We start from the raw sequence: 57677 nt of genomic DNA on the forward strand, positions 1-57677 counted from the left end.
GTGCCATTTTAACATTCTGTGACATTACATGACCACAGTTCTGCCACAGTCTCCACACACGGCTGTTTTAACCCTATTCAGACTGGGCTTTTTTGGCATTCCTGGGCCTGGGGGGGGGGCTCTTTTGAACCCCCCCCCCCCCCCCCCCCCCGTCATAACTCATGAACGGAGTACGATATGACCACCAAACTTTGGGGGGATGATCTACATATAGACATCTATGAATGACATAATTTTTGTGTCATCATCTGGTATTATGACGTCATTATGACATCATCTGATTGTAATGCCCAAAATCTCGTCATAATGTATTTTCCATCAAATTTAGGTAATGCACTTACACTTTAATGATTATATGCTTCAGACCACTTTAATGCTCACAAAGCTGTCTGATGCTAATGGAAATAACGAAACAAATATGAAAAGGGAACAATAATGAGACTTAGATCAGTGATTTTCGGTCAGGCATACCTGACAGAAAACCTTTGCCATGGCAACGGCAAAAATGATGAACATAATCTTTTCGTACTAAACTGTAGCCAACTAAATTTTAGGAAAAGTCATCAAGTTTCGTACCCATAGCTTAAGTTGATAAGGAATTATACAACATCAAAGTTGGTGTGGGCACTTTTAGCCCCCCCCCAGTCTGGATAGGGTTAACATGATTGCTGATAGACAGACTACAGACAACTGCCACCGAGTAAAAATGTCACTTCACCTGAGGACACAGCAGGAGCTTGCATGCAATGCCCACTACCACCACTAGGTGGCAGAGCTCTAATTGGCTCGGCTCATTGACATACAGGTAATGAAAAGTAGATAGTCACTGAGTTGGTTACGCAATATTGCCAGTAGGTGGCATGCTTGAATTGCAATGCAATTATAGCCTACTGCCCAAAGGAGCACTATCATTTCCCAGTCCTCTGTCATCCCACACAGTTTAAGTGTCCGATTGCTGTATGACCCAGGGCCGTAACCAAACATTTTCAAATACCGAAGACAAATACTGCGTGCTGTACTGTATACTGTAAGCCTACATTTAAAATGCTTCAAATACTTCAGTCAAACTCTAAAGTTTGTATTTTATTAAAAACTGCCTTGAGGGTAAATGGGGGTGTCGTATACAGCCTGAATTTATCATTGTTGATCATAGGCCCTATCAATTTTCATCATAGATAAGTTTTACATTACTGAAAAAAATACAGAGGACATGACCTCTGTGTCCTCAATGGTAGATACTGTACGTCCATGTGTATGCCAATCATCCTTAACCCTTTCTCCCAGTCTGAACACAACAGCAGCAAAAATATTATTTTAAAAAGAAAGAAATGGTCTAAGAAATATTAAGAAATAAGGCATATGTTTTGTGGGATATGCAGTATGTTTAGCTTCCTGTCATCCTGCCCGTCTCTATCTGAAAGTATCTCTATCTGTGTGTACGTGTAGGCTAGGTTATGTCCAAATTGCCCTAACTCCAAACAACTCCAACATTTGTAAAGTTATCAGTTGTCAGAATTTGTCTTGTTTGTCTATTTAGTATGTTTTTCATATGGCAGTCTTAAGAATATTCACGAAACCAACTAACGGCCCACACTGACCAAATTGCAACTGCCACGTGCCACACTGTAACCAGGACTTGACAGGCACCTGCCAACTGTCCTAATGCTGGTAAAACATGGCTGTGGCTCGTCATAATTTCAGTGTCACTAGCCACTTCGATGCTGTACCACAGTAATACTATATGCTGTTGTTTTCTCCTTGTGCATAAACTGTTTGCATTATAAGATTCAAGTAGCGCATTCAGTCTGAATTGGTATTCATTTAGGCTATTTGCATATGGGAAGCTATAACTATAGGCCTACTTGTTTTCACTTTAGCACTTCTGAGCTTAAATATTATTATGATTTAAAAAAAGGGTTTACCAGATGATGTGAACCATACCTGTAAATCGTCCTGCAGTTTTCATATCAGCAAGATACCTGGATCACCTCTACATGTATGCTTTTAATTCCAACCATGTTATTGGTTATTTATGGTAACCAATTTAATGACAAGGTTCAGTGGCAGTGTATGATTGCGGTCTTATGTCCCAGCAGGGACGAAGAGGATAATTAAGTAAGCAATGCAATTTGAACAGGTGAACACTCGAGATAATGAAAAAAGGAGGCGCACACAAGGCTTGGGTGAAAAATGTATAGGCCTATTGTAGCCGAAAATTTACAACAGAAGTCAAAGGTTAACTGGGGCAGTGCTCCAGTTAACCTCTGACTTCCTTTGTAAATTTTCCGCTACAATACATTTTTCACACAAGTCTTGTGTGCGCCTCCTTTTTTCATTATCTCGAGTGATAATTACTTTTTGGGAGTGGACGCACCAAGCAATACACAGGTCTAAAGTGCAGGCGTAGATGCCGACCTTTGTTGGTTTTTGTCATTTAACAGGTGAAGCAATACCTGTATATGGGCGAGTAGCGTAAACATGTAACATCCTCAATACACAGCCTTTAATCTGCAATGTAAATGTCACCTTTTCACCAGTCAAATGTGTTTGACAGCACGTGGGAAAATGTAAGCTACACAACACAAAGAAATGTCAGTATTATTTATCTTGTTTAACCTTGATTTACGGTTAGGGCTACAAGTCTGACGCCCTAACCGCTCACCCATGACTGCCACTCACTATAACGCTGCCTCATGTCTCTATCATGACACACACACAGGCGGACAACTCTAGTTTCAATGGATGTTCCACTTTCCATAGTATTTCAATGCGTATGGGGGTAAAAGTTTTATCCTGCTACAACAGGCTGCTCCACGTTCATCAATCAACTGATGCCGCACAACATCAACTAATGCCACAGAGAGCAGTCAAAAAATGAAAGAAGTTCGTAGTCTCTTACTGCAGATGGGATCGCTGACCTCATTTGGTCGCCTTACTGTCACCGAAATTGCAATGGTTTCAATGTGCCATAGGTTGCAATAGTCTTAATGTGCTCTCGGTACAGTCATACAGTAGCCATGTTATGATGTACAAACTAGTTGAGTATTTTCAGCAAATAGTGAATAGGCCTGCCGGCAACCCCATCTCCATAAGAGGCTACGTTATCTAGTTATGCCTACCGGGCGCAGGGCCAGATTAATGCAGCCTGGGGCACCTGCCAGCCCCCCAAAGACAAAAGTGACTAGATGCGATTTTTTTGAATTTGAAAAATTCATCCGTCGTATCAAGTACAGTTTTAAACCTTGTAAATACTCCCTCCACAGTTGGTAAACATGTTCTCCTTGATGCCTAGCTTGTAGGCCTAATTATGTATTTGTTGCAAAATGTGCCTAAATTCTCCCCTTCCACTACAGGAGGTCTAGCCAGGCAGGGGTGAAAATAGTTTTCATGTTTTACTAGTGCTATGACACCCCCCAACTGTCAAAAGGCGAAATAAAATACGGTAGGCCTGCCCTTGGTCAACTACGCCATGATAGCAGCTGCCCTGTTGCCACCTCAATGTTGTCAAGACAATAGGCCTACGTTACATACACCAAGGTACTTAAAGGGACACTGTGCAGGAAATGGTCAAAAAAGGTACTGCAGATATGCTGCTCATTGAAAATGAGCTGCCTATTGCCAAATTTGATCTTTACATGAAAGTTTACTAAGTAATAAACAAATATTTTCTAGTATAGTCCAAGTACAGTCATTCTTGCAGCTAAAAATGGCTATTTTTGGAAATTCAAAATGGCGGACCATGGAGCATTTTTTCCAGTTATAATGAATACTTAGAATTTGATGGTGGTGGTAAGTATTAATGAAAAAGGTAACATTAATGAATGGGCAGCATGAATTCTGGAAATAAACAACTAAAAATCTCACACAGTCCCTTTATTTAAAAGTTAGCCAGGGCCAGTGTTTGAAATTCCATTTTTTGAGGATATTCCTCCCAACGACTGCGCTTCCAATGCCAACATCAGAAAGAGCGCAAACAAAATAATTATGTGCACTACAGATCTATATCTGCTTGACTATGTCACGCTTAGGACACTCAAATGGCATAGTGTGGTTGCATATTTTCTACTTAATAGTAGGCCTACACCTTCCCAGATAGCAAAACCCTCCGGCATCTTTCTGGATCTTTCTGGCATTTCTCTGGGGAATGTACGATTTCAGTTGATTCCGGCAAATTAATGGCAACGTGGGAATAATGCCAGAGATATTCTGGCTTTTCACTGGAATGCCACCCAAATAACAAAATCGGTGGTGCAGGAGGGCGGAGCTACAGATACTTTATGGTTCTTTCCCGGCAAGTTGGAATATTACCAGAAAACATTTTGTTCGGGTGGGGGGGCTTTTTTTAAACCTAGGGCCCAAGGCAAAGATGACAGCGGCCCTGCCCTACGGAGACGGTTGACACGCATGCTCATTTAGGTGAGACCGACTTCATCCTAGGAAACTTTTCGGCGGGACAGTAATAGCTACAGTAGTCTAGTAACGAACCTGGACTCGATCTACTACTGAACTAGGATATTGTGCTGTGTAAATAATTTGCATTGAGGTAAGTAAAACGATTGTTATACTTTTACCTAATAACTACTACACTGTAGGCCTACTCACTTACATTGTTCTTTGTTGTGTTTACCTGTGCTACAAGCTGAGGCAACATTTCTTGAGGTAATTTTCCTTTGGAGATAGCTAACATCTAGCCTACGGTATTTCAGATGTTTGTTCATGACTAAGTGCCATTAGGTCTCTTGACAGGCGTTTCAGTACGTATTAATTCATGTTATGTCATGTCATGGCTTTTAACTGGTTTGGAGGACAAGCTAGCGACCCTTGCTAGCATAGATGGCAGCTAATCCTTTTTGGACATTCGGCAAACGTCAGTGTTTAGAGCTAGATGACTGATATGCCAAGACTACCGTATTTTATTCTCAATTTATCGTTGGTGTACTATCATGGCCTTTGGTCATAACATATCGTACGGGCTTAGGACAGCCCGTTTGACTAGATTTCAGATGCCTGCTGAGGTTTGGATTCAGAAATTATTTTTTTCAGAATAGGCGATATTGATGATTTGGGCAATGCTCCAACCATGCCAGTTATCGTAAGGTCAGGTGCCACCCACTTGGTTGAGAACATGATGACTAATGTCAGGTCACGGATTATTGCTTTACCCTGAGCTCTAGTTCTAGTGCTATTCTCGAGTCCACATCGCTTTATGCAATATAGCCACCCGTTTCTTAGGTCGTTATCAGACGAAAGAGGGCAGTTTGTGACATACGTGAATGATATATCTTTGAGGACACAAAGTAGCTGCCCTTATTATTACACATGCACGAGGTAATGTGATTAACAGAAATATCAGATTTGCAATGAAATAGTCCATGTACTCTTGTCACAGGAGAGTCCATCAGCTCACTAACACGGGTGAGGGACAGGGACCAAAGAGGAGGCTCTACAACATGAGGAAAGACGGCGATCCTCAAGCAGTAAGTTGATTTACATAAGAAAATGATGCAATATAAAGGTGTCTATTGTATGTATAAAAAGGACTTAACATTATGGTCAGAATTAGCTCCAGCTAGTGATAAGGTCTTAAAGGGTTTAATTAAAGGCTTTTTAAATTCACCATCAGTGTGCCTTGGAATCTTTGGCAGGCCTTATCAACAGTCACTGGAGCTAAGTCTGACCATAATTTTGAGCAACTTTATTTCCTTGAGCCAAAGTGCACCTGCTTATGAGGAAAAAAAAGTGAAACAGCACTCCTACATAATCAGCATTCCTAATGAACAGTTGAATTTTTTTTAGCATATGTAGAAAAGACCAACTTACTAGCCACTTTGAGTCATTATTAAGTGTGTGTTTTAATAGTTAATAGTAAAATTCTTTCCATTTTGGCTGGTGGAGAAAAAAGTTAATTAACAACCCAGTGTATAACTGTAGGAGCAGACTGTACAGTGAAAGTGAATCCTGCCTGGACTTAACAGACCCCTATACCTAGAATGACCCAAACATTTGACTATTGCTCTTGTCACAGGTCAGTCCATGAGCCCACGTCTTCAGGCCAGGGGCCCGAGAGAAATTTCCAGTGACATGGATCAACAGAGATCCTCAAACAGTAAGTTGATCTTCTACATCAAATAAAGGAAATCATGTGAATTGTCTTTAAATAGAACACAAGCATTTGATTACCAATCTTGTATGAGGTCAGTCCATAAAAAATCAAATGTGTGTGTGCGCGTGCCCGCCCGCCCATCTTTCTGAGTGTGTATGTGCTACAAACAAACTTATGCCAATTTTTTGTTTATTTTTTCTTGATTATTTAGGTATGTCAGTGAAATAATATAATTTGCATAATACTGAACTTTTTAACCCTGTGTATATGTAGAACAGGACTTAAACATTTGACTATCTCACTCTCGTTACAGGTCAGTCCATGTGCCACGTTCCAGCCAGGGACCAAAAGGGGGACTTTCGTCATGGGGCCAGACAGACATCCTCAAGCAGTAAGTTGATTTACATGGATGCATTCTGAAGTTGAATTGAAGTAGTTATATTGTTGTACGCTGGCTACTATTCAATGTGTCAAAGTGAAATGTATTAATTGTTGTCCCATGAAAAAATGAACTGTATCAAATCTCAATGTATCGTTCCAGGGATAAGAGTTCAAGAATGTTGTTGCAGGTGAAATGATCATTGAAATTTGCTGATTCAATGCCATTTTTGTATCTTTACTTTTTGGAGAAATAGAGAGATGCATCCAGGCCACCCACTAGGAGGTGGAAAATCGTACGAAGAGGTGGCTGTACCTGGCAGCAGACTGAGATGGGGTGAGGAAGAGAAGCACAGACCAAGAACGGAATGTCAGACATTTGCCCTTTTTATGCCCAGCACACACAGACACACACACACACACACACACACACACACCAGCATATAAACATGCACATAGACACAGGCGCACGTGCACACACATACACAGACTCTCAAACAAGATGAGTCTCTGGTGATGTTGGCAAATAATCTGAATCGATACACACGGCAATGATTCCACCATGGTGCCCCACCTACGCGAGTCCTGTCCTTCAGCATTGACTTTCTCCCCAGGTGTGGTGTGCCTTCATCCGAACCACAATGGCATCCCAAGCAGCAACAAATACCTGCACGCATGCCTGCTACGGTGCACACACAAACACACTGGACTGTGAACTAGGTCAGACACACACACATGCTCAAAGTAGCCAAGATCGAAAAGGCTGCATCGGTGGCTTGACTGCATCCATTTTTTGGAGGAACACCTTTGTCAATTTGGAGGAACTTTGTTGTGGGAAGATATTTTAAAATGTTGATAGTCAGACTCTTGTATACCCATTCGCTTCACTTTGATGTATTTTGTAATTGAGATGATTTATGCCACAGTGCTGAATTAACACATCATGACAAAGATGTCGCCTTAAAAGGTATGTTTGGTACCTGTGGGTTAAATGTCTCAGGAGCTCCCTGACTGCAGAACGTCTCAGGAAAGGACTCAACTTTTTATATTGTATGCCGGGTGCGATTTGTCAGAAAACCAGGAAGGGGGATGTGTTTCAGATGTCAACAATATCAATGGAGTTACATTAAACTATGATTAAAATCATGTGGAAAAAGTGACAATATCAAAACCAGAAGAGGGGACAATCTCCCTACAAACCGCACCCTGATTGTATGTATTTTACATGTTTGTACATGATTAATACATGTTCACAGAAGAAAATACAATGTACGACTGCAAGGTCTTGTGCGTTTTTCTCACCGATATCTTAAAGGTTTATGCGTTACAAAATGTTTATTATTTTGTTTATTTTCTGAACGTTTTTTTTAATAACTCAAATGGATATGTTAAGAAACGTGTTTATCTTCTGGTTTGTTTTTTGGAAAATTCCATTTAAAACATGAAGGGATATTTTAAGAAAGGCTGTGAGTTTAAAAAAAAAAGCATTTTGATCATTTTGTTTTCTTGTTTAAAATGTCATACATTTTCAATTTCCAAAATCTATTGAATGGATGAATGTTGTAGCCCACTAAAGATAATAAATTGTCAATTTGCATTCTTTTTGTGGGTTTTATTCTTTATTATTATTATTATTATTATTATTATTGGGAAGGTTAAATACATTCCGGCATATTTATGGGTTTTAATCGGTAGGGTTCTGGCAATCTTGTGGTAGGCTCATGGGCCATTTCTGGGTCTTCTGGCAAACATCTGGTAAGGTGCCGGCACTCTGTCGAACGTTCTTGGCATTCTACTGGCTGCTTTCTGGCATGATTCCGGCAAAATCTTGTGGGCCGTTTTAGGCCCGGGAGTAACCCCTACATATTGCGGCATATTTCCAGGATGAACCAAGGTTTCTGGGCCATAAAAAGCCCAGAACATTTTTGCTATCTGGGTTAGGCCTACATTTTTCAAATGTTTGTTTTTGGCCAACATTAAACCTATTCTCTTACTAGTAGGCCTACTGCGCACCCGCTGTAAATATCATATGTGCACACCTGTGCGCACCCGTCTACTTGTCTTTCACCACTGTAGGCCTACAGGCAAGCATTTCAATTTTGTTTTGTGTTCATAATATAAAAAAATGTAGGGTCAGTTAAGTTTTATTTCAAAGTATGTTTCAATTTTCCCTAGGCTATGCGTTTGTTAGGCACTATTGACAAAGGCAATGGGCCTACTACAGGCCTACGCCTACATGGGCATGCAAGGACAACATTTGCAGGATTAATTCAGAGATTTTATTAGGGAAGAGCAGTGTTCTGTAGGCTTAAGTCCATATCATCTTTTCCTTCTTTCTTCATTTAAAGTATCCATTTTTAGAACTAAGTCAGGCTACATTAACTTGTGTGACCGTGCAAGTGTCATGTAAGCCTTGCTTAATGAAATATTTTGTAAACAGCTTCACCACCACACTTTTGCATAGCCAAGATAATTGCTGTAGGCTAGCCACAGGACAGGTAACTGGCGTCACGATTTGCAATTGCAAGTAGTAGCCGTTCTACAACTCCGGATGTTCCTGCCCTAAAACTCTCATTCCTCCCCTTCAGTTGTCAAGAATGTGGCAATTTCATAGTAGGCTATAAGAAGTGTGAAGGGGCTCACCTACTCTTTTCTGGGGGGGGGGGGTATGCAAGAACGATTTTGGTGCGCCCCCCTCCCCAAAAAAACACTTAATAATTATTTGGCGCCCTCCAACGCCCTCTCTTTGGCGCCCCCCTCTCTCTGGCGCCCCCCTGCAACGCATATGTCGCATATACTGTAGTCGCGCCCCTGTGTGAAAAATGAGAAGTGAGAAAAATGAACAGTGGAAAAAAAACCTTATGGTGATATGACTTCGGCGGTCGTGCATGCTCTGGTTTCTTTCGGTCAGCACGCGCAATTTCTGAGAGTGCAGTTGTCAAGGTAACGAACTTGGCAGAGTTCGTTTTAACTTCTTGTCATCAGAGCGGAGATGACAGAGAGGGTGTGCACACGTGTGTACGTATCTGTGAAGACTTGAACCAGTAATTTCGCTGTGAAGTTCAGCCTAACAACTACCTGGGTCCGCTGCTGAATGCGGAAGATGCAATTGGAAATATATCATTTGTACCGGTACTTCGGTTTGTGACTTACGACAGGGCGACGACATTGTCAACTCCAGATAGACAAAACATTAATGTACACATCCAAGCGGTGAGAGCCCAACTCTGGTGGGGCATGACACTCCGGCAAGAGGATGGTGCGGCTACACATATGTGGCAGGTATGTCACTTTCACTACCGTTTTCGTAATAGATGTAGAACTAGAGCTCGGAGTTAGGCTATGCACCTGTTGCTCAAACATCCAGTCTCTGTAAATTAGCTCTTGGTCAAGTCCCGGGTGATTCAAGTTATGAGTACTCATAGCTGAACTAGGCTATTCGACGGGGAACTGTCACTGATGTACAATGACTTTCCTTAATGGGTTCCCTTCATATTCATATTCATCATCATCTTCTATTTCTACTAGGACAATGAGTTTTGTTGTACCGTTGGACGCACGTTCGAATGTTGTTGTTTTCATCACCCCTTTTCCTCTGTCCTCCTTCCTCCCCTCAATCAACAGATGCCCCTTGCAGAGGGAAACACGAATAATTTTACCTTTGAATAATTTGGTCGACACACTATCTTGTTAAGTTTAGGCTACTTTGGAAAATGAGCTACCATGCAAGGCAATAACTAAGCCTATCTCTAGTATTTGACATGACTCGTGAGTTTGGTCTCAACTAAATTTTGCTGAGTGGATTGTGAGGCCCCAGCAATTCAACAATGGACATTTCAATTAAAGTAGTACAACCAGAGAGGGTCTATAGAGTCTATGTAAAAGGGCTATGGTACAACTTCTGCCTATTTCGTATGCAGTTGTAATGTCACACATACCCTGTGACTTCCTGGGCATTGTAATGGGGATCCTGGTCATTGTAATGGGGACAGAGTTTGTTTACATTTCAAAAAAACATTTAAAAGAAATTCCCAAAAACATGAAAAGGTTATGCAACATCAGCAGACAACTGGCAAACAGCGATAAGCTTACCTTTTGAGATAATGTTTTGGAATAGGCCTATGTTTTAAGGTTTTTAACAAAGTCTGCCCCCATTAGAATAGCTCAAATCTGAGGGCTGAGCCGAAAAATGCAGCATCGTACTGACAAGTCAAGGGTGGCGTGAGCAATTCAACAGCATATTGAAAATGGCAGTTGTTTCTTAGTAGGGCTATCATTAAGGTAAGCGTACCCATTAAGCCCATGTACCCTTTAAGCCCGCTTTCAACTTTGAGGTCAATTTAAAGAAAGGGAAAGGGTGAATTTTGTTGTTCATCACCATATCCAATTAAAGGGTTTAGTAACTGACAAAATGTTTTTTATTGCAAACAAATCACATTTTTTATTGTCGAGTTATCCCCGTCCAAGTGAATCCAGTCTCAGGACTACTGACAAGAAGTTGCTGTTTTGGGACATGTCAGAAATCATAGAATTTCAGCTAGTTTAAGTCAAGTATTTTGAAAATACTTTCATATTTAGTGAACTAAGAGGTAAATGTAATGATTTTTATATATATACATGCAGTGTTTCACTAAATTATAGCATTTCCCTTCAAATGGAAAGATGTGTTTTATGAGTGAGCAAACGCCAATATTCTCTTGATACAACCACACACCATCTTTATCTTACTCTACCGTTAGACTTAAGGTGGTTAGGTGTGAATCGTAAGCATATTCCAGTTGGTTTGGCATTGATCTTTAAAGAAATGCATCACGAAATGTTTTGTGGAGTTGATCATTTCCATAAAATAGCTTTTTGTATAGGCGGGCTTAATTGGGTACTGGGTGGGCTTAAATGGTACACCCCATTGAAATGCATGCAAGTTGGCATGCATGCTAATGAAAAATGCCTTTGAGGGACATAAAAAGTGCTGTACAATCTCAAGTTGTAGGTCAAAAAGGTGTAATGTAATGAACTAACAATAATCAATAAGAAAAAATACATTTCTCTGTTTGGATGAAGTATTTTATGAAGTATATTAAGAGATTATGTAATATTTAATTAGGTTTTATGCATTATTTTTTGAGCAAATCTTACATTTTGGAAGAATATTTTGGTCTGAAACCATTTATGCCATGTATGCTACACTGTTTAAACTCAACTCACACACCTCACCAGGTATTTTGATAGAGAAATAACTATATGAGCTTATTTGGTACACAAGTGGGCTTAAATGGTACCAAAGGTACCATTTAAGCCCATTCAGACTTTTCACTTTTCTCATAAAAAATCTTCCTATTGTACTTTGAAATACTCATCAACTCAGTAATAAACATTGAGAAGAGAGGTAAACCTTACTATTTAAGAAATCATTTCACAAAAAAATTGTGTGAAGATGACTGAAAAATAAAGAAATTTAGATTTTGGTGGGCTTAATGGGTACGCTTACCTTAAGTCTTATAAGTGTAATACTGCAATTAGGCGATTTTAAATGTTTTTTTTTTAAACATTTGTTTTTCAACCAAGCACATTGACAACAACTGATTGATGTGTTGTGCAATTTAGGCTTCTATTATTGATTGATTGATTGATTGATAGGCACTAGGCTTGGGTGTCTTTAAAGGATAACTTCAATTTCAACATGTAGTAAACAATGGCATTCTAACAGGCTGCGCAACAGCCGGATGTCTGCGCCAGAGCCAGTTTAACAGTTAAGTAAACAGACTGTTAAAATTAGAATGAATGAAGTTGATATTAGATTACGTAAAGTTCTGCTAATGTAATGGAATAACTATACTACTAGGGCTGGGTATCGCAGCCATATTCCTGTATCGATTCAATTTCGATTCTTAGGGCTTTGAATCGATTCATCACAATTCAATTCGATTCGATGCGATTCATTCCGAATTGATTCAATCCGTTCCCTTCTTGGTGCCAGGATTTCTATATTTTTATATAAAATGTCAAAGGGCTGTGGCTTGACAGTGTTAACAGATTGCTAATGTATATAATGTAATAAGTAGGTCTAGGCCTAATTGACTAATACCTACTGGGTATTTTCCATAGGCCTAAATTAAATGGTTAAGTTACAGGTTATCAGGGTCCCCTGTTTCAAAGACCAGAAAACACCTAAGTACCGGTATGCGTACTATTGCAAGGAAACACACCACACACACACACACACACACAGTAGGCACCTATTAAGTTTCCATAATTGAGACATGTAAGACCACAAGGCCGGTATCTGTCTCCCTGAGGTCAGAACATTTAGAAGGAAGCTGAGTGCTTCTTCCGGTTGTCAGAGACGTGTAAGTTATAGTCCTGTGGTATAGCCCACAGATCTACTAGATTAAAACTATCTAGATCTGTGGTATTGCTAAGCTATACACTACAACTTAGGGCATGTCAGAATGGAAGCCAGCATTTTCAGATATCTCCATTTCAGTGGTTGTTTTCAAAAAGATCAGTTTTATGTGCTCAAAGTCACCGTACTAGTGTGGACGGGAGGTGTAAACCTAAACGGATACGGTCATGTGGATGGAGTGTTCACATTATCATATAAGTTGTTTACAGAAAGTTCAGCCATTAAGATCTCTCCACTTCACTATTTGCTGGAAATACTCAACTAATACATCATAACAACATTGCTATGACATTACCGAGAGGTTATAACATAGGCTCTGCACAAAGGGGTTCATCTGGTAACTGAGGTACCCTGAGCTTGGTACTGTCTCCTCGGTGGCACCAGGGCTGCCCGCCTTGCACGGGTGAGGCATAAATGCAGTTTTGTTTTGAGCAATGTGTGTGCACTGTGGACAATGTGACAATGGCAATGGGAGGTTCCCAGGTGGGCTTTCACTTTCACTTCCTTGCCAACTCTACTCCCCATGCCTCCTTTACTCCTCAAAGTTATATTTACAACCAGTGAGGGGCAACATTGATTCATTAGTTTACAATCCAGTGCCACATATTTCAATTGACTTGGTTTTATCTGTCCACTTCAGCCAGGTGATTGGCCGGTTGAATGATCTACTGGTTGAATCGGACCGGTAAAACAAAGTCATTTGTACATGACCCTAGATTGAGATGAGCTGATGAGTGGAGATGTTGGAGTTGGAAATAAACAGTTAAGGGCAAAATTGGATTTATTATAGTTACAATCAAGGTCAAGGTCAAAGTAAACTTCATTATCACCCAGGGGGAAACAGAAGTGATGTTGACCACCTGAGTTTCCCCCTGGGGGATAATAAACTTGACCTTGACTTTGACCTTGATTGTAACTAGTGAATCCATTTTTTCCCATCACTGTTCATTTTAAATGCTGCCGTCTCTGCTCATCACCTCTATTGACCATTTCCTCTAATATATGCCTAAGCTACGTTCACACACATCACTACTAGTTTGAGTTGGCGAGCAGCGAGTAACTTACAGGTATGTGAATGTAGCTTTACACTACATAGCCATTTGTCTGACTCAGCATCATCTGTCTACCTGTCCTCCCGGAGGGCGTTGGGTGGTATTACAATGACCTGGCTGCTCAGAGATATTATTAGGCCTTTCCCGAAGCATCCAACTGATCTGAGTCTATATGCAGCCAAGGTACAGTAAGCTTACAGTATAATGCAGCGGAGATGCCAGGCCATTACCAAAGCATCCAGCCTCACCGGCTCTTAGCCGCCATTTTACTCATCGGCACATTTCTCATGCTCAGACTCAGTGGCGGAGCAATCCCACACAGGACCCCAGAGCAAAAACAGCTATAGGGCCCCCTGTGCTACCCAGGCTACGACCTCCTAATGACTTTACACCTTCGGCACTGCGGAATTACTCAAGCAAAGAGCTCGCTCAAGTACTTTCTGAGCTCCGCCGGGCTGGGGAACTCCGCCCACTTTGTCAGGAACCAATCAACTTCGAGCATCTTCAACAACCCTGGGTAGAGGCATGTTCAAGGCAGTGACGTGGTTTAAACAGAGACGTTCTATTGAGACTAAGAAAATGTTTGGTTTAAACTTTGGCGCAGTCCTTTCTGGAATCGACCAGTTGCAAACCAAGGGAGGTGGGTTAACCATGTTATTCGTTATCTTCTTGGTCAGACCAGAATCTCGGTAGAGATCTCAGGCCACCCTATACGACCTGCCAAGGTCTTAATGACCCCCACCACCAATGCAGTAGTGCCCTGGGCCTCGGGGCAAATGCCCTGCTCGCCCATTTAGCTCCGTCCCTGCTCACACTCCAAGTCTGTGCAAAGTAGCTTTACTACCGTGGAGTATCAGTAAAGCTATTTGGCATTAGTACAGCTAAATTGCACAGATCTGTGCAGATTGTTTCCCTTTTTTCTGTCTTCTGTGGGGTAGCCAGCGTCACCTCCACACATCATGTTTTTTTCTAACATGTTAATGCACACATAGCGTTGGGTGTCAGATAGGGGGTCTACCACCTAATAGTGTGCGTGAATGAGTGAGTGAGAGAGAGAGAGAGAGAGAGAGAGAGACAATGAGAGAGAATAAGTCATGTTTTTCAGAGAGGGGATCTATTGTGTGGCCAGGGAATATGAAAAGACGTTGACATTTGAGATTTGGGAGGGGGAGTGAATAAGAGAAAAGAACCCCAGTCTACACCCTGCCCTTAGACTGTGTGTGTGTGTGTGTGTGTGTGTGTGTGTGTGTGTGTGTGTGTGTGTGTGTGTGTGTGTGTGTGTGTGTGTGTGTGTGTGTGTGTGTGTGTGTGTGTGTGTGTGTGTGTGTGTGTGTGTGTGTGTGTGTGTGTGTGTGTGTGTGGTGAAGATTATGTTGACAGTGTCCTTATGTTTCGTCTATTGTTTGGATATGTGATAGCATTAGTTTGTTCAGTGCATGTCAACCCAGCCCTGGTGTGTGTGTGTGTGTGTGTGTGTGTGTGTGTGTGTGTGTGTGTGTGTGTGTGTGTGTGTGTGTGTGTGTGTGTGTGTGTGTGTGTGTGTGTGTGTGTGTGTGTGTGTGTTTGTGAGTGTGCACGCTCGCACGTGTGTTTGTGGTGAAGGTTATGTTGACAGTATCTGTTTTGAATGTGTGTGATGCTATTACTTCCTCCCGTGCCAGTCAACCCAATACGTGTGTGTGTGTCTGTGTCTGTGTCTGTGTCTGTGTGTGAGACTTAGCCCAAAGGTTTGACGGTTAGACTCCTGACCCACCAGGTTTGTGGGGGAAGTAATTATTTGTGTGTGTGTGTGTGTGTGTGTGTGTGTGTGTGTGTGTGTGTGTGTGTGTGTGTGTGTGTATGTGTGTGCGTGTGTGTGTGTGTGTGCTAGGAGCTCCGTTTTTAGCTCACTTGGTATGAGGTGGCGGCAGGTCAGAGACTGGAGTGACTTTGTAAATAGAAGCATTCGGTGAATGGGGAAGAAGGAGGCAGACATGATAATCAACTTTGTTTCAGAACCAGTCGACCATGTCCGCTCCGCTCTGCCGGCTGCCTGTGTGATAATGTGATAAGTCAGACTTGGCCCTCTCTACTGTACACAAGGGAGTGGTTATGGTTATGGTTATGGTTATGGCTGGGGCGGGGGTTGGGGATGGGTGAAGGCCATATCCTAGCCTCGGCTTACCATATCTTGTGCTGATTTACTTCGGGTCTGAAACGGTCTGAAATTGTGAAATGCTTACTGGAGAGAGGCGCGAACTCCGTCGAAATGTGTTTCTTACTTTAGCCGATCACTAACACGTGGTCAGGACATTTTGAAGTGAAGTGAAAGCAAACCTGGGGAACTCCAATTCCCATTAACTCTGTTGAAATGCACGTCTTACTTTATCCAATCCCGAGCATGTGGTCACAGCATTTTGAAGTGAAGTGAAAGTCTGGGAAACTCCAACTCCCATTGTCATTGTGACACAGCAGACAAGTGCACACTTCAAAATTGCATTTATGCCTCACCCGTGCAAGGGAACAGCCCCCCGATGGCACCCCAAGGGATTGGGAACAGTGCGGCAGGACTGTACCATGCTCAGGGTCAGGGTACCTCAGTCATGGAGGAGGATGGGAGAGAACACTGGTTAATTACTCCCCCCACCAACATGGCAGGTCTGCAATCCGGCAACCTTTGGGATACAAGCCTGACGCCCTAATAACCGCTTACCCATGACTGCCTTACTTCTGTGAGGGTGAGCTGTGTTTAAGTTTGAAATGTGCATCCCCCCCTCCCTCGTCCCACCCCAGTTCAGTTATTGGCCGGTTGTCTGGTAAGAAGACTAGAGCCCTGCTAGAACACGTTACACGCTGGTCAGACATAACATGGATGGAACATGTTTTTGACAGGAGCTTACGTATGACAATGCCCGCATTCAGGCCAACAGAGAACTGTGCCGGCCCGGCACCCCTTCCCGCACCTAATGTTGAACCGGTTGGTTTGTTCACACCGCAAAAAAAGACCATGCCTGTTCAAAGTGAGAAATCTCTGAGGCGACTTAACTGTACATGCTCTCTCTCTCTCTCGCTTTGATTTGGTGTTTGTTTTTAATTCCCCTCAATTCCTTCAGGTTAAAGGAAGTATATCTACTCATTTTTTTTATTTTTTATTTAGTAATTCTTTATTTTCTTCTTGTTTTTATCCTTGCCTCTTTTATGATGTTTTTATCACCCTGCCTCGTGCTTTTATCTTTTACCACACACCTTACGTTGCTATTGTTTTTTTATCCTTTTGTTTTTTCTCCTTTCGCTCTTGTTTTTCTGGGGGGGTTTTGGATGGTTTTTATCACTGCACAGCACATTGAATTACTCTGTGTATGAAATGTGCTTTAGAAAGAAAATTGCCTTGCATTGCCTTGCCTTTTGCGTCTTGGATGTGCGCACCACTCCCTCACTTGAGCATTTTAAACGTGGCCATTTTCAAAGAGGGACTTTGGGGAGCGCTTGACCATATTATTTGGCCAAATCCTGGGGTGGGGCTGTATGCTGCACTATCATGAATGACCACTTGTAGATTTGTTTTGCATGCCAGCCCTAGCACCACCTCCACCACAACCACCCCCTCCCCTTTATCAGAAGCACAGGAGGTGCAGGGAGGTTCGCCACTGAGTGACATAGACAATGAGACTTTTAAAGGCTAGTCTAAACCTCACTGGCAGCAAATGCAATGATCGAAACACACACACACACACACACACACACACACACACACACACACACACACACACACACACACACACACACACACACACACACACACACACAAGACACACGTCAGACACAAACAGACACACACAATGACCTTTGTGCACGGTGTGAGCTGTGCAAGGAAGTACACACCCACTCCTTTATCACTGGCATGGCTGTGTCTTAAGTCAAGAAGATAAAGCAAAGAAAAGATTTTCACCCTGACCTCAAAGCGCTCCTGTATTTTATTAGTAAAGAACCCATAAAACTGAGGTACTGGTAGGATGACACTAGCCTGGGCAAAAGCCGACTGTTGACTCCGTCAAACAGTCTGGCGAAAGCTAAGAGGAATCCGTCTCCATGGAGGGTGGGAGATGGTCTGAGCTTACTCTGCCATTTAAATTAATTGGAGTTCCGAATTCAAATTCAAATTCAAATTGTGCTTTATTAGCATGACTGTTATGATATAGTGTTGCAAAGCATACGTAATAGCAAGGCAAAAGTGTGAATAGTGTTACCTTAACCAATCAGTAACAGACTCCATGGGTGAGTTCTGCGTCACCACTTTTAACTCTTAACTGCTCACTCTCAACTGTGAGTGAACCGAGCTAGGAGGCTTTCGCCAGACTATGTGCGAAGACTAGTCTTAACAGACTAATCTTTGGGTGGAAGTGCAGTATGGCATCGGCAGGATAGGATGACACAACTGCGGGCCTGTGTGTGTGTGTGTGTGTGTGTGTGTGTGTGTGTGTGTGTGTGTGTGTGTGTGTGTGTGTGTGTGTGTGTGTGTGTATTAACAGAGTAGAGAGAAGAGTAACTTTTATTCATCCTGAAGGAAATTAAGGTGTCTGTCAGCTTGGGGCTGAACAGACTTGTTGCCGCACTTGGCGGCGCACCATGGTAATCTGTGTGTTTGTTGTCCAGATGAAGTTGAGCCACTTGCAGGCTGTGTGTGTGTGTGTGTGTGTGTGTGTGTGTGTGTGTGTGTGTGTGTGTGTGTGTGTGTGTGTGTGTGTGTGTGTGTGTGTGTGTGTGTGTGTGTGTGTACAGTATTAATTTAACGCTTCTGTGTGTTTGCAGGATGAAGCTGAAGCGTTTGCGGTTGGTGCTGGTGTTGTCGGCTGGCCTGTGCGTGTTGTCCTTCATGCATTACTACAAGGCTCTGCACCAGCTGCCCCTCATGAAGGGCCTGCCCCAGCTGCCCCAGCTGCAGCTGCCCGCACGGGGCCCCACAGGCCGGCTCATGCCCCTGGCCCTCTTCAACAGACTCCTCAATGTATGTACTATGTCTAGTCTATGCATGCATGTCTAAGTGTATGTATGTACATATGTATGTATGAATGAGGCATAAGAAGAGCAAAGGCGGGCATAAACTGTGCGATATTTTCACTCGTGGGTATTAAGTAGTGTTGCACCGTTTTTTACCATTTTACCGATACCATTTTTTAGCCCCGATACCGATACCCGATACCTGGCTGTGCAGTATCGGCCGATACCGATACCATACCGATACTACTCTGTTTGAAATGTATATACAGTAGGGCCTATATATATATATATATATGAAAAGTTATATAGGCTACTACTTGGATGTAACATCATTGCTATTATGGCTTTGTCAGGCTGCTGCCTACTCCAGTAGAACTTTTTACACTTTTTAAATACCTATGATATGAAATAACTAAGATCAAGGCTGCGTTTAAGTGTCAAAAGAGCATCTATAAAAGGTATCGGTGCCCTATTTGTTGGTATCGGCCGATACCGATACCACCATTTTAGTGCAGTATTGGGGCCCCGGCCGATACTGGTATCGGTATCGGTGCAACACTAATATTAAGCTCCTTCTCACACTGCACGAGGGACTTTCACGATTTAAAAGTTCACATCTCACGACTCACGTCCTCACACTAAACGAACTGACAGTCGGATGCGTGCCCAATGCTCCCACTGCGCGACACGACGGGCATGTTTCCCGGGTCTGCAGAGGAGGGAACATTCCCACCTGAGGTGGAGATGAGGACGCACTCAACAGCGAGGCCCTATTAATTTGTGCATGTGTAGTGTCAAATTGGGTCTGCTTTAGCTGTGCGATTTACTCACGAGGCATGACCAGGATTTCAAACAGTTTTGATTTTCTTGCGAACCTACGATTGCACGATCATGAGGTGGAATCGCTTGTCGTTACCCCATGTACACTACACGATGCGAGACTCACGATTGACCTGCGATTGAGCAAGAAATCGGGCCGACTCCCAAAAAGTCGTGCGAGTGCCAAATCGGGGCAAAATCGGGGCAAAAGTCGCACAGTGTAAGCCCGGCTTAAGCAGAGTGCTTAGGGCATCGTAAATAAAAATTGACTAAAAATTATTATTATTTAATTATGAGGGGGGTCTCCTGACCAGTTATGTACAGTATGTATGTGTGTATGTATGTATGTATGTATGTATGCAGGCCCGGGGTGGATGTATCTATCTTGTGCAAATATTTATCTGTCTTGTCATGTGACCAGGGGGGCCACAAGACGTCGGCTGCTCCTGGGGTCAAAGGTCAAGCCTTCATGGTGTGGAGGCCGGAGGGTGGCAAGAGGAAGGAGAACACGGAGGAAAAGAAGAACACAGAGGTCAGTCAGTGTGTGTGTGTGTGTGTGTGTATGTTTGGGAGTGTGAGTGTGTGTTTGTGTGAATCCACCTTGCAGGCTGGAACTGTAAGGAGGAAAGTGTTGAATAGTGGAGCACCCGCACACCAATGAGCTCCCTTTTAATCCTATTTCATTTATTTTTGTGACTTTTCGGGCCACCACGGCCCCTCCTCAGGGTGTGCAGGTACTCCTTACCTTCGTTGAATAGTGGAGCAAACCCAGTCACTGTTGGTCAGTTGTTAGAAGTGGTTGTGATAACCGATGTCTCTGTGTGTATTTTGGTGTGCGTTTCATGTGTTCACTGAATACATGAAACTATCTCACTCCCCAAAACATTTAGGCCCTAGGTCCTTGTTAAAGTCTTGGCATGCAAAATGATTTACCAAGCTATCATACAGTAATGTGTTAAGCACTGTATAATTTATAAGTAAAAAGGGGTGATGGTAGAGGGTGACTTTTGACACCTCAACCAGAGTTGTCTATTTGTTCTATTTTGCCCGTAAATAAATAGGTCATACTCTAAATGTACAGGGGTTGGACAAAATAACGGAAACACCTGTCATTTTAGTATGGGAAGTGCCATGGCTTAAGTGGACCAGCCTGTTAGCCAATCTTCATTAACTGCACATTTGCTCAAAATTTAGCAATGCACACAACATTATGGGTGACATCAGACTTCGAAAAGGTGAAATTCTTTGTGCGCGTGTAACTGGTGCATCTTTGACTGAGACAACAAGTCTAGTGATGTATCAAGAGCCACAGTCAGACATCGACCCATTGACACTCTGGGTTTCCCTTCAACCTAGCCAGTTAAAAAGTTTGATTAGACCAAATACATTATTTATTCAATAGGCCTAACCATGAATTAATTAAAATCATTAGCACTTGAACCAAATTATTTGCCCAAATGGGCCCTTCAAATGTAGATCAATGAAGTAGGCTACAGTCTAGTTAAATCTCAATATAAAAAACTAGATGAGGCCCTGCCGTGGCCAATCCGTAGTAGGGCACTCGCCTGCCATGCTGCTGACCCGGGTTCGATTCCCGGCCTGGGTCCTTTGCCGACCCCTCCCTGTCTCTCTCCCAATTCGCTTCCTGTCCACCTTTTGCACTGTCCTATCAAATAAAGTGGAAAAAGACCCCCAAAAAATCTTAACAACAAAGAACTAGATGAAATATAGTACCACTCCTATTTATACATCCGCAAAAACATCAGCTGAACTGACACAGGTTTTGAACAAGGTGCTAGGAACAATAGAACGATGGGTAAAACAAAATAAACTCGTTCTCAATATACAGTCAATCCGGAAAGTATTCACAGCGCTTCACTTTTTTCACATTTTATTATCTTATTGCCTTATTCCAAATGCTACAAATGAATCTCTGTTGTCTAAATCCTACACAAATTATTCCATTATGACCATGTGAAAAACAATTGGTTTTGACGGTTTTGAAAATTTATAAAAATAAAAAACAAAGAAATCATATTTACAAAAGTATTCACAGCCTTTGCTTAATACTTTGTAGAACCACCTTTGGTAGCAACTACATTCCTTTTTTCATTTCGAAATGAAAAGGGATTAAAAGGGAGGTCATCGGTGTGTGTGTTTCAACCTTTCAGTACATTGAAATTGTAGATTTTGAGTCTGCACCTGGCTAAAATAGATGGGTGTGAGTTTTGAATGAAATCCTATGGAGAGTATCATGATCTGCTTCTGTAGTCACAGTGCATGTTGACATGCATGCTTCTCTAGGTGTAATTCAGATTTCCAATGTTGATGGCATCCATACATCGCCAAACCATGTCAGTCCCACAACCATGCTTGACTAGCCAGATGATGCATTTTTTGTGTAAAACTCACTTGTTTACCACCACACATGCTTGACGCCACGTAAAGCAAATTTGTTTATCTTGGTCTCAAGAGAGATGAACAGACCAAGTATATGGATCACTGGAACCATGGCGTGCGGACTGATGAGACCAAGATAAACAAATTTGCTTTAGATGGTGTTAAGCATGTCTGGTGGTAAACGAGTTAATTTTTACCAAAAAAGTGCATCATCTGGCTAGTCAAGCATGGTAGTGGGACTGACATCGTTTGGGGATGTATGAATGTCGTCAACATTGGAAATCTGAATTACACCTAAAGAAGCATGCATGTCAACATATACTGTGACTACAGAAGCAGATCATGATACTCTCCATAGGATTTCATTCAAAACGCACACCCATCTATTTTAGCCAGGTGCAGACTCAAAATCTACAATTTCAATGTACTGAAAGGTTGAAACACACACACCGATGACCTCCCTTTTAATCCCTTTTCATTTCGAAATGCCGGATGAAACAAAGAAAAGACAGGATGTTTGCCCATTCATGCTGTAATACTCGCAATTCAGTCTCCCTCTGTCCCTCTCTCTCTCTCTCTCTCTCTCTCTCTCTCTCTCTCTCTCTCTCTCTCTCTCTCTCTCTCTCTCTCATATAGTAGAGTACACTTCACTGCTAAGTGCTAATTATCTGTTTTAAATGGTGATTTTTTTTTTTTATTTGTTTATTTTTTTTATATTTTTTTTATTTGTAATGTGTATCATGACAGGCATTTGATAAAGCTCATCATAGTATTTACAAATCACATTATCAGTTGTGTCTACTTTTAATGAAATTATTTCTGCATAGCACTATCAGTGTTCCATTGCTTTCTAACCATACCAACGCACTTTAAAAACACACTGAAAAGATAAGGTGATAGTACTGAAAACCTATTTGATCATTACTGTTATGTTACATTTTCATACTTTGACACCCTTAAATTTGACTTGATAGATTGAAGCAGACCATCAACTTCAGAGGTTGATTTAAAAAAAAAAAAAAAATACCTCTGGTATTAGTGGTGTGTGTGTGTGTGTGTGTGTGTGTGTGTGTGTGTGTGTGTGTGTGTGTGTGTGTGTGCGTGTGCGTGTGTGTGTGTGTGTGTGTGTGTGTGTGTGTGTGTGTGTGTGTAAGAGAGAGAGAGAGAGAGAGAGAGGGACAGAGGGAGACTGAATTGCGAGTATTACAGCATGAATGGGCAAACATCCTGTCTTTTCTTTGTTTCATCCGGCTCCTGTTGTAGTATGTTTGTTCCTGGGGTTGGGTTGAGGTTTGGTTGGGCCTGGGTGGTTTAGCTGTGGAGAGTTCAGTAGTTTTTAAAAAGCTACTAAACTGCTTAACAACTTCAAGCTGGACATTCACATCTTTAGTCTGTCAGTCTCTGATGAGACCAAGATAAACACATTTGATTTAGACTGTGTCTGTCAAGCATGTCTGGTGAATACCAAGTGAGTAGTACACAGAAAAGAGTCCCATGCTTACAGCATGGTAGTGGGGCTGACATGGTTTGGGGCTTAATAAATGCCATCTAAAACATTGGAAAGCTGTTGAAATGTACTGTGACTACTGAGGCAGAGCATGATCCTCTCTATCATGGATTTTTAAGATGGGATGTACTCACTTTTGTTGGCATAGGATGAGACATTACTGTAATGGCTGTATTTTGAATTGATTGAATTTTGAGTGAACGCTCAATTGAGGTGGTTGTATAAACGTACACTAGCTACTTTTCATTGTGTGACAGGGACAGTACTTTATAATGTTGCTCCATGCAAAGATATACAGTAGTTATAAATCTGCAGAAATCTGAGGGATGTATTATTTTCTGGGATACACTGTATTTATGTCTTGTCTCTTGTGTGATTTCTCTCAGGATGCTGAGACGTATCCTCAGTTTAAGCCGCGACCTTTAGCCCCAATGGGAGACCTCCACCTGCGCCCCTTTGACCTGCGAGACGAGGATGCCGCCACGTACTTCGCACACACCAAGTCTGGCGGCGTGTGTTTCCGCAAGGGAACAAGAACCAAGAAAGACAGCCTGGAGGAGGCTTCGTCCAATGACGGCAAGCGGGCACTTCTCAGCGTCCAATTAGAACACAATAACCTGGGGACGACCGGAGCATGGAACGCCTCCGGAAAGCTTCCGCTGAAGCGCTCGGTGAAGTGCAAGTGTCTCCAGGGTTGGCATGGCGACCACTGCGGAATCCCCACCATCGTGCAGCATTCCAACCTGCCCACCAAGAGCAGGCTGACGCCACGCAAAGTGCCCCGACGCGTCATCAACGCCATTAATGTCAACCATGAGGTGCCTATTGTTGATATAATGATTATTGGCTATTAATTATTATTTTCATTTTTGTATTGCTTGTGTCCTGAGTGACATGATTTTTTTTTTTGCATTCTTCCATGATTTTATGTATGTTTGTGAGCTTGGGTACCTTGAAGTCATTCTCCTATAAATCACAATGTTATTTATTGATATACATTTATATACATTTATTGATATATACATTGGTATAAGGTACATTTATTTTCTTATTGATAAATAACATATTTTTAAGGGCTGGGACTTAACATGATTCATTTCAATTAATTAACTACATAAACATTAACACAATTTAAACAATTAACTAATTTTAATCGCACTATAATATAATTATAACATTTTGGATTACACCAGTGGAGGGCAGCATTATGCCTGATGAATTGCACTGGTCTGCAGATCTTGCTTATTCATCACATTGGAAAAAAAGGAAGAATATTTTGTTGTTTAAGCTTAAAATTCTGGTGAAAATACTTTTCACTGTTCTCAAGTCAAATCAAATATTTACATGCGATGAAAATGTGATTAATTTCGATTAATTAATTCCAAAGCCTTTAGTTAATTCGATTTCATTTTTTAATCGAGTCCCAGCCCTAATCTTTATATTCATTTTCATTTATTGATAAACTACATTTTTGTATATTAACGTTAATGATTTACCATTACGAAGGTGGACCTGCTGCATGCGCGCTTCCACGAGCTGTCCTCCGCAGTGGACGTGTTCATCGTATGTGAGAGCAACTACACAGCGTACGGCGCCCCCCGCAGGCTGCTGTTCTACGAGCACCTGGCCAACGGCACCTTCGACTACGTTCGGCACAAGGTAGCAGGAAATCTCAAGGTTGCCGTTTTTATACTTTTTTATTTGGCTAATATACCCATGCGTTTAGGCCCATATGGCCTTCTTCAGGGGTGTATCAAGAGCAGGCTGCTTGTTGGCCACTTTTCAAAACAATCAAGTTACAGTAGTCACGTGATTAGCAAATCACATTGTTCTGATAGCATATTTATGATCTTCCAAGCTTGTCTGTAATTTCCGTTTCGTTCTTCCTATGCAGAAGTATCCTCCACATGGACATTCAAGTCTGTAAACAACATAAGTAGTGTAGTAGTACAATTGATAAAACTTTGTATAGCATATTCCTGACCTGATTTTTGCATCCATGCGTTTCTAAGCTGCTCTACGTCTTCCTGGACCACTTCCCCGCGGGCGGCCGCCGCGACGGCTGGATTGCCGACGACTACCTGCGCACGTACCTGTCCAAGGACGGGCTGTCGCGCATGCGCGGCATGCGCGCGGACGACGTTTTCGTCATCAACGACGCAGACGAGATCCCCGCAGCCGAGGGCCTGCTGTTCCTCAAGCTCCATGACGGCTGGACGGAGCCACTCGGGCTGCACCTCCGCAAGTCCATCTACGGCTTCTTCTGGCGGCAGATGGGGACTCTCAACGTGCTGTCCGGCTGCACCGTGGGCATGCTGTTCGCCGTTTACCGCGGCAACGGCATCCTGCTGCGCCGTCGCGACTACTACAACATGCCGGGCTTCCGGCAGTACGAGGCCGACACGGGCCGCGTGCTGGTGCCCTGGTCGCTAGGCAGCCCTGTGCACTACGCCGGCTGGCACTGCTCCTGGTGCTTCCGGCCTGACGGCATCTACTACAAGCTGGTGTCGGCCCAGAACGGGGACTTCCCGCGCTGGGGGGACTTTGTGGAGAAGCGTCGAATGAGCTACATCAAGCGGCTGATCCGCACGGGGGGCTGGTTCGACGGCTCGGTGGCCAACTACCCCATGGCCGACCCCAAGGAGCACATGTTCGCGCCCAAGTACTTCCTGGAGAGCTACGACAAGTACGAGTATCTGCTGAGGAACCTGTACACAGAGGAACAGGACTGAGGAGGGGCAGGGGAATGTGTATACATAGGAACAGGACTGAGCAGCAGACAGAGGTGAATCTTTTCACCAGGCTAGGCAGGCCCCTAAGCCCCTAGTTGAGGAATAACAGCTCCCTCTTCAAACTTCAATAGTGGAGAATTGCTTCGAATGTTCCTTCCTTTGGATTTTTGCTTGTTGCCTACAATGATCCCATAATCACCTGTGGAAGCAGAATGACCCATACACAGAGGAAGAAGATTCAGGAGGAGCAGGGGAGCATCTTTACTTTAAGGGGAAGGGGAGTCGAGTTGCTCCGTTGGGACTCAAACCTGGACCTTCTGGGGTACCAAACTGGACCTCTGAGCAGCTTTGGTTTAGCTGTCAGAGGTCAGAGGCCCAGTGGTACCCCCGAAGGTCTGGGTTCGAGTCTCGGTGGGGCAACTCTACTCCACTCCCCTTTGCTACAGAGGAACAGAGCCCACGGACAGAAAGTAGAATGTCGATGTTTGTTTTTAAGGAGCTTATGACCTATGTAATTTATCAGCCAATCAACCTGTGGTCAGACGCTGTTGAGGACCTTGATGGCAAGGTTGGAACACTGGACAACTACAGTTGCATGTAAAGTATATAGACTATAGACAGAATGATTGTTGATGTTTATTGTTCAAGAGTTTAGGACCTTAATTATCAGCCTATCAAACAGTGACCAGATTCGCTGTTTAGCATAGGGGTGAGGAACCTCTGTCTCGAGGGCCTTTACGGCCTTTACCTTTACGGCCCTGGAGGCCGTCTTATCCGGCCCACGATATAATTCTAATTTTCAGTTTCACATGAAATATGTTTATGTAATGTATATGTTATGTTGCGCAAAGAAATCTTAAGAATTACATTTGCAATACAATTAAGTTATATTTTCAGGCAACCTACTGAAGGTACAGTCTATTGTAAGGGTGGCCGCCTTCAGAAGTGCAGGTGGAAATCCTGGTTTGTGTTCATAGTATGGCCCTTGGAGGACTTTGAAGTGGCCCCTTGAATGAAAAGGGTCCCCCACCCCTGGTTTAGCACTTGGTGGTGAGGTTGGAGCACTGAACATACGTATACGGTTAGTGTGTAAGGAGTTCTCTCAGGTTCATCAATGTCCTTTAGAGGTGATGCTGAAAAGTTGTGTTGACTTGATTGATTTTCTATCCCATGTGTAGTGGATTACAGAAGGTTGGCTCCGATGGCTTTATGTTTGCCTACTCCACAGCCCCGGTTATATAAACTGGTTGTTACCAGTATGGCAAGGACCAAGTCCTAATGCAATACTAAAGGCACTCTGTAATGGCAGTGATGTAGTATGTGTGGTAGTAATATCTGTTCAATGACTATTACAGCGTTCCACTGGGGGAAAGGCGTGCATTATGGGGCTAAAGCACTGATTCCCAACCAGGGGAACGTGTTCCACTAGGGGTACACGTTCACACAACAGAATTAAAAAAAAAAACAAATGTAAGGAGCATAGTGAGGTAGAAGAAATAGAGAGTGTGTGTGTGTGTGGGGGGGGGGGGGTTGCTCAATGTATGACAGTAAGACTTAGGTATTACGCAACAAAAAGTGTTGGGAAACATTGCATTACCCTGCAAACACATAAACAAAGATGTATTTCCTGTTGGGAGATAATTATATATGCAATGCCATTAGAGAACTATGAAGGTCACCAAGCTTGTTTTGGTGGATTTGTGTGTGTGCGTGTGTGGTGGTTCCCGCAGTGGCCAGAGGTACTGGTGTATTTAATTCTTGGCTAAATGTCACAACATATGTGTAGTCGAATGTCTGCAGTGTGTGTGTCTGCCTGTGTGCATGCATTTGTGGATGGGAATGCCTGCAGGTGTCATCATGACAATATAAAGAGCAATAATTGTTATGCACAGTGAAGAGCAAACACACCAGAAGAGACCAAAGTTGCTGGAAGTGTGTTCATAGCAAGAGCGATAGAAGTGGCAGAATACCTGTATGCCCATTAAAAGCAGGATGTAAACATTACGACATTCCAATTGGCTGCATCATAGTTAATTAGCATAATATTCGCAGAAGTTCAACTACAAACTGTCGCTCAAATCGTCTCTATTCGTCCAAACCTCTTTTTTCTCTTCTATCGCCAACTCCATACAGTCAATTACCACAGTCACTGGTGTCGCTCTAGTGGCTTCTGGTGTATTCATGCCATTAAGGCGCTGTACAACTGTGGCCTGAAATACACACGGACATCACAGCAGCTGCAGCAGCTATAGTAGCTCAGTGGGATTACTGTGCTCCTGTTTGGGTGTCTTAACAACAATCATGCTGTTTTCAGGCCGACCGGAACGGTGCCGGTGCCCGTACCACCTGTTACTTTCGGCCGGTGCCCATACCACCTGTTACTTTCAGAACTAAAGTGTTTACTTGCAAACCACCTGCGTTCATACCAGACCACTTGTCACCCAGATGAACCTGCTGATGTCTACATTGTCGTCACGGTTTACAGATCAAAAACATTTTTTGTTTGTGTTGCGAACTAACTTTCCAGGTCCCACGCGTTTAGACTTGCGGCCTGAACATGCCGGCCGGTTCGAGATTAGGTGCGTGAATAGGCACCGACAGGTTGAACGTGCCTTCAGAGAGAGGAGGGCAGCGCTGCGTTCTGTAGTAACTCATTGCATCTTCCTGCATCACCAGGGGCCTATGCTATGAAGCTGGCTCAGGAGTAAACCAGGTTAAGAGGTAAAGTAGAGGGCCCTGGGCTGCGTTTTGTAGTAACTCATATCATCTATCGAGCGTCACCAGGTCACCTGGATCAGGTGATAAGCTATTTTGTGGTCTCTTCTCTTCTCTGCTAGCCCCTTGTAGGTCAAATAAGACCCATCTTATGCGCGCACACACATACACAAAGTGCACACACACACACACACACACACTAGTAGGTCATACACCCCCGCAACACACACACACACACACACACACACACACACACACACACACACACACACACACACACACACACACACACACACACACACACCTTTGCAGTTGTGAGTGGAGAGGGAGGAGAGGAGAGGCAGCCTTGGCCTGCAGCCAGGCTCAAAGGGCTGACTTGGCCCCGTTTCAGGGCTCAGCACAACACGGTGCCTGTGGAGTGGAGACACCAGAGCTCAGCACTCACAATGGCCTTTGAAACCCAATCACTGGGCAGGAGCGGTGAGCGAAGCAGAGCGGAGGTGAGGTGAGCACAGGGATGGCAAGAGTGAGTGAGGGAGTGAGTGAGTGAAGAGCACCTGATTCCCATTCCCATCCCCGTTCCCACCCTAAGCTTTCGGTCTCTATTAACCCCTTTAGCAGTACCATTACTGTACTGTGGGCTATTGTATGTGATTAGAGCTTTTGCCAGAAGTTGAATTCTCCTGATGGTGTCACAGATACCCTGCAGGATTTTTATCCCAAGAGTTTTCTATGGGAACTGTGGAATATCTGAGCAAAACTCTAGAAGGACTGAGAAAAAAAATCTGGTTGCACACTCTGCCGTAACTCAGCTTAAAACGGATGTCGATATTTCAGAGTAAACTTAAGTGTTTACACCACTGTGGGCAGTCAAATTACTCTGACAGTAGAGTCAAAAGTCAGTGTAATATTCTGTGGGTGGCCAGTGCAATTTCAACTCTTCAGTTCCTAATATCTACATAACATTGAGTAGCATCAACTCAATCTTATCGTGACTGAAGACTAAAATGAACACCATTTTCTCATCAGGGGGTCGTTTCTCGACAGTGCCTTTGCTAACGACTTTAGCCATTTTGTTCGTTCTTAAGACCAACGTTGTAACCAAGGTCTTGAGTTGGTCTTAAGTTGTTCTTAAGTTGTTCTTAAGTTATTCTTAAGTTGGTCTTGCGTCTAAAGACCAACTGAAGACCAACTTAAGACCAACTTAAGACCAACTCAAGAGCAACTTACGACCAACTCAAGACCGACTTAAGACGGTTAGCAAAGGCAAGAATCGAGAAACGGACTCCTGAATCAGATCGGGCCGGAAACTGAGTTCATTCTGAACTCTTTAAGAGTTCAATGAACAATGGTATTTTCTTATTTCTTTATATATATATTTGTATTTTTAATTTTTAAATATTTTCTTTTTATTTTCATGGTATTTTTAGTGGAGTTCCTAGTAAACAAGGAGTGCCATTTCTTCACCTCCCCCATATTTTGTCCAGCAATAGCCTGGCCTAACCAGTCACCACGCCAGCCAGACAGCGTGACTGGGTACCAGGCCCTGAGGTGAAGTGAGATAAGGTGTCAGCAGAGACGGCCTATTATGAAGAATTAAAAGAAGCTTTGGTGTCACGCATTCTGACATGCACACTGTTGTGACAGTGACAACAAAACAACAGTGAACCTCCGGGGTTGTGGTAGCTCTATCATTTAACATGGAGTAGAGAAAAGATATGTCCTGCTAAGAGATAATCATCTACAGTATGTAATGTCATTAGAGAAGTAGCCTACTGTATGTGGGCCGCCGAGCTTGTTTTGTGGTGTGTGTGTGTGTGTGTGTGTGTGTGTGTGTGTGTGTGTGTGTGTGTGTGTGTGTGTGTGTGTGTGTGTGCATGCATTTGTGTATGGGAATGTCTGCAGGTGTGAACACAATGGAAAGAGCAATAATTGTTATGCAAAGTGCAGACCAAAAGACCAGTGGCATTGTAATGCAACAATGGAGGGGCAGGGACTAACGTCATGACTGCCGCCTTGGCTATATCCTCCAGGGCCTGGGGTATGCTTGCTGTGGGATTACATTCACATGTGCAACCGAGTGCCAACACACACACACACAACATAAAAAAGGTCGTCTGCCAACATACTTCTCTAATAGCATTGCATACAGTATATGATTATCTCCTTGCAGGACATTACTCATCTGTTCTCTACTTCATGTTTAATAATAGAGCTACCGCAACCCTGGAGGTTCAAAAACTATCAGAGCACTATGCTAGATACTGGAGGTATCGTGTAGGCCTAGGGGTCGGATAGCCAATTGGGCTCTCAAAGATAATCTCCATCAGTGATAACTCTATCGCGACCGCAACATAAAAGTTCAGAACATCCCCTCTCGTAGTTGTGTGAAATACAGCACTGTGTGGATATCTTGTGTCAGGTGTGCTACTGCACAAAAAAATGTATATACACACATGGCAACACCGTCTGCATGGGGTCCCGTCTGTATGTGCCCACTGCCTATTGGTCCCACAGCCCAATGGTCCCACAGCTTATTCCTGTTTCTCCATGTTCCCTTATTTTTATTAAATTATTCAAATAGCGGCCCTATGTTCCACAACTCCATGTTCCCACATTTCAGTGTAAACTAAATTATTAGAAATGTGGGAACTAGGAGCAGCATATGCTGTGGGACCAAACTGTCACTCAAGTCGCTTAAATCGTCTCTATTCGCCCATACCTTTTTTGTCTCTTCCGTTGCCAACTCCTCCATACAAAGTCAATTACTACCGACACCGGTGTCGCTTTAGTGGCTTCTGGTGTATTAAGGGACTGTACAACTGCGACCTCAAATGCACAAGAACATCACAGCAGCTGCAGCAGCAATAGTAGCTCAGTGGGATTACTGTGCTCCTGTTTGGGCGTCTGACAACAATCATGCTGTTTGCAGGCCGACCGGAATGGTGCCGGTCCCACATGTCATGTGGGAACATAGACACGCTCCCCATGAAATGTGCACTCTGACGAGTGTATCCCAGGCCTTACATTCAGACTTAGCCTAGTTAAGTAGACAAGCATACCACGGACCTTGGGCACATTTCTCAAGCAGTTGCCCTGTGTATCGTCACCTTAAGTTTCAGTGATGAATGGGCATGTCTGTGGTTCAACAGTCATGCCAGTTTGGCCAGGCATACAGTGCACGATTTTGTTATTGCTGTCTGTTCCTGATGAACTGCATTTTCTTTGTCTCGTTATGTTTGTTCAAGCTAAAGCGCTATGTACTTTAATGATGTATTAATGACGGAAGAACTTATAATGTTGCTGGTTGAGAAGGAAATGTTCCGATCTCTAAATGTTATCTCTCTCTAAATTTCATCTTCAGACATTCCATTTCATTGTTTTGAAAGACAACCAGACAAAAATAGAGCCGTGTTGTCATGAAGGTCATCATGACCCAGCAGCTTTGACTGAAGAGAACTGTGATCAAACGGAATGTAAACAGGTAGAATGTGGAGTCTGCAGTGCCATGTGATATCGAAGCCAGCGTGGAGAGACATTATCCTAACCGTAGGGACAGACAGCCAACGTTGAAAGCGGCAGAAGTCATTGACTCTGTATGGATGAAAAAACGACGAAAGCTGTAAAAGCGTTTCAAGGGTCGAGGGTGTCAAAGGCGTCAAAGGAGAAGTTGAACGTCAGCGAAAAATGGAATGAGCGATGATAAGGTTCGGTGGCAGCCAATTGAATGTCGACATTTTTCTAGAGAAGAGCTTCGGTTGTTCGCTTTCCATGGTCAAATGTTAAAGGTCAAGTCTTTTGCCACATTCTTCGCGTTCAATTTTCTTTTCAAGTAATGACAGCCTGAAATCTCAGACACGTGCAGCCCCTGCCATTCCCAAAGACTGACGTCCCGGCCGCTGACCCCTCCAGTGCCCTTCCCCGGGCGGGGGAAAAAAAAGCGAAATTGCAGAAAATAACACTGAAAAACTACTGTTGAAAACCTCTAATAGGGGACACGTCGGGCCCCCGGGCCTTATGTTTGACACCCCTGTACTAGACCCAGGTTTTGTACTAAGCCTATTTCTAATTTGTTGTGCCAAGACAAATAATTATCGCACTAGGAAACACACAGATGCACAGTGAACAATGAAATCTGAAAGTTAAGCAGTTTGCACTGTAAGACCATAATAAGCCATAAAGCAGAATGTAAAGACATTGACGACAGGGATTTTTATTGCATATCCAGCACAAGCCACCGAATGCATGGCTAGCTGGAGCATTGTGCTGTACTGTACATAGAATTGAAGATGTTTCTATTTTAATTGATGTAATGTATTTTGTTTATTACGTTTTTGGGACAAGAGGGAATGTAATATGTTTCTGGTGTGAGTCTGACTTTTCAAAATTGTTTTACTAAGAATCAATTCCAACAATTGCCTTCACAACTAATCAACGTTTAGAAAATGATTTCACCTTTGTTTTTTTAATTGCCTGAAGGTGTAGCCTTTCACAATTTTATCATGTGAAGGACAGTTATTGCTGACAGATGGACACTGTGGACTAGATCAAATAATAAAACTCCAGACCAGAACTGTGTGCCGAGTTGTATACTTAACCATAATGTGTGAAGACGCAACTGAAGCTTTGGTGTGAGGTTTATTCCATGGCAGGAATCGGTCAAAGCGTAATCCTACCTTGGAATTTTAAGGACTCATCACTCAAAACCTTGTCAGACTTTGTCCTTCACCTTGGATGTGCACAATTGTCAACCTCCCTGTAATGTGTCTAAATATATACACACACACACACACACACACACACACACACACACACACACACACACACACACACACACACACACACACACACACACACACACACACACACACACACACAGACTGTACTGCAGGTGCCTTGGTATACACCAATCTTCCTCATTTTACCTCAGTGTAAAAGGCTGTAAAAGTTTTATGAGTATGGACTTTTTTAGTTTTATGAGCGAGACTGCTCCCTTGGGGCGCCTGCTGTTGGGCTGTATCACAAGGCTCTCCTAGTGGGCTTTCACATGTACAGGGCCGCATTAAGATGTCCAGGGGCCCCTAGGCTACAGGTTGCTGTAGGCCCCAATGGAAGGGAATTTCTGCCACAAAACTACTGTACGTAGACAGCATCGTAATTCTCACTCAAGGTTATTTGCCAACTGTAGTGGAGTGGGGTATGAACCAGATTTGACAATCCATTAATGACAATTTATGACACTTTTACACAGTGTATTGTGACAGATAGGCCTATGGCTGCAGCCATATCTAGCCTGTGGGAAGGCTCCTAGGCTGCAGCCATATCTAGCGTGTGGGGCCCTAGGCTGCAGCCATATCTAGCCTGTGCATTAATCCGGTGTTCTGACAGGTTTTCCTACATTGTCATATTTTCCTACGTAATATTGTTTACAGTAAAATACAAAACAGTAACACCAAACAGGGTGTTAGATTTACGAGATGAAAGATATGAAAATAAAATCGCATGGTCATGGATACAAGTACTACCAAAAACCTGGATTTTTATTAAACGTTAGCAAAACCGCTAGCAAAACCGCTAGCATAACGAGTCAGTTAGCTAAGTTGCCAGGGTCACACTTCAATTTCTAAGACACACATACACAAATAACGATAATAAACACACTTGTAGTGTAAATTGTAAATTTAAGTACTGTATTTATCTGTTCTCCGCTGATATTGCACAGTCTTAGGATCAGCTGGTGTTGACGTTTCGTGGTCTGCGCATGCCCAATAGCGGTTTGTAGGATTATCTGGCATGTAGGAGTATTTTACAGAACACCGGCCCTGCACATGGCTGCTATTATATGTTACATACGGTATGGTCATACTGTGTATGTATCATGAAGCTCAGCTGTCGTTTAGGTGACAAAAGCATATTACTGATGCCACCATTACTGCAGGTGCCTTTGCATACACCTGCAATGTGGTTGATAATTTACCATTTGACATCTTAATCTTTCCATAGCTCTGCCTAGGTACTGCAGAGGTCAATAAGGGTGGCAATAAATCCTTCATAAACATTACACTTTACCTCATTGTAAAAGGCTGTAAAGGTTTTATGAGTGCGGACTTAATGTAAGGCTGCCCCACTCCGAAGCTTTGAATGAGGTGATTATAGCTACTGGTAACATAAATGTTAAAAAAAACTGTTGCAAAGAAGTGCAACATGAAGTAATGTGAGTGGGGTTTGTTCATTGGCGTCAGGGCCGTAACAGAAATGTAAAAAAAAAAAAAACTGTTGCAAAGAAGTGCAACATGAAGTAATGTGAGTGGGGTTTGTGCAACATTGGCGTCAGGGCCGTAATGAGACATTTTCAAATACTGGGTGCTATACTGCATACTGCACATTTAGAATGCTTCAAACTCTTCAGTCAAACTCTCTTGTTTTCATTAATCACTTCCTTGAGGATGGCATAGCGGTGGCGTATACAGACTGAATGTATTATTGTTGATCATATGTCGATTTTCATAATAGATACATTTTACATTGCTGGAAAAAAAACCCCTCTGTGATTGGCGCCACCAAGATTTCAATTTTACTGGAGCACGGTTCCCTCTGAATCACAAGTGTTGTACAGTACAGCAAAACCTCCACACCCACCCATACCCGCACAGTACCACAGCATCACACCCTCGGCACCCATTAACCCGGGATTAGCAAAGTTATATCTGGGCCCAAACCATTAACATTCCCCCGGTACCCACCCGTGCCTGTGAAAAATCATACAAATGCAAAATTAATTCTGATTAATTCTGATGAGCCAGTTGTTATTTCAATGCGTCTCTAAACAAAAAAACATGGATCAGGCAAAAGTACTAGCGCCAGCGTGAGTTCTGGCCAGGCCATAGTCAAAAGCTTGCTGCTTATTTGTCGCAGGTGTTCTAGATCAGCTAATCAACTCTCCTTGCCATTGGTCAGTTTCAAATTTGGCGCCTTTTAAAAGTTCTCTGCTTTGTTCCCAACTCCTGGCTGCTCGTTCCTTTGCAACCCACCACATACCCATCACCATCTTGTCATGTATGACATGGCATGGGCTACTATAGTTGTCATGTTGCCTGCTCTGATCATGGGGGAATTGTTTGCTCTCCTGATCTTAAATTGGGTGAGCATTCCCTATGCTGTCGCCGTCCCTTGAACCTCTGCTTTCCGTGGTGCTTATGAAAACCAGGGGATTCCTCTGAACAGAGCCATACCGCCAAATTCATAACAATTCAATAAAGAAATTGTGTTTCTTGACTCTAATGGTCCTGGCAGTAGTATATGCATCTACTGTGCCTGCTTGTGCTGCGACGTTGATTAAACCCTGAGCCAGTTCCAAGAACTCCACTGGCTGCCTCAAAGGACTAGCCTAGAAATCTTGACGCCCTTATAGACCGCAAATTGAATTTGCTCCCGGGGGTAGTCTAGCGGACCCCGGTCGTTTTGCGAGACTGAAAGTTATCCGATGACAGGGCCAATCAAATCGCGAGGAGCGAGATGGCGGGCCGGGCTACCTAGTAAACATAGGAAACTTTCTAAGAAGAAACATGGCGGCTGGCCGTGCTACGTACAGCATGAAAGTTTTTACTTAATTTAAAAAGCCTGGATGATAATACATTTCGTGGCTGACATGGATTGATGTAAAAATACACCATGAACATCGGACACAAATAGATCACTACACATTACCATCTGATCATTCGATGTTTTATTCTAGCTCGGTAAGCTAATTGAGCATTTTACAGAACCAGATAGTCACACGCTATTATCAGACCACTACTATAGGTGTAGAATGAAATTGCTGCCCCAATTTCTAAGAAGACACATGCCATTAAAAACGAGACATTTTTGATAGCTTTGAAAGTCTTTGAGTAGCTTACTAAATAGATGGGAATGACACCTAGGTGCTGTTTCCACGTAGCTGGATATTTTTATGTGTGGATTTTTTTTTTCTCCTGGTAGCATTGGTTTTGCATTGGTTTTGGCCTTCCGTTTCCACGTAGCAGATATTTAAAATCCAGGTATAAAAAGCAGGAGAAAAAAATATCCTGTTTAGGGGGCTGAAACGCATTTGTTACAATGGCGGATTTATTTTTATCCACATGTTGCGTTTACACCTCAACAGGAGAAAAAAATACCCTGCTAAAAAAATATCCTGCTACGTGGAAACAGCACCCTAGTCTACCAAGCTAGTGGCTAGCCAACCTGTCGTCAATAACACAGAGCTAGGTATCCAGCCTTGTATTATAGCCTACGCCTGCCCCACATTCTAATAAGATCCATGTCATTAAAAACGAGACATTTGGGAGCTTTGAAAGTCTTTAAGTAGCTTACTAAATAGATGGGAATGACAACTAGTCTACCGAGCTTCAATGGTTGATCAAGGAGGGCCATGTGGTTGAAAACGAGGCATTTTTTAACTGTGTAAGTGAAAATATGATTTATTAGGAAACTTGTTTGTGGCTGTGGTAATCACACGCATTCACTCCTACGACGGCTCGAAGTTGCCGCTTCACCTACAAAGGGGCGTGTCGCGTGTACGTTCTGAAAGACAGCTGTGACGTTACACAGAAGTGTGTGGGGATTGGTTGTTCCACCATCCTATTGCGTGGCGTTGAGTGCCAAGGCATTTTGATAGACAACCGTTTATCCCGCCCACACTCTCTCCGAGCTCGCCCAGACCCTTGTACAGCTTTTTGCTGTACGGGTCTGGCTCGCCAGGCTATCAAAGGACTTAATGTCCTGACTCAGCCGCCTGGGTCTATGTCATCCTTGTCCTCACGCCTGGGCCTGGAAGGTTTGGAAATTTGGGCAAAAAAAGATGAAACACTTGTGGCTGTCATACTCGTGAACATCTACATGCTGTTTACATGTACAGAACAGTATGTGGATATTTTTGAAAAAGCATTTTGACCTCTCGTTTACAGTTAAACAGAGTTCTGGAATGTGCATTTCAAAACTCTAGTTTTAAAAATATCCCGTTTGGGGGGCTAAAATGCACCTGACACAATGGCATTTTTATTTTTATCCACATGTCATGCTTACGTATGAACACGTTGAAAAATATCTGTATACGTGTAATCAGCACCCGAAAGAAGATGTTTCCTGTCTCTGACCTTCATATGCAAGGATTTCATGCCATGCGTTGCAAGCCTCATATCCAGTCACAGTGTTGTTGTTTTCATCAACTATCAAACCATTTACTCCATATGTCAGACTTTGGCCTGGAGGACGAGTCATTTGTTGACTACTTCAGACTAATCAAATGATTATAAATTACTGTTAGGAATACCTGTGTGTGTGTAGGCCTAGTTTGCACGCATACTCGCAGGTACAGCACCAGAATATTTAAAAACACGCTTAGCTATTTGCCTGCCTGACTCAACTTAAAAGCAAAAGAAAGTGAAAGCCCAACTGGGAAACTCCAACCAAAGATTCTTTCATTCTAATCCAACTCCCATTGTCATTGTGACACAGCACTCCACAGAACACAAGACTAGTTTTCACTGCACACTGCACACAACAAAATTGCATTTATGTCTCAACTTTGCAAGGGGGTAGCCCCCAATGGTGCCCGAAAGTGAGCAGTGCAGCTGGATGGTACCATGCACAGGGTACCTCAGTCATGGAGGAGGATGGGGAGGAAGCGCACTGGTTAATTACTCCCCCCACTAAACTGGCTGGACTGGACTGGAAACCTTTGGGCTACAAGTGTGATGCCCTAACCACTCGCCCATGAACTGTGTTGTACGGTTGTGAATGCTGGGTTTGGCCATTGCTATTGAGCAATTGAAGTTTCTGTGACTCATGTCCATGGTAGTCTACAGTGTAGACTCTACACTCTTATTATTTACCCGGCATTGTGTAATTACTTACACTGGAAGTGTAGGGCTGTGTAGTGTACGCTGGAACCATCTATACTACTAACCTGGTTCTCACGCGATGGTTGAGCTCACGAAGTTGTGCAGAAATGCATGAGGGTCTGCCTGAGACCCTATAGGCCTACTACTAGGCTACTACTAATAACTGTATAGCACACGAAGGAGAGAAGGGCAGTCTCATCCTGCTATAATAATGCAAACTGCACCGTGCAATGTCCTGTGGTTGTCCTGAAGCAATCACACTCGGTCTCACGCGGTTACATGTGATTTAAGGCACGCAGCAAGCATTTCACCAGCTTAAGAGCCCTTATCGCTGATTTGACACAGAGATATTTACTAGGAGAATGTACCAGGAAGTTTGACAAGTAAATGTGATAACCAGTTCTACAGGGTTCTGTTTTTCCTTTTTTCCTTGAAATCCAACAACAAAGCATGTTAGTGTTCATTTTAACAATAGGCTACATTACACAGTCGCTGATGCCGTTACCCAGCGTGACCTTTAAGGGACACTTGGGGACACTGGGAGATGGAGTGAGAATAAATCCCTATAAAGTATATTGGTGGAAAGGGCACTTGTAGGCTGATGACTGACCTGAAGTACTATAAGCAAAGGCCTAAAATACACTTTGTATATGATGAATGACAATAAGCCTACATTTTGTTTTGATTTAAGTTCGATATTACAACGTACATGGCAGGTAGCCCCTTAATGCGCGCCGTACCTCCAGTGGCGCGCTGTAATAGACATTGAAATGTAACTACCATAGCACTACAATACTATGACACAACATAGGCCCTTTAGCAATGCACCACGACTTGGTCATTACCATACTGGTAACAACAAATGTATAAAGCCGCATCTTAAGGGGTTAAGTAGTATTTATGGTGCTTTTCATCATAGTCACTCAAACTAAGGTCAAAGTCAAAGACTGGCCAAAAAAAGTCCTGTTTTACTGCTCTTATCACTAATGGGCCACAGCAATGGATCACCAATGAGGAAGTCAGACTTGGGAATGTGGTCACCAGTCATTTTCCTATGGAAAGCACACTAAGGATGTTTGTGTTTCGCTACATTACATGGTCTGTAGCCGATGCCCATGAACCAAAGTAACCTACTGTCACAACCACTGGCTCATAAGCGGCCATGACTCTGAGGGAGACCACGTAGGTTTTCAAACAAAAGAGTATTTATATACAAACAGTGTCTGTCATATTAGCAATATGAATTAACCAAAGAGTGTATCAATCAGTGAGTGCAAGTGTAAAATGTGCAAGTGTGGTGCAATTAAGGCTGGGGGAGTTGTAGACAGCCATGTTAAACCACATCCTGGCTAAATGGCATTGGCAACACCCATGAAACAGCTACATTCCTCGACATTTAAGAACTTGTGAACAATGCATTTCTATTGGGATATATGTGATATTTGAGCATTGTATAGTTGTGTGCTATAAAACGGCAACACTAATCAAGGCTACATGTGCACAGTACATCTCGGTTACTGCATCTTATCTCATCATGTGTCACACTGCTGCTTTGATATAGCTAGCTCCCTCTGCTGGCCATTGTGAGGATTTCTTTTTTCTCCTCACTGCACTTTGTCACTGTTGCCCAGTCATGTAGCTGTCTAATGCTACATCCTGCACACATCCAACATCCTACAAAAGCCCATATGATACAGTAAGTGTGTCAATAATGCTAACTCTGCCTTTACACTATGGCTACAGTATGAACTGGATTGCATTCTCACAGAAAATGCTGGAAGCGGGCTTGCCTTTTGAGGCAGAGATGAGCAGTTTTATTTTTGATATCGCTATCCCTAAATTAAAAACAAACTACTATTGAGAAAACAAAGCTAAAAGAAATGTTGGAAAAGTCCAATCAGAAGTTATGGGCCAAACAACTCAGCCATCTTGGATTCAGCCATATTGAAAGTGTTGTAGCTCTGCGTTTTGGGGATATACTAAATGGCATACATGGTATTTTAAGTTGGCTAAGGAACACTGCATATGATATAATTTTGAAAATCAACATGGGTCCGAGTGGGATTCGAACACCCAACCTCCATATCTCTAATCCAGCACCTTTGCCATTGATACTAAATGACATACAGTACATGGTATTTTAAGTTGTCTAAGGAACACTGTCTGCATATCATATAACTTGCAAGCCCGCTTAATAAACGTACTTAAATATTACTAGATTCGAGCCTTGCTCTGCAAGCCGGCTTAATAAATGGACTTAGAGATTACTAGAATCGGGCCTTGCTCTGCAAGCCCACTTAATAATAACTAAACAGGACTTAGAGATTACTAGAATCGGGCCTTGCACTGCAAGCCCGCTTAACTAGGTAGTGAGTTGTTTTGCCTGGCAAGTTGGGGTGAAGGTGAATAGACTATGTAGGCATTATTACCCCTAAAGTTTAATTCATTTCCACTTATTTTACGAATGGCCACCATTTTGTAAAATACAGCCACCATTTTCTCTCTATACTGTACCTGGTTCGGATTACGTGGCTCAGCCCCGCCCCGTATGTATAAAGCCCGGTACAGGTATGCTATCACCCTCTTACCCGAAGCCCGACTTACTCCATCGAGATGTGAGAAGTGCCGGGACACGTCTCCTTGGAGAGACGTCTATTTTAGAAATTATTGAAACTGTAAGTTATCTTGGCCAGGTTAACACTACAGTCGATATTTCTTCCTTCAACCGGTTTTTCGTTTGTATTGCATTTGACTTTTGCGGACACTGCTAGGAGAGCAGTGAGTCAGGACCCACGAGGAACCCACGCGTGCAGGATAACTTTTGTACGGACAATTGTTAATCTTTTTTTTCTGGTGCCGAAATCAAGAACCTCGCCTAGAGTCCACGGAGACTCGGCTGAGCCTGATTGTCTGTTCCCCAAGAGAGTGGACAGCCGGTACAGTTACTACGCGTGGAGCGGACCTGCGTGCACCCCTTTCCCACTGAACCTTCGCAGGACGGCACCGCAAAGACAATCGGACTACACAACGAAATACCCTTTTCCTTTTCCCTGTTCAACGAAGCAAGACTTTTTGGACATATCACAGCCTCGCGTCGGAACCGCGTGGTATCGCTCGGACCCCAGACAGTAGCCTACCCGCCCTTACGGAAGGAAAATATATTTTTGAATATATGAAATGAAAATATATTATAATATACTACAATATATTGTTTGCCAATATATCATTTTATATTGTACAGCAGTATATTGCACAATATAAAGTGATATATTTTGCGGTATACGAGAATATAGACATTATTGCCGTTTTCGTATATTGACTTATGTATTGCATTATACTGTGAAATATATTGTTGGATATATGGAATTATATCCCATATAGTATATGACTTATTGATAAATCATATATTGATTTATGTATTGTATTATACTGTACAATATATTGTTGCATATATTGAATTATACCCCATAGTATATGGCTTATTGATGAATCATATATTGATTTATGTATTGCATTATACTGTACAGTATATTACTGCATATATTGAATTATACCCCATAATATATGGCTTACTGATGAATCATATATTGAATAATGTATTGCATTATACTGTACAGTATATTACTGCATATATGGAATTATACCCCATAATATATGGCTTATTGATGAATCATGTATGGAATAGCGGACGACGAGGTGTCCCGATATCAAGGGAAATAATGGACGAGGCGGAGCGTTCTAAACAGCCCGACGGCGCAGCCGAAGGGCTGTTCGCTTCGCCAAGTCCATTTTCCCTTGATATCGGGACATCTCGAAGGCCGCTATTCTGCTTATCACCCGGTTACCAGCATTTAAGTATTAATTCATTAATATGTTGATCTAAGGCTTCGTGAGAAAGTAGATTCACCACTGCGCTTGGTACGTTGCCATGGGCACCACTTCCTAACTTCCTAATCTAGTGAGACGCGCCTCTATCAGAGGCATGTAAGGACGCGCGCAGAATGTTGGTGACTTGACAACCAAATGCGATAGAATTGACGACTGGGTTTTTGACTTGACAACCAGATGCGATAGAATTAGTAACGGGGTCTTGACTAGACAACCAGATGCGATAGAACTAGTAACGGCACTTCGCCAGAAAGTTAGAGAAGAAGCAACTTGGACGCCCGCATGACATCATAGGTGTCCTGCTACCGGGGAATAAAGGACACCTGCTCAGCCAATCAGAAGACGTTGCGTCTGCTTACTGGGTGATAAATATTGATTAATGTATTGCATTATACTGTAAAGTATACTGTTGCATATATTGGATTATATCCCATAGTATATGGCTTATTAATTAAATCATATATTGACTTATGTATTGCATTACACTACACAATATACTGTAACGTACTTTATACAAGGCATTTATGAAGTAGACCAAACATCAATTCAATTCATTCAACTGTTGACATTGGTTTATTAAAAACATGAAACCAACCGACCCTTTAACACCACCGCTCACACATGCAGAGACAGAGGGGCAGACAGGCAGGGAAACGACTTGACAACGACACCGGCCAACAGGCCAAATGCTGGTGAAACTTGCCTGTGGCCAGTAACAATTTCAGTCTCCCACTTTGGCCAGTAATTTGTACTTAATGTAAATGCAGAAATATTCTAAAAAAAAAAAAAACCCAAATAAAAAAATAAAAAAAATAAAAAATAAAAAAAAAGAAAACAGAACAAAAACTGTGGCTGTGGCCGGTAAGCGAAACACCTCACATAAAGCACTGGCACACATGCACGCGTGCACACACACGCGCACACACACAAACACATACGCGTGCCCGCGCCCACACACACACACCCGCGCGCGCGCGCGCACACACACACCTTCAGATATATTTAAAAAAAAAAAAAAAAAAGTGAAAGTGAAGGTGAATTCAGGGGCAGACCGCCCGCAGCCTCAGTCACTCAAGGTCAACAAGAGGGCTCATAGGCCTGTCCATGGACTTCTTTTTCTCTTGGTGAAGCAGTTCACAGATTCTTTTATTTAGCGACATCCGGATCTCCCCCATCCTCGCACCTGGATGTGCCTGAGCAACAGCATCTGCAAAAGTAAAGTAAAAAGAATGTTAACTCTCTAACCCATTGTGCAGGCGAGACGTTCCATTTCTTTTTCCGTTGGGAAGCGACAAGGAAGCAGAGGCTGGTGACGTAAACAAGCGAGGAGAGCGGGCGGGAAAGTTGGGCTCGGCTGAAAGATATGCTAATGAAACGTAGTGATGGGAAAAAGTTCAGTTTCAGTTACAATCTAGGGCCACACATTCCAAATGGCCTTGTTTTACCTGTCTAATTCAACCATGTGATCGTTCCACCATCGAATCACCAGGCTGAATTGGACAGGTAAAAACAGGTCACCTGGAATATGTGGAACTGGATTGTAACTAAAACTGAACTTTGTCCCATGAAGCGGTAGCAAGTGGGAGAGGTTTCAAATGAAAGTTATTTCATGGACTTATGTTACAACATTGTACTTGTAGGTAAACACTTGACAGCAGAGCCATGCATGTCCATAAAACAGTATATGAGAACATATAATTGTCGGGAGGAAATGCACGAGGATTCATTCTGCCCTTTACGCCAACTATTTAACTGGACAAACAAAAACTTGGGTTTCGATGGCAACATTGCTCGACACGCCCAACCCCCACCTGCTTACATGCTTACCATAACCATCAATTTCAGACAGAGTATTCACTATGGCTGGGAATATTACACCATTCAATCATGAAAGATTAATCTTCTCCATGGCTGTGCAGTACATTAGGTAGTAGTAGTTTCAATGAGCAGCATAGTCACAATAACTAATCTGGGAACAATCCTAAACGGTGCATCTTTAAAAGGGCAGGCAACTATTTAGGGGTAACACTTAAAATTGTTGACCTGGGTGTGTAAAATATCTTATTATTCATTTTTTGTTTTGTTTTACATATCCTCAGAGGAAGAATGTTGCTAAGCTAGCGAGAATATATGGACCAAAGTCCTGTAAATGATTTGGGAAACATTTATTTAGTCTCTTGACTGACTACCAATGCTCATACAGAGTCCACATAGCAAGTGAAAAGCCAGAGGGTAAGAGGGAGTATAAAACACCACACCACCTACAATGAAAAGTAAGTCCATTCCCCTCCTTCACAGACCCAGGTTTTCAGCAGTGATTTGCCGCCAAATAGTAGTTCATGCTCTATGACCTCTTTCAAGTCACTCTGGATTAAAGTGTCAGCTAAATGTAATGTAACAAGTGTACTTCTTGTTAGAAAAAATGGAACAGGTGCACAGAACGCTGAAATTGTGTTTGACCAATGTGCAGTTGAAACTTGAAGGGTATGCCACTAGTTTGGGGCCAAATACACCGTTGGTTCATGAAGGGTTTTATTTTTCATGTTAAGCATTGTGTTACATTCTCATACTCCTTCCTTTCAATAGTCTGAAACAAGTGCCCAACATTGCCCAGCTTTGTAAACCCAGGTCAATGATTTTAACCATATTTAGCCCAATGAACCCTTGAATGTAACATGTTACATCAGCAAGTTTCACACATTCAATGTGCAGTTAATAATGTAGCTCAAGTAAACTCCTAAATCTGGATGTCCTAACCCACTGCCCCTGACCATCAGTCTCAGTCACACCCCCCCCCCCCCCCCCACACACACACACAACACACACCGCCTACAACCAACCACCTTAACCCTGCAATAATACTGGTTACATCCATTCCATAATTTAACATAAAAATATAAAACAGGGATACATTCATGTTTCATATTCCCCCTCCAACTTTTACCTAGCTTCCATCCCACCAGCAGTACCAACACTTGCTGCAGAGTTCCATTTAGTAACTCATCTCTCTTATTCCCGGTTTATTCAGTAGCTTGATTGAATGAGGTATAAAGGATTTTTGAAAAAGGATTTATATTTGCCACCAAGGGAGTCTGAAACCGCCTCCCAAAGTTCAGATAGATGTATTCCAATTTAGTGCTTGATTCACCAGGGGAGTGAGCATAGTAAAGGCAACAGTATTGCTTACCATTTCAAGTACTGGATTGCACACTAGTCCATGTGACTATTTTTTCCTCCAGACCATCGCTGGCTACCTCTCCAGCAACATATGACAAAAAAAGTTAAAAAGAGCAACAGAAAAATTAACCATTCACTCACACACTATAACCTTAAATGGCACTAGGGATACCCACCAAAGGGCTCAAAATCAATTCATATCATTGTCAGAATTGTGAGCTAAATCTGGGGGGGGGGGGGGGGGGGGGGGGGGGGGGTCGGTAGGTCGGTTATCAGACTGGTGGAACATACAGCATTTCTAGCGCGCACAGTCGCAGAGCGTCGTAGTGGGATTAGTGGCCAACTCTGAGTCTCCTCGTCCCGGACAACAGGGATATGACCCAAAGAAGACCATTGAGAATCGCGATGAGCCAGCATCGATTTAAACTGTTTGCACGTCTGTTCTTGGCCACGAAGGCACTCTTTTATGAACGATGATGAAGCGCAAGGAAGACTTAAACTCATGCTCATGTAACTGGCTGGAGAATGAATTTCGGCAAAAATGAATCAAGAAATGACTCGCGCATGCGTTTAAGTGTAAACAATGAACACCAACATGATCTCCATGAAAATGCAATTGAATTGCTGTGAGCAAAGCAAACTCAGAGTAGCTGAAGAAAACGACGTGTAGGCTACCGTTTTTGAAATTCACCAATTTGACGTCAAGGCTTCGTCATTAACCTCTAACAATAGCTCTACAGAACGGTACACAGTGCTAGTTAGTTCGTGAGCAACGTTACTAAAAAAACCTATGACTGTTACCACAATGGGAAAAAACCGCAAGCCAGCAACAGCTTTGTCTTTACCATAAATTAATGCAGGACATTGCCTCGTATTACTTTAATGAAGTGCCCATTTTTTTAAGCACAGTTAGCGCAATGTGCATTTAGATCTTGTCGCACTTCACTTGGCTGCTTTGATTTCCTTGCGTTAGCCGAGTTAGCTTAGGCGGCTAATTAACTGCGGCCTGGCTCTTTCTAGGCTGACGTTGGGGCCTCAGCTGTGTATCCTCAGCAGAGTATTAGCCAGATAGGGGGGGGGGGGGGGGGGGGAATGTTGCTAGTTCTCTGACAAGCCAAAATAAGTGGGGTTCACTGAAATTGGCCCACTACAACCATTTAATTATCGGACCCCAAGTATTACGTTTTACGTTTTCAAGATGTTTGTAGAACCAGACCTACTGTAAATGAGAACTACACTACCATTTCGACCAACGCAAAATGATCGCTAGTAGTACAAATAGCTTGGAGGGCTCCCTTGTTCTGTTTCTTTGGGTTTAGCGCGCGGAAAAGGGAGAAGGGGAGAAGAAAAAAAAAAAAAAAAGGAGGAAAAAAGGAAAAAAGAAGAAGGGAAGGAGGGGAGGGAAGGGAACGGGAAACAGAAAGGGGAAAATCAAAAAAATAACGTCATTTCTAGTCCTTGGGGGAAGGAAAGGGAGGATAAAATATGACAACATCCAACTTCGGATAAAACTACTGGGCTAAAACTTTTGATACATCAACCACTGTAGACGTTTCAGACTATATTTGCTTGCGCATATTTATCGTTAACTAATTACTATGTATAACTTAACCGCGTGGCGGCCTGGGTGGTTTGGCGCGTCACGGTGCCCGGTGGGGAAGTCTGGCTACGCTCGGCGACAGTGATGTGTTCGCTTTCCGGACTGTGTGGACTGGCGGACAGGGTCCGGCGAGACCAGGGTGGAGCGTTTTTTATAATTCGCTATACTAGGGCTTATATGTCAGTTCGGGAGCTAGTGGCCGGTTGGTTGGCACTTGTGGAAGCTAAAATCCCGGACCGCTGGGCCCGGCGTACCGCGCTCGACCACCGGGCGCTCGAAGGGAGTGGGACCCCCGGGGCCTCGCCTGCCCCCCGAGCTCGAAAGTGCCAGAGGCGTACCGCGCTGCGTGTCGCTCTGCTCCCTCTCTCTCGCCACACTCCCACCCACTAACACTTTAAGCTGCACGGTGCATGCTTGAGGTTGAGTTGAGGACCTCTGGAGACCGTCCGGGACCTGGGATGGCAGACGGCGCCCATGACGGGCACCGGGGACCCCCAACAACCCGGACGGCCCATGGAACCAGGTCCCGGTGGACCGGAGGACGCCCCGGCTTACCCGTCGGACCCCGCTCGCCCCCGGCCCGGTTGTCACACGTCCCCAGCGTCACTCGTCCGTCACCCCCCGTCACACCGTCCGCACGATCCTCACCGTCACCCCCGTCCCGTCACCATACCCAGTAACGTCCCCGTCCACGTCGTCACCCGCTCAGTCACCACCCCCCCCCCGCGTCATTACCGCCCCACGTCCGTCAGGTCCACGCGTCCCCCGGCTCAGTCCTAACCCGTCCCCAAGTTCACGCGCGCCGTCACCCCCGCCCCCGGTCCGTCCCCTCCCCCCGGGCGTCTTACGTGCCGGGTGGTGGCGCCGGTTCCCTCCCGCCACGCCGTCCCGCCGCCCGTCACCGTCACGTCACCGGTCCGTCACTCGTCCCCGTTACACCCTCCCCCCGTCATTACCGTCCCCTACCCACCGAGCTACGAACGTTCCGTTCTTCACTACACTCCTCGGCTCTCCCCCCCGCGAGCTCCCTCGCGACAGCCGTTCAGCGTCCCGCCCCGCCCCGCCCCCCTCGCTCATACCGGGGCTCGATATGAGAGGCTGAGGATTGCTTGACTGAGATGATTTTTGTGGAGAGATAGCCTGAGTTGAGACTGAGCTGAGTGAGACTGGTCCGTGGATTAGTGATCCGGCGTCCATATCGTGATTCTTCGTGGGGTTGATTGTGTTCAGATTTATGAGATGTTGTGTGAGCTGCTTGAGAATTGTATCGCTGCTTGAGTGAGATGATTTATGTTAGGAGAATGTGAGAGATGATTTGTGATGTGGCCTCGAGATGATTGAGTTAGCTGAGGATGATTTTGAGCTGTGGAGGAGTGATTCCCTGAGGGGATGATTCAATCATCAGGGACCTCCACTCCTCTCATCTATCTCTGTTCCCCCTCCCCTTGTCCTGTATTATTGCTCAATTTATATGTATTCGTATATGGCACCACCATATAGGGGGCCCACCTTTCCTAAATGACCTTTAAAATCGTCCTCGAGGTAAATGTCCAATTAATCTGTCGCGCCAAAAGGTCGATTTGTATGCTTGCTTGATTGCTGAACTAAAAACATCAAGAAATACAGAGGCCTGTTCCTGCCTCTGATTAGTGGGACGGGAATACCAGTTTTGGTTTTGCCCCCCTGCCATATATTTTAAAATAATATATTGAATCAAGTATATAGTTAATATCCGTATGCCTTCAAATCAATATATTGTTACCACTACTCACACTCTAATCTTCATTTTAAATAGGGATGAGCGTGTTTGTTTTTGTGTGATATATTGTATGGATATATTTTCTAATTGTATTGCAGTATAAATTGTGAGTATATTGCGTAGTATATTTCCTTCGTCGTTAAGGGGAGCTGAGAGCTTGGGAGAACAAAGGAACCTCGTGGTGCGCCACGGAAACGAACCGAAGGAAAGACAATGCAAAGAACGCCACACACCCCCCACCATCGCCCGAGAGGAGATTAAAGGATAATAGACGATTACGCGAGAGTTAAAGGATTTCTAAAGGAGAGATTAAAAGGCATTAAAAGGAATCGCAGGATTTTAACAGGATGTCTCTCTCCCTACCAAGGATAACAAGGAAAAAGGAAAACGACGTAAGCGTAGCGGGTGGGGTCGTGGGGTAATCACGTAAACGCACAGAGGGCTAGTGTACTGGAGTTTGGGCAAATGAAAAAAACAAAGATAGCAGTTAGGAAAGGTTAGAACTGACAATGAGGTTTTAGAATTTTACATATCTTGAGGAGTATGGAGTTGTTGTATTAATGTGTTTGATTGTGTTTCTTTGTTTTTTGTTGGTTTTCAGTTTTCTTTGGGTTTAATTTTGAATTTGTGTTTGTGTTCTTTCTTTGGTTTTATGTGTTTTGGTTGTTTTTTTAAATACAGGAAGTTCGAAGTTTTGTGTCATGTTGTTTTTTAAATTTCCACCACTTGTTGGAGTGTGTGTTTGTGTGATTGTGGTTAGTTTTTAGAGTGTGATTGATTGGTGATCTTGTGTGTGGATATTAGTTTATTTTGGGGTACGTTTTTGTTATTTGTTCTATCTGGCTTCTTTTTTTTCGTTCTCTCTTTCTCCCCTTATCACCACAGATAAGCACCACGCCTACACACGCTATATAATTACTAATTTTATTTCTTGTTTACATTTGTTGCAATTTTGCATAGGCCATACTTGCACCCACATGTAAATTATTACCCCACTCACAGAGATACAGAGATTTTACACGTTACCAGTGTTTTTAAACCCCCATGAGTTTATGAGTCGAGGAGTATAAGCTAGCTATTGTCGGGAAAAGACGCCGCCATGCGCCCTCCCCTTCTTTTTTCCCATCCCCCAACATACTGTTAAAGGCCTTTAGGACACAAGGGACAGTGCATTCTCAGATTAGCTTGAATTGAATTCTATCTTGAAGATAGGTTCCCGCGCTTTCATCAAGCCGAAAGCGACGCCCCTCCTCGTCTCTCATATTTCGGTCCCCTGCGCGTAAGCGCTGCGCAGAATCATTTCGTCTCATAGTTCATTAGACATACAGCTCTCCACTCTCTCTCTTTCCCACGCACAAGCCGGGTGGCAGATGTGCGCGGCTTCTATCGTGCGCGCGCCCCCCCCCCCCCCCTCTCTCTCTTTCTCTCTCTCGCATAAAGCTGTACCACACACACACACACACACATCGGCATCCTCTCATACCCGGGTATATATTGTATATTTTACACTAAGTTTTATGCCATGCAAGCGCACTTGGCTGTATCAAGTGTTATGACCGGATGATGCTTTTACAATAAATGTACATTGTGGTGAAGTTGAACCGTTTTTGTTTGTCTTATTTTGAACAATTTCTACGAAGGCAACCAGAAAAGAATTCACACAAAATACCCTTCAGATTATTAGTCTATAAATGGTCCATGATTTTAAGAGACGGTCGAATGAACCGGTGTTTTATGCAATCTATTTAATTAGCAATTTTCGATTCCATAAGTACAAACCTACACATTATTGATACCCAGCGTGAGGAGATTTAAACACAATCTTCATGCATCATTTCTTTATACTCTTATTCCTCACCATTATAGTAATAACACATTAATATTTGGAACTGTATAGAATTGTATATTTAATATGTAAGTTTATTACATTTACTCGTACTTCCTTTACATTTACCGTCCGTAACCATTAACTGTAGTTGAACCTACTTCTTTTGGTGCCGTGATGTGTGTTGTGTGAGGAAGAGAAGAAATAAAGCAAGATAAGAAAAAAAAAAGAAAGAATAGTCCCCTCCCCGTAGCCCATAAATGTTAGTTTACCTACATATTTGGTATTGTGCCCTTGCCGTGAGGAAGAATATTCTAACGTCCAAAGTAACTGGGATTACCCCTACATATTTTGCTGCCCGGGTGTGAGGAAGAATAGTCCTCGCACCCAATAATGTAATTCCGATTGCATAACTGCAATTGTACTTACAACTATGTTACCCTACCGTCCACCACACGCACGCACACACGCACACGCACATGTGCGCGCGCACTCACACACACATGCGCACACACACACACACACACACACACACACACACACTCACACACACACACAAATCATAGTGTGATGAGCAAGACAGGGGTGGGTTTCTCAAAAGCGTAGTTGTTAACCAGTTAGCAACTTGGGTAGTTGTCAATGGGAAATTGCATTGCAAACAACAAAGTAGCTGACGTAGTTAGCAACTATGGCTTCGAGAAATGCACCCCAGCATGATAAAAGAACATGAACAAGAAGTAGTTCCATGTAAAGTAGAAAGCTAACAGTTATTACAGGAACATGGCTATTACAGTTTTATAGTCTCACTTATCTTGTCCTCTCCTATGACCTTATCTCCCTGCCTGGAATATAATGTATTGCCTTGAGCACTGTGCATGGGCATCATGCAGGTTCTCCACTCCGCTCTGCCCATCTGAACACATTGGGCTGATTGCTTTATGGCAGCCATCTACACAGGGAAATACAAATACACCTTACTACGTTTGCATGGATGAAGCAGTGTCACACCATATGGAAATACAGCAATATATGTGGAAAACAAATACAAAAACAGATTACGGAATAGATTTTGTTTTGATTTGTTTTGTTTTGTTTTGTTTTGCTTCGTTTTGTTTCGTTTCATTTCTGTGTCAGGAATATTGTGTCCCTTTGACTCATTCTTATCTGACATCTTATTTAATATCAGAGCTTCGTTGCAAAACGGCACATCTATCCATTTTGGAACATTTTGGGAAATTGACATCTTTGTATTGCGCAGTCCATTGCATTGCATTGCAAAATGCATTTCATATTGGTTTAAAAAGTATGTTCTCAAAATATGTGAATCACACATAGATGGTAGTACTGCTAATCAGTCATTCCCATAAAATCCAAAGGTCAAAAATGAAGGATACATCGTTTTGCAACAAAACTCTTCAACAATATTGAAAAATGTCATCAAACACGGCAAACATAGTAGGTTGGGCTTATGCTATGGCAAGAACTATGTTTTTATAACATGGGACAACATCATGCAACAATAATTTTCTGCAAATAATATGCCCACATGTTTTTATAACTCACATCTCTACAATAACTTGTTCTACGAGAATATATTGTCACAGTGTGTATGTATGTGTGTGTGTGTGTGTGTGTGTGTGTGTGTGTGTGTGTGTGTGTGTGTGTGTGTGTGTGTGTGTGTGTGTGTGTGTGTGTGTGTGTGTGTGTGTGTGTGTGTGTGAGAGAGAGAGAGAGAGAGAGACATGGAGAGAGAGAGAGAGAGAGAGAGAGACAGAGAGAGAGAGAGAGAGAGAGAGAGAGAGAGGGAGAGAGAGAGAGACTTGGATGCAGATTTGGACACATAGGCTATGGGATGCTGAATTCATAGTTGAATCCTGTAATAGAATTCTATTTTTCAAGATAGACCTTCTAGGTATTTTAGTCTTCGCTGTGGGTTTCTGCTGTGTGCATCATCCTGAGTCTATTCTCAGCTGTGTACAGCACAGGCCTGAAGTTTCAGTGGTTTTGATGCTATCAGACTCTCTTTTGCATATAGGCCGGAGGATGAGCTGCATGCACACACACGCACGCACACTCTCACACAGGCACACACAAATGTACACACACACACACACAAATGTATACTGGTATGCATGCATGCATGCTCGCACTCACTCGAGCACGTGCACTCACACATGCACACAGGCACATACACACACACTCCCTCTATCTCCCTCTCCTTGTCTCTCTTGGATAAGCCTGATGACTTGCAAGCAACGCATAGGCACTCTTTTGCATAATACACACGTACACACACACACACACACACACACACACACACACACACACACACACACACACACACACACTGTTTCAGGAGGAGTGGGAGAGGTTGGCCTATTCAGGTATTCATCTAACCTATTCCTGGAGTCGATTTGTGAATGGGCAGCATGAATTCAGGAAAGAAACTGCTAAAAATACAGTGCACCTTTAAGAAGACCAGGAACAAATTGATCGTTAGTGGCTACAAATAACCAAACCAAACCAAATTGCGTTCATGGCTTGTTTGTTATCCAAAGCCTTTTTCATATTGTCTTGCCACTCTGAATGTGTACAGCAGTGGTATGATGACACTGTCCCTTCTTGCAGTGTGATGGCCCTTGCTCCTGGATATTTACAATGTTTCGATGAGCTTTTTTTTTAGATTTGTTTTGGTCTTTTTCGACTTCATTGATTATAGGACAGTTTGAAAGGTGGACAGGAAGCCAATGGTGAGAGAAAGGGAGGGGGGGGGGGGTGTTGGCAAATGACCTGGGCCATAATCGAATCTGGGTCGCCTGTGCAGACCAATGGCAGGACCTCAATTAGCTATTTTTAGAAATGTTGGCCACTGACTCGCAAAGTTGCACCCCTTTTTTACACATGGTACTTCTATGAATGAAGTGGATTGGTATGTTTCAGGTGTGGAGTAAATGTATTTCAGGTTTTGGGTGTTATGTAGTGACAGCATGTTTCAGATGTGGGATAAATATGTTTCAGGTTTTGGGTACATATATTTCAAGTGTGGGGTAGCCTAAATGTATTTCAGGTTTTGGTTGTATGGTTACTGCATGTTTCAGGTGTGGGGTAAATGTATTTCAGGTTTTGGGTATAAGGTGACAGCATGTTTCAGGTGTGGGATAAATATGTTTCAGATTTTGGGTACATAGTGACAGCATGTTTCAGGTGTGGGGTAAATGTATTTCAGGTTTTGGGTGTTATGTAGTGACTGCATGTTTTTTGGGTGTAGTGAGAGCATGTTTCATTCATGGGGTATTTATGGGACAGGTCTCAATTCATACATACAGTACAGTACCTGTATATCAGCAGTATATAGCAGTGTAATGCTTTAAAATCACATTGCTTATTATTTACATAGTATAGCCTACCAAAAAATATATACGTAACTCAAATATAAACTTGCTGCCAGTCACTTTTTGTGATTTACCAACAACAATTGTGTTTATAAGGCATGCACCGCTTGCAACTGAAGTTAGTTTCATCACCGAAAGTCCACAGCACATTTGGACTATTTAAGACTCTAGCACAGGGATGGGCAACTTTTATGATGAGAAGGAACACGTTTTTTTCATTGCCACCATCGGAGGGCCACCTGACCATGGATCTGACTGCAACTCGCAGAATTCGAGGTGCAGTTGGTTATTCAATGACTGGCCATATTGTTTGGAAGAAATAGAACTGTACAGTATAATTACAACTGAAAAATAAAATCTAGTCATTATTATTTTTTAAATTATGTTTTATCTACGGGCCACACTGAGTGAGGAGGTGGGCCGGATGTGGCCCGATGTGGCCAGTTGCCCATCCCTGCTGTAACACCAAAAACACAAAAGGAGCAGCGCACAACATTAGAAGCACTTTAGCACCACATAGCACAGAACACAACAGGAGCAGCATGCCACACGAGATGTACTGTAACATCGCATAGTACAAAAGGCACAGGTAGACCACATGAAGCGCGCAGTACCTGTACTTTAACTTCAAATAGCCTACATAAGGTACAGCTACACAACACAGTAGCTTACATGAGGGACAGCTGCTACACCATACAGTAGCCTACTCTAGGGACAGCTGTTACACCATCAAACATATAGCCTATAATTAGATTAGAGATTAGATTAGATTAGATTAAACTTTATTTATCCCCAAGGGGAAATTCTTTGTCCAGTTTGCTCTGTAGATTAAAAAGAGAAGTAAAAATAAAAATAAAAAGAATAAAAAGAATATGAAAATAAAAAAGTAAAAAAAAGTAGATAAAAATAAATAAGGTGGTCATGCAGAAAAGTCCAGGAGTTTCTCTTTGTCCTTAATGGACAAATTATACAGTTGCATGGCTCTAGGGACAAATGATTTCCCCAGTCTGTCAGTCCTGAATTTCAGTGCTCTCAGCCTCCAGCTGAACACACTCTTTTGTTGGATGATTGTGTTGTAGAGTGGGTGCGCCTTATTGTCCAAGATGGTGAGCAGTTTGCTCAAAGATCTTCTTTCTGACAATGAAGTGAAGTTCTCCAGCTCCTCTCCCACAACAGAGCCCGCTTTCCTCACCAGTCTGTCAAGCCGCGCAACATCTCTCTTCCTTATGCTTCCACCCCAGCATACCACTGCATAAAAAAGTACACTGGCAACCGCAGACTGATAGAACATAGTGAGGAGTGTGTTGCACACATTGAATGATCGTAGTTTCCTCAGGAAGTATAGCCGACTCTGTCCTTTTTTGTATACTGCATCTGTATTGGCAGACCAGTCTAGTTTGTTGTCCAGATATACCCCCAGATACTGTTGTATGTGCTTACAATCTCCACCTCAACACCATCAATAGCGACAGGTTCCAGAGCTGGCTTGGACCTCCGAAAATCCACCACCATCTCCTTGGTCTTTGTGGTGTTGAGTTGAAGGTGGTTGATTTTGCACCAATGCACAAAGCCTTCCACCAGACTCCTGTACTCCCCCTCCTGCCCCTCCTTTATACAACCTACAATTGCAGTGTCGTCAGAGAACTTCTGCATGTGGCATGACTCTGTGTTGTAACTAAAGTCTGAGGTATACAAGGTGAAAAGGACAGGAGAGAGCACAGTACCTTGGGGCGCTCCCGTGCTGCACATTAAAGTGTCTGAGAGGCAGTCTTTGAGTCTGACAAACTGTGGCCGCTCTGTAAGGTAGTCAGTGATCCAGTTGACTAGGAGGGCATCCACACCCATCTGCAGGAGCTTCTCTCCCAGTCTGGAGGGTTCGATGGTATTGAAAGCGCTGGAAAAGTCAAAGAACATGACTCTCACAGCGCTATTCCCTTTATCCAGATGAGAGTGTGTCCTGTGCAGTAGGTATGAGATGGCATCATCCACTCCCACCTTCTCCCGGTATGCAAACTGCAGGGGGTCCTGTGCATGGTTCACCTGTGGTCTTAGGGTATTCAGCAGCAGCCTCTCCATCGTCTTCATGATGTGTGAAGTGAGGGCTACTGGCCTAAAGTCGTTGATGTCTTTTGGATGTGGCTTTTTGGGGACAGGGATAAGGCATGAAGTTTTCCATGGAGTTGGTGCCTTACCAAGACGTAGACTCAGGTTGAATATATATTCCAGTGGCTCCCCCAATTCAGCAGCACAGGTCTTGAGCAGTCGTGGTGACACCCTATCCGGACCTGCAGCTTTCCTAGGGTTAAGACGCTTCAGTCCTGCTCTAACCTGGTCTGCTGAGATTATAGAGGGAAGGTGCTGTGAGAGCGGAGATGCTGGGTGATGATCATGTGACTCTCTGTTCCCCGGCACTGTGACAGAAACGGCTCCTGGAGGGGAGGGAGATGGAGGGACAGGGGACATATGGATGGGGGGTGAAAGGGCTCCCTCAAAGGCAGCACCAGCAGAGGGGGTGGGGGCAGCACCCGCTGCTAGATGGTCAAAGCGGTTATAGAAGTTGTTGAATTCATTGGCCCGGTTCAGGTCCCCCTCAACCCCTCTACTGCTCTTCTTCATTCCAGTCATAATAGGTACTGCTTCAAATAGAAGCCTGCACTAGGTACAGATACAAAATTAAACAGTACACTTATCTGTTGATTAAAAAATTAGGGATTAGGACCAAACCAGGGGTATATTTCTCAAAAGCCTAGTTGTTAGCCAGTTAGCAACTTGGTTAGTTGTCAATGGGGAAATTGCATTGTACAGTAAACAACAAAGTAGCTAATGTAGTTAGCAAATATGGTTTCGAGAGATGCACCCCAGTGTTGAAACAATACTGTACAATGTACTGTGTATGTTAGCGGTGGGCAAACTCATGCGGCCCGCAGAGACATTTCATCTGGCCCACAGAACCTTCACAAGCAACTTTTAAATCCAAAGTACCATACTCAAAGCTAACATTTTTCAAACAGCTAGGGGTCTTGCAGGTGTGAGATTAATCAATGTCACGTAAGTAGCCTATTACAATGT

General features: G+C 43.2%; 1 protein-coding gene and 1 long non-coding RNA gene across 3 annotated transcripts; both read left to right on the forward strand.

Annotated features, from left to right (window-relative positions):
- The first annotated feature begins 4092 nt into the window (after window positions 1-4092).
- Window positions 4093-7762, forward strand: LOC134459922 (uncharacterized). Of its 2 annotated transcripts, XR_010036904.1 has the most exons (5): window positions 4093-4543; window positions 5390-5477; window positions 6026-6106; window positions 6417-6494; window positions 6733-7762. It is a non-coding gene; the product is annotated as an uncharacterized LOC134459922 (long non-coding RNA). The 2 variants fall into 2 exon arrangements; XR_010036903.1 differs by having other exon boundaries at window positions 6417-7762.
- Window positions 7763-9467: 1705 nt separating this feature from the next.
- Window positions 9468-27276, forward strand: mgat3a (beta-1,4-mannosyl-glycoprotein 4-beta-N-acetylglucosaminyltransferase a). Its single transcript, XM_063219599.1, has 6 exons — window positions 9468-9763; window positions 18725-18920; window positions 20154-20264; window positions 24026-24457; window positions 25146-25298; window positions 25652-27276. Exons 1-6 carry the CDS (start codon window positions 9738-9740, stop codon window positions 26369-26371), a joined length of 1638 nt encoding a protein of 545 aa, XP_063075669.1. The 5' UTR covers window positions 9468-9737; the 3' UTR covers window positions 26372-27276.
- The last annotated feature ends 30401 nt before the right edge of the window (window positions 27277-57677 follow it).

The sequence above is a fragment of the Engraulis encrasicolus genome, chromosome 2 (assembly GCF_034702125.1).
Source record: "Engraulis encrasicolus isolate BLACKSEA-1 chromosome 2, IST_EnEncr_1.0, whole genome shotgun sequence".
Classification (NCBI taxonomy): Eukaryota; Metazoa; Chordata; class Actinopteri; order Clupeiformes; family Engraulidae; genus Engraulis; species Engraulis encrasicolus.

Bases quoted from the DNA above. Each gene is read 5' to 3' on its own strand.
- mgat3a (XM_063219599.1), top strand. From the start codon at position 9,738: ATGGTGCGGCTACACATATGTGGCAG. The intron at 20,265-24,025 runs GTCAGTCAGTGT...GATTTCTCTCAG, and splicing joins AGGAAAAGAAGAACACAGAG to GATGCTGAGACGTATCCTCA. The intron at 24,458-25,145 runs GTGCCTATTGTT...ACCATTACGAAG, and splicing joins CCATTAATGTCAACCATGAG to GTGGACCTGCTGCATGCGCG.